General features: G+C 33.0%; 3 protein-coding genes across 3 annotated transcripts; 2 read left to right on the top strand and 1 right to left on the bottom strand.

The window, feature by feature from the left end:
* Positions 1-36,848: 36,848 nt before the first annotated feature.
* LOC132294819 (non-specific lipid transfer protein GPI-anchored 5-like) lies at positions 36,849-38,079 on the top strand. The gene is made up of 3 exons (XM_059792852.1): positions 36,849-37,278; positions 37,510-37,560; positions 37,683-38,079. Exons 1-3 carry the CDS (start codon positions 36,954-36,956, stop codon positions 37,811-37,813), a joined length of 507 nt encoding a protein of 168 aa, XP_059648835.1. The 5' UTR covers positions 36,849-36,953; the 3' UTR covers positions 37,814-38,079.
* Positions 38,080-41,939: 3,860 nt separating this feature from the next.
* Positions 41,940-42,841, top strand: LOC132295348 (non-specific lipid transfer protein GPI-anchored 5-like). Its single transcript, XM_059793581.1, has 3 exons — positions 41,940-42,264; positions 42,392-42,454; positions 42,571-42,841. The coding sequence occupies exons 1-3, from the start codon at positions 41,940-41,942 to the stop codon at positions 42,696-42,698; spliced, it is 516 nt and encodes a 171-aa protein (XP_059649564.1). The 3' UTR covers positions 42,699-42,841.
* A 97-nt stretch (positions 42,842-42,938) lies between these two features.
* Positions 42,939-50,050, bottom strand: LOC132295339 (protein CDC73 homolog). Its single transcript, XM_059793568.1, has 4 exons — positions 48,730-50,050; positions 48,385-48,467; positions 48,209-48,302; positions 42,939-43,280 (listed from the first exon to the last, which is right to left on the bottom strand). The coding sequence occupies exons 1-3, from the start codon at positions 49,865-49,867 to the stop codon at positions 48,210-48,212; spliced, it is 1,314 nt and encodes a 437-aa protein (XP_059649551.1). The 5' UTR covers positions 49,868-50,050; the 3' UTR covers positions 42,939-43,280; position 48,209.
* Positions 50,051-72,089: the final 22,039 nt, after the last annotated feature.

Here is a 72,089-nt window from a genome sequence, read left to right as displayed (position 1 = left end):
TCAATACAAACCCTAATTTATCAAATCAAGCATGTATATATAAAGAAATCACAAGGCCATATAATTTAATTATAACATAATAATTCCCCAAGAAAAGAAATACAAAGGTTAGGGTTACATGAACTTAGGGCTCATCCAAGCCCTAAGTGAAGAACTAGCTCATGGAGAAGATGATCATGGTGTCAACAAGCTCCATCTCCATCTTTTGGCTCCTTCTTCTTCTTCCTTCAATTGTAGACAAAGCCTCTGTAAAAATGTTCTTCAAACCCTAGCGTTTCCTTTTTCCCAGAGAGAACGTAATATCACGGTACAGAAAAAAAAATAATAAAACTTAATTCTCCCAAATAATAAAATCACTAAACTAATAGATACTAACCCTAAAAACAATAGGCCTCACTGGGCTTAAGTAATAAACCTATTAAAGCCCACTAGGTTACAAAATAAGCCCAAACATTAAAATAAAAATATGCAATGTTGCCAAGTCCTGGGGGATCGATCCCCCACCCTGGGGGATCGATCCCCTAGAGTTGGAAAATTCCTTTAAGCCTTATTCAGCTCTATTTTTGCCCCGGGCTATTTGGTTTGCTTCTCCATCTTTGGGAACATCATCAAAGGCCCGAGATTAACCGCTTTGTGCCATTTTCTGAAAATCTTTGCTTAACTCTAAAAAGGCTTAATTGGACCGTTCTTAGCTCATTTTAACTTTATTGCCCTGAAATACACATAAACATAAATTAGGACTAAAACATAAACTTAAGATAGATGCAAAGACTGAAATACCCTAACTTAGGTGCTGAAATGTGCAACATTTAAGCACTTATCACAGTTCACAATGTGCATCGATGTCATTAACGCTAAACTCTTAAATGAAAGAGATAATGTGGCATAACTCATCATAGATCTAACCATGTTAAGTGGAATTCTGTTATTCCTATTTGACACCTAAATGCATTTAGCGTCAATTGCGGAAAACTGGTACATAATACCCTCATTGACCATATAGTCTTTGTACTATCCCAAGAAATACTCATATCCTCGATCAGATCGAAGTGTCTTGATAAGTTTACCTAATATGTGCTCCACATCAGTCTTAACCTTCTCAGAATATACCAAGAGTTTAAGACTTGTGTTGTATCAGATAAACTTATCCAAAACGTGAGTAATCTTGCTTGGATGTTCATAAGACCACACGTGTCAGTGTGTACCGACTCCAATTGTCCTTTATGTCTATTTCATCTGGCTGATTAAGCCCTAAGAGTTATCTATCCTTCAAAACAGGGTTCACAAGTTTGGTTTAGGCTCCCCTGCCTCACTAGGTAATTAACCTTCTTTGACAAATCTTTGAATTTTATTTTGAGTGATAACAACCCAAAAATAGACATTAAAAATACAATGAGTTAGGAATAACAATTTTTCTCTTAACATTCAATCTAGAAGATGCAACATTAGTTTTTACATCCTGCAAATCTTAAGAGTTTGTGATTATAGTATATTAATCATCTTTCAATGCACCAGAAGCAATAGCATATCTATTCAATTTTATAAAACCAGTTTTACAAAATAACAACACAGTTTTTATAAACCACAAGTGAAACAAAAATTAGATTGCGTCTAACTTCTGTGCATAAAAATAGTTCTCTAATATTAATATCCTCATACTCTCTAATTTCAGATGTAATACTCCCACTGACCTAACTACAACCTTGGCATCAGGTCAAAAGATAAATATATATCCATATCATCAAGGCTTCTGGATTCCTGAAATCCTTACGATGAATTGCAAACATATTTAGTGGCTCCAGAATCTATCCATCAGGAATTAATAGATGCAACCACATAACATAGCTCAATGATTAAATATATATTTTCCTATGCCACGTCATTGCTTAGACAGTTCGTACTATAGTGTTTTAGTTAAAGGCAAAAGAAACAGTTTCATTCGCCCTCAACATACACTGCCTTATTCCCTTTAACCTTTTAGATACCTATGTTTTGTGCTAGCCTAGTCCTAATATCATCATTCTTCTTTGCTTTGCCCGTCCACTTGGGCCTAGAAGAAGATAGTATAGACTAGGTTAGATTGATAGGAACGCCCAAACTCTTGATTATCCCTTCATCTGTTACCAATTCTATAAGAATATCAGCGAGTGTGAACTCAAACTGATTCCTTATTTAGTTCACTCTAATAGAGTCGAACAAGTTTGGTAACAAGGCAATAATCATGTCAACTTGAAACTTACCACCCAAGTCAGCCCTATTGATCTCCAGCTAATTTTAAATAATAAACAATCATTTTCCAAAATTCGATTTCATACTGGAGTTCCTTAGGCTATCTTGATGCTATTCAAGTCTGATATAGTACTTTAGCATACTCTCTATCTAATCTCACCAAAACATCTTATTGACATTTAACATGATACTTGAAGAAAATAAAATAATGTAAATGTTAGCTTTGGAGCGTATTCGAGGTAAACTCTAGAATATTGCACAAATTCATCTCATTTGTCTTATTTCACTTATTCAAAGCATTAATGTTCTCTTGGGTATCTTAAAGTAAAAGGATTAGGTTTTAGGAGTAGTAAATACATTTGTACCACCACGTTGTGAATAAAATATCTAAATTCCTTTTCTAGTCATTTTAAATGAAGTCCACATACATTGAAATTAGCAAGCAGATAAAATGGATTAGACATAATTAGTCTGAATATAAATGCATTCATACAATATACAAGGTGAATTATTAATACTGTCATGCATATTTAAAATTAAAATGAGTTTGTTTACCACATAATATAATACTCAATCGAACAAGAGATCATTATCATTATTGTGAACAATCCCTTTTAATTAATGTGGGTCCCTCAACTCTGTAGCATAATAAATCAACCAATCAATATGTCAATAACTTATCATGTTGGAGGAGTTCATTATTACTATTGTAGAGATTCATTTGCTATTAGGTGAGCACTTCCATTAAAATAATATGTGGGTCCTTTAACCACTGCATGAAAAATCGGATAACCAATACACCAATAACTTATTCGGTTGGCGAAGTTCATTATTGTTATTGGCGGGCAAATCCCATCATCTCCATATTTCTTAAGACAATGTCTTGTCTATCTATATGAAATGATTCCCGATTATGTTTAACCTTTCTAAAATCACCTAGTGTAAACCACTCCGTTGGGGAGCTAACACTATTGATTTTAGATTGAGTGTATAACGTTATTAAACCTCTAATGAAAAATAAAATATTAAATATCTTGTCATTATAATCTAGACTCTTTAAATCATGCGTAGGGCCTTATTTTTAAAGATTTAATTACAATGAACATTTAATATTATTATTTTCATGAGATAACCATTCTTGTAATATTAAGACTCTTCAAATCATTCGTGGGGCCTTATTTTTGAAGACCTAATTACAATGGTGTTAATAACGAAGGCCATGGGGCAATGTATAAAAATCCCCGCTCCCACTTAATTTTTAATCATTCATAATTAGGGTTTTCATTTTATTCATTTACATGATATAATGCATGCAAAACGTCTTGATTTTAATCCAATTAAATTTAGAAAATATTTGGACTTCAAACGATTCACTAATATTTAATTTGAGGCACACTTTAAAAATAATTTATAAAAATAATTTTTCGTTTCCCAATAAATGCTCTCAAATTAATTAGTAATCAAATCCAATTAATTTTCATAATTTAATTAATATAAATCAAGTCATTTAATTAAATATCATGGATCCAATGCATGAATAATAATGATAAACAATTAATTATTCCATGTATCAGTTAAATAAATAAATAACAGACAGAAGCAATTTAAATGGCCAATGGATTCAGCTTTCAACATTTATATGCTCTAAGTAATGCGCGAGGATCTATCATTAGCCGCGTCACATGGGATTATTTCCCATCAATCCCTCTTGATCTCCGGCCAAAACCTTGCCGCCGACAACTCTCTGGTCGCCGGAAAATCGCCGAAAAATTCCAAAAATTAAATTAGGCCTTAAAAAATTCCAGAAAAGTTCCGGAAAATTTCTAAAAAATCCCAGAAAATTCCTGAAGCCTAATTTAACCCTCTTGGACCTTCTTGAAGCTTCATAGCATCCTTTGACGAAGATTACATGGCTTTAAAAATATTTACAATTTGAAATACAATGGAAAAAATTAAATTATATCATTGAACTTTCAAACGGCTAAATCAAAGCCTTAATTACATTCATCCAAAGATAAAATTACATTAATTTAACCTATAAGCTTCATCCATGGCCCAACCATACATCATCATTCATTCACAATTATTCATACATCATCATGTATCAATATATATCAACATACTAAATCATACATCAACATACATCAATAAAAATATATATGAATATAATTTTGGATCCATGAATGATGATTTTCATAAAATCATGATCTCTAGTAATGAATCAAACCATGCTCTGATACCACTGTTGGGAAATGTGCTAGTTTTAAGAACTTTTCGAGGGATTTAAATTTATAGATCTTGATTCATTACATAGAGACAAGTTTTATGCAAAAATAAAACATGATGTATCATTCAATTAAAAGATTGAATACTTACATCAAGGTTTGAGTAAACCTTAGATCTCTCCTCTAAAGTGAATGTTCTCACTTATTGTAGATCCCTTAGCAAGATGCATTATTCTTGGATCTCCATCTTCTTGATAATTGTTTTGCCTTTAGGAATCACTCATATGCCTCCATGAATGACCTTGGAAAACTAGGCTTGTGGGAGCCTCCATTAGATGAGAACATAAACCCTAATTTTCTAGAGAGAGAAAATATATTCCTTTTTCCTTTTATTAAAAATCACCCCTAAAATATACATAGATCATGTATATTTATAGGCAACATAAAGGTAAAGAAAAGGAAACAACTAATCCTTCTCAATCTCTAATTCATATGTCTCAAATCTAATATGATTCCAATATCAAGTTGGGCTATGAGTGAGAATCCATTGGGCCTATTATTTGATTAGCTACAATGAATTAATAATTGGCCCGGTCCATGGACCCAATTCAATTAATTCATAAATTAATTTCTACTCCACTAAAAGAAATTAATTGAACTCCAATTAAATAATAAATAACCTCTAAGTCAATATTGCACTTTGACCCCTCTATGCATAATTAGTTATTGGATAAATAAAGTCATCAATCCGACTACTTAATTAATATATTTATTTTGGTACCTTTGATTATTTCTGGCTCGATCACAATAAAACATTTGTTTGACAAAAATAATAATTTAAATAAATAAATATATAATAAATCATTTTGTCTAAAAATACACGAAGGCCTTCGAATTTACTTTGTGATCAACCATAATCAATACAAAATAAATACAAGTAGTAATGATGCAAATATTGAAAATATAACTCTCTAACTATTAATTACATAACTACCCAAAGTGTCGGTCTAAGGATCCCGAAGAATCCGCCGAACAAATCAAAGTAATTATTAATTAATAAAAGAGTCTATAATTTTCTCATACTTAAGAGTCAAATGCCATGACGGTGATAGGGAGCAATTGCATACGACGGCTCTCGCAATATATCTCAACCTAACGCGGATCTAGTTCAAATCTTAATTAATTATGAGTCCATCCATAATTACTGACTATGAACCATTTATGATTACTATTTATATATCATGCATTGATTGCCATCACAAACATATATATAAATATCTCTTGTAATCAAATGGACACTATCAATTCTATAATGAATCGAAATATAATACATTGAATTCACCAATTGTATAAAACATAAATATTTCATAAACGTCAGGAACATATGTCACTTTAATCCAAACAGGAATTTGCTATGCCAGGGCATATAAATCCCAACACATAGCTGCCATCATGAACACTGTTAAGAAATTAACTATAAAAACCTAGCGCGTGACCGCACGTTGGGGAGAGTTAGGTATTGATCGGTCGCCTTGGCGAGAGTCTTCAAACGCGCAGCGCGGCAGGAAGGAGCGTTTGACGTGCAGAAGTGTGCGATGTGTTGAAGCTCACTATGGTGAAAGAGAACATAGATACATGGTGAACTCTCAGAATCGTGCTAACATGGTTAGTGAAGACTGTTCAGCGGTGAGATTGTGTGCAAATCCAGCGAGAAGATCGGGTGAAGGTGATGATCTTGGTGGCAAGATGTGGTCGGCGTTGTCCTTGGTGGCAGCGGAAAAATTGGATGTAGCCTGAATCATCGAGGCCAGAATTGCTGCATAATTTTCTGGCGATGGTTGAAGAGATCAACTTTGTTTGGGTCGGCTACAACTGTGAGTGTGTTCGGTGATTGCGCTGTTGTTGTCGCCGAAGTTGTTGGTGTATTGGAGTGTAAGTAATAAATTATAATGGATATAAGGGCAACTTCGTCATTTTAAATTTTTTGGAATGTCACGTGATCAACAGTGGCATATTTAACAGTAAGAAATGGCCGGAAGTCCACCGGTGGGTAAATTTTGCAAAAAATTTGATAGTTTAGGGGGTTATTTGTAAAAAAAAATTGTTCAGGAGGGTTTTTAGGGAGAGAGAGTAAAGTTCAGGGGGGTTTATTGCACTTTACCCTATATATTATGCATCTACTAAAATTCGAATACTTAACTTTATAACATAACAAACTTACCTAATACCTACATTTGAAAGCACTAAATCGGCACTTTGAAACTAAAATCGGGAAAAAATTAGTTTAAATTTTGAACTAATTTTATTTTCCTAACTCCAATCTTAAAGTATTAATTCAGTGCACCTGAACATAATTTTAATGAAAAGCAAATTAAAAATTTTACACAAACAATGACCCACGAGGGAGTGAATTGGGTCTTTTTACAAACTATAAAAAAATTTACCAATTAAAAGGTTTATGTTCAAATATAAACTTTTTAAGATTGGAGACTAAATACACTATTATATAATCTAATGAGCACAAAGTAAAGGACTCTAGATTTTTAGATTCCCATATTTAAACACAATGCATAGCTAAAACTACTTTTATCATGTACTTAGTTTCCCACTTTATTTAACTAAGCTAAATGACATTTATCAAACACTTAGCCAGCAAATAGATTTAACTAGTGAAAAAACACATGTAATACAACATCTAAAAGACATAAAATGAAGTTTATGCATGTTTATTTGTCCAAGTGTAGCTAGATTTTAACAAATGAAAAAGCAAATAGAAGTGAAACAAGCAATAATCTAATCAATTTCACAACACAATTTACTCAATCCAAACATACATCCCATCCTCTTTGTAGTATTTAATTCAACCAAACAATCTACTCAATTCAAGCATACATCACATCCTACTTTTCAATGTATATAAATCATAACAACAAATCTCGGAGCATTTATTAAAAATATATATATATTTGAAGTGAAAATAGAGATTTAGCAAATGAAAATGCACTTTCTACCAAGGAGTATGTTCCTTTGGTTTGTTTAGTTTGTTGGAACACTTTGTACGTATTCTTTTTATTTATAAAAGTTTACCCTTTTAACAAAAAAAAAAAATAAAAATGCAAATAGATTTTAACTAGCAAAAGTAGAGAGACGAGAATAGAGAGAAACAAACCCAACAACACCTTGAAACTACTTGTTTGACTCTCTTAAATTTGTATCAAATAATTGATATGAATGTTGTGAATATTATTTATTTATTTTTTAAAAAAATTGTAATTATTGTTTAAAGACCACAACTTTAAACTACTTGTTTTTACTAATTTATAAAAGATTTTTTTTTTTTCCTAGTTAATACTTTACACCACTCCCAAAGAAGCATCACGATCCAAGTCTTTTTCAACTTAGCCAATCCCTTGGAATTGAATTTATTTATTTATTTATGTTAATTCGATTTGGATGGGGGGTATATTTTCCAGTTACTTATAATCTAATCTACATCTACTATTATTGGAAGTAGAATAACTTTTTATCCATAAATTTCTATCCAATTTTGAGTTTTGAGTTTCTATAAAACTCTATCACATAATTAAATATTTATTTTTAAAATCATTTAGATGAGTTTCAATTAAAAAATCTATACCATATTTACACATTTATTTTTTAAAAAGAAATTATTATTATTTTTTTACAAAAAGAATTTCTATAAAATTCTATCACATATTTACACATTTATTTTTAAAAAAATAAAATTTCTATTTATATATTTATTCCATGAGACTAGTGCTCAAAGAGAACACACGTCAGATGCATATGAGCAGAATTGTGTGTATAAAGTAAAAAATGTAAAGAACCAAATATATATACAAAAGAATAATTTTGCATTATTATTTATTATATATAAATAATATTATAAAAAATTAATAAATAATATTATAAAAATTAAAAATAAATTATAGGAAATTAAAAATAAAAATAATTATGTAGATACAATTATTAGTTTAGGATTTTATTGGTATATTTTGATATAGAATTATTGTTATGTATGTATTGAAATAAATTATATATTTTCGTTTCTAATTAGATTTTCTTTTATTAAATTTTAGTATTTTCTACTATTGTATTATTATTATTAGTATTTCTCCTCTAATTAGAATTTCTTTTATTAAATTAAATAAATAATTTTTTTGATATTATATATATCCTTGTCTGATTAGATTTCCTTTTGTTGAATTTTAGTAATTTAATTTTTAAATACTATATAATTCCTTCTCTAATTAGATTTTAAACTACTATATTATTATTGTTATTAGTATTTTCAACTACTATGCTATTAAATAAGTTTTTAATATTATATAATTTATTCTCTAATTAAATTTTCATTTATTGAATTTTAGTATTTCCTACTACTATATTATTATTAGTATTTCATTCTCTAATTAGATTTCCTTTTATTGAATTAAATAAATTATTCTCTAATTAGATTAATCTATATCTATATATTTTCTTCTCTAATTAGATTTATCTATATCGATATATTTTCTTCTCTAATTTCATTTCCTTTTATTGTAATTTTTAAATATTATATATTTCTTTCTCTAATTAAATTTCCTACTAATATATTATTATTTTCATTAGTATTTTATACTACTATATTATTAAATAAGTTTTTTAATATTATATACATCATTCTCTAATTAGATTTTTATTTATTGAATTTCAATATTTCCTATTAGTATTATTATTATTATTAGTATTTCCTTCTATAAATAGAATAAGTTATATATATAATTAAATAATTTGAAACCGTTTGTATTTTTAATAATAGTATAAATATAGATACAGATATAGATTGATATAAATCTAATTAGGATTGGAGTCATAATTTGTTTCTAATTGGAGAACAAGTAGAATTCATAGGTAAAGGAGTTGGTCACTTAACCAATGGCATTGTTGCCTAATGGTATCTTATCAACGTCTCAAAGTGGACCATTAGTGTTCAATTCTTAAAGATGCAAATTGAGTATGAGAGTGGTGTATATGTTTCTTGCCAAGAATATATATATATATATATATTGGTCACTTGTGAGTTCCAACTGTTGAGGGTGAAATTCACACGGTTTGATACGACACCATTTACCTACAAGGGAAAGAAGAGAAGATCGATGAACCTTGACAGCATCGGTGTGGTGCCTGCCAAGAGCTCTCCGACGATCAAGTTAGTCACCGGAGGTCTAAAAAGAAGGCAGGGATTTAATAATAGTTTTTTCGTCATACCTTATTCCCAAGTCGTCGTCCTATTTATAGTCGCTTCCCTTCTTCTCGATAAGGGAATTTCATCATCCTTATCCCATGGAAATCTTATCCTTAATAAGATTTGTCATCATCCCCATGGAAATCTTATCCTGCATAAGATTTGTCATCATTCTTATCCATGAAAATCGTTACCCCTAATAACAAAATATTATTGTTGATCACCGAAAAGATCTGGCGGCTGGTCAACACTTAATTGCCTCTATTGTTAGGTCAAGATAGGTTTATTTTTCCCTATCAGTTGCCCCCCATTCCCAAACTTGCTCGTATAGCTTTGGGAATGTAAGATTTTTTTTTTTGTTTTTTGGCCCCCGGCACTGTTCCCTCGGGAATAGTACCCACGGGTACTGTTCATTAAATAGTAAGGAATTATTATTATTATTATTTTTTTTTTTTTTTTTTTTGCCCCCGGCACTGACAGTGCCCACAGGTACTGTTCATTCAACAGTAGAATTTTTATTATTTATTTTTTGCCCTAGGAACAGTACCCACGAGTTCTGTTCATATGAACAGTAACAAATTTTTTTTATTTTTTTTCTGGGTACGCTTCCCTTAGGTACTGTTCCCTTAGGTTCTATTTTTGGTACCCTTGGGTACTCTGCCCTGGGTACTATTCTTAGTACCCTTGGGCACTCTGCCCCTAAGTACTATTTTTATTACCTTTGGGTAATCTTCCCCTGGGGTGCTCTGCCCCTGGGTACTATTTTTAGTACCTTTGGGTACTCTACCCCTGGGTACTAGTTTTGGTACCCTTGGATAATTTTCCCTTAGGGTGCATTAGTACCCTTAGGTACTTTGCCCCTGGGTACTAGTTTTACTCAGGTCGTCACTCATTTAATAAGGGAATTGAACTTTACGAGCTTTACTCAGCTCACCCCTTTAGTAAGGGATTTTTATTTACTATCCCTTATTATAAGGGGATATTAATTACGGGATTCGTTCGGCCCGGGTCCTTGTAGTACAGGACACTCATTTATTATCCCTTATATTACGGGAATATGGATTACGGGATTCATTCAACCCGGGTCCTTGTAATACAAGATACTCATTTACTATCCCTTATAGTACAGGAATATGAATTACGGGATTCACTCAGCCCGGGTCCTTATAATACAGGACACTCATTTACTATCCCTTATAGTACGGGGATATGGATTACAGGATTCACTCAGCCCGGGTCCTTATAATACATGACACTCATTTACTATCCCTTATAGTATGGGGATACTGCACGTATAAAGATAATTGACCAAGAGTCAAGGCAACTGAAAAGAATTTTATTAAAGACCATCATTGCCTCAAGGCTTATTAAAAACAAGATAACACGTGAGGGAGCTACCCTCCATTTAAAATGATTAACTAAGATGCCCCTAGTCTTTATTGTGAATGACTTGATAAGGGTAATTCCAGCCGTGAGACAATTTCCACTCGGTATACTCATCTGAGTCTTTCTCATGATATGTGCTATCGCTCTGGCTGAAGAATGATCTCTTATATTTGGTATTATTTTCATCCCTGGTGAGAGGGGCTAGCCTCTTCTTGTCCTCTCCTTCCTTCCGTGCACTTATGGTGTCTTTAGCATTGATGTGTTTTTATGCTCTGATCAGCAACTCTATCATGCTGGTGGGAGGTTCTTTTGATAAGGAGAACAAGAATCTGCTGTCAAAGCTACCTTGTCGTCCACCTCTTCTACCTGCAACATCTCTGCGTTGAATCGGGTGATGTATTCTCGAATCGACTCTTCCTTTTGTTGCTCTACGATAAATAGGTAGGTAGCCGACCTCCTATGCCTCTGACCTGCAATGAAGTGGCTCACGAACTGGTTACTCAGTTCTTCGAAGGTGTTGATGGTTCCTGGCTTCAGCTCGTTGAACCAAACTCTTGCTGATCCCTTAAGTGTAGTAGGAAAAGCTCGGCACATGATTTCGTCTGGCACAGCGTATAAATGCATAAGAGCTTGAAAAGTTTCCAGGTGATCGAGGGGATCTTTGGTCCCATCGAAGCTTTCGAACGAGGGCATCCTGAACTTACTAGGTAGTGGACATTTCATAACAGCGGGGCTGAACGGCAAGTTGGTCTTTTATACCAGGTCATCTACGGCGGCAGGACCTTTCCCTTTCAGAGCCTGTATTACATCTTCCATTTTCCCCTTGAGATCCTCGATCTGCTGGTCGAGATAGGTAACTTTCTTTGTCTTTTCCTTAAGACAGAAGGCTGTGCTTTCAGGAGGTCGGGAACTCCGTGGGAGAGATAGGTGGACCACCTCTCTATGTCGAGTTCCCACCTGGTTTTGTTCCACTTCAGTCTTTTTTTGGGGGGGATGATTATCATGCTCTTCAAGATTCCCATTACCTCCGTTTGGATTTGAGAGATCTTGTCGTGGCAAGTTTTGTTGAACCGATGGAACAAGATGTTGCAGAAGCGCTGCATTTTGCTGGATTAACTGGTCCATACCCTGACTCAGAATTTGGACCTACAGTTCCAACGCTGCAAGCCGTGTCTGGTCGTTTGGGACGTCCAGGTTTTCGCCCGACTCTACCCTTTGACCAGATCCCTGCGACGGTGTTCCTTCGGTAACCATACCGGACTGCAAACGTATATACCCAACAGAGTAATTAATTGATTCAAGGGAATCGTCGTTCCTACAGACGGCGCCAACTGTTGATGGTGAAATTCACACGGTCTGATACAATACCGTTTACCTACAAGGGAAAGAGGAGAAGATCGATGAACCTTGACTGCACCGGTGTGGTGCCTGCCAAGAGCTCTCCAACGATCAAGTTAGTCACCAGAGGTCTAAAAAAAAGGCAGGGATTTAATAATAGTTTTTTCGTCATACCTTATTCCCGAGTCGTCGTCTTATTTATCGTCGCTTCTCTTCTTCTCGATAAGGGAATTTCATCATCCTTATCGCATGGAACTTATCCCATGAAAATCTTATCCTTGATAAGATTTGTCATCATCCCCATGGAAATCTTATCCTGCATAAGATTGGTCATCATTCTTATCCATGGAAATCGTTACCCCTTATAACAAAATATTATCATTGATCACCAAAAAGATCTGACGGCTGGTCAACACTTGGTTGCCTCTATTGTTAGGTCAAGATAGATTTATTTTTCCCTATCACCAACAATGGGCTCTCTCTAAATAATAATAATAATAATAATAATAATAAATGAATGGGAGAGTTGGGTGAATCAAGTAGGAGATATGGGCTGCTAAGTGAGTTTTAAAAATAAATCCAAAGTGTTTTGATGAATTAAATATCTACAAATCATTTAAGTTATTTTGTGATTTTTTTGATCAAAATTTTCTAATTAAGATTTGTAAATTAATTTAAAAATTTGCTCCGCAATCTTCTATCTCTGTATAAGTTAAGAATGACATCTACCAATCTTATAATTTTATAATAATTAATGATAAATAGTGCAAAAATAAAATGCATTTGATTATTTTATATGAATAAATAATGACATCATCATGATATTATTAAATAAAAAATAGCAAGCCCAGGGGCTCAACAGGACTAAGAAGCCCAAACAAGAGCGCAAGGCCCAGAACCAAATTGAGGAGGATAGCCGACAACCAAGGCAAATAAAAATGGATATCCCTACAACGGTGACAAGGTTGACTTCAACCACGCTGAGGTATCACTGAACTGCCTCTGTCTACAAATTCATGGGAAGTTGATACTGCAGGGATGAAGTACATTTGAGGTTAATAATAAAACTACAACAATAAAGAGGTAAAAGATCAATAACATCATGATGATGACATCATATTTAATAATATCGTGTTGATATCATTCTCCACTTATATAAAACAATCAAATCCATCATATTTTTGGACTACTTATCATTAATCATTATAAAGTTACAAGATTGGGGGATGTCATTCTTTACTTATACTTAAGATAGAGTAAGCTTTATTTGGACTGAATGTACAAAGTAGCGAACTCCTTTGCAGCTTTGCCTTTCATTTATCAGGCTTCCCTTTAATTATTTGTGTGCTAAAATTGCTAAATTCAAAAAAAAATTAAAACAAAATTTATAAATCAATCAAAGATGTTGCCTACTGTACAATGGACATATGAGATGGGTACCAACTGTACGATACGATCTGAACACAAATCTTAGAAAAAAAAATAAATAAATAAATTTGATACTGACAAAAATACATAAAAAAATATTAATAAGTAAAAATTATTATAGAAAAGAAAATTATGCTTTTCCAATTTCTTGATAATACCATCCACATTTTAAGGGATGTCACCACTTTTTCTTCTATTTTTTTTTTCCTTTCTTCTTCCTCCTTTCTCTTTCATTGATTTAGGTTATACTTTGTGATACCTCCTAATTTTGGAACACGGATTGATCAAGTCCGCGCACAAAATCAAGGGATATCAAAACAATTTAAGTATTTAACAAGCACAGAATACCAAAATGAATACTAAAGAATAAATAAACTGCTGAAGAAAACTAATAAATAAATATTACTTAATGATTCTCCAACAATTACAATTCGGAAATCCCATAACTCAAGGACCCCTTAAAACATTATCCAATAATCCAATACTATTTAAAAGTACACAAGATGAATAGACGAATGACAGTCTCCCAGCTGCGGATCCTCAACCTCGAGACTGGAACCTCTAATAACCTGAAAAATAAATCGTGGGTTAAACCCTACGAACAAGTTCACTCTACCAGGCCTCTGAAAACCAATAAGCAGATCATCTCTGATCAAAACCAAACGTAATAAAGTTTTAACTTTAATAAAGCACGATATACATGTCTATATATAATTATATATACTATACTAATCACATCCATTAATAGGTTTATTAAATTTCCATACCTATTAAATAATTATTAAAATAATATTCATACCTAGACCAATCTACCATTTCATTTTATAAAAACTCCTTTGACCTTAATCCCATCCTAGTCAGTTGTTTAATCATTTAAACAACAAATTATAATAAAAGAAATACTCTATTTAATCCCAACTCGATAATGATTTTAATTGTTTAAATCACATATCCAAAATCCAAGTTTTGACAAATCATCCACGTCTTCCCCAATATTATTTTATTAATGTAAAATAAACACTAACCAGTAAGTACTAAACTATTCTCATTTAAGAATATCTAACCCTAATCCAATCCCTACATACAACAACCATAGATGATATTTTAATCATCTAACACATAACAACGTAATTATGCTTTGGCAAATCAACCATGCCATTGTAAATATTTTTATTTATATATTGGCAATTCAACCATGCCTCCATAAGTATATTTATTGATACATTGGCAATTCAACCATGCCTCCGTGTATGTATATTTATACATTGGCAATTCAACCATGCCTCCACAGGTATATTTATTCATACATTTAATTAGCAATTCATCCATGCTTTCCATATATGTATTCTATTTATACAAATATTTAGGTCATATATTTAATCATTTGACAATTCATCCATGCCCACACTTTAACCATGAATTAACTTTAAAATTAACAATACGCTAAATCATACATAGCCATCACATGCATATTATACGCATATCATTAATTTAACAACCAGCCTATTAAGATATGCCAAATAAGAATGATAATATTAATCATCTTAAATGATTTATATATATATATACCTACACATATGTTATTTAATGTATATATGTGTTTAACACCTTCTTTAATAATCCTTGATTATTTAAAATCAATATACATACATACATACATATATATATATATATATATATATATATATATATATATTCATCCTTCCATACAACTCATAGACAAATTAAACTATATATACACATATATAAATAATTATATATATATATATATATATATATATATATATATATACACTTCCTTCCATAACAAATTATTAATTTATTATATTTACACAAATTAGTGCAACTAAATATGTCAGAAATAGTTTCCTTTAAATACTCCATATTGGTTTAAATAGTTTTCCGATACTTTCTCACTAAAACATAAATATCTCCTAGTAGGATGGGAATCTGATAATGAAATTGGTACCATTGGAAAGAAGACGAAAAATCCTTGAATTTGAGCTCAAGAATGACCCAATTTCGATTTAAAATGACTAAGTTATGACCGTTTTAATTTCTAGTGTCGAATTAGGCCAACATAGTTTCCCACACGCGCCCACGTGCTTACTATGCACTTGCACGCGCTGGATTCAAGCCTCCTTGTGTGCTGGTATTGGCTAAGCTCTTTCAGCTACCGTGAGCTCACCACACTGAATCCATCACTTCCTTTATGCCGCATCCAATGGTCATAAATGAGTGCGCAAATGAACACGCTCACACTAGATTATTTTCTATTAACTATAATAGATCTAAGGTCCAGATCAGCGAGTGCACCATCTTCTCATGGTCTGCAATACACCAAATAATCCCATAGTTGACCAGACCACTTCTATGGTCCAGATACACATGCGCACCAAAGTTTTATGCGCCGCGATGCACCATATCAATTCACATAAGTTTAATTAATCAAATGGCCCTAATTGGTGTATACACCCTATTATCCTACACCGCGCCGCACTGGATCAATTCTTTATTGTGCCGCCGCTCCACATGTGCCAGTTACCTAGTATATATATATATATATATATATAATTATTTTCCTAACAAATAATAGGAAAATAAATCCTAATAAATTCCTAAAAATATCAGAAAAATTCCAGAAAATTACAGAACAATTCTAGAAAATAAAGAAACCATAATTAACTCTCTTGGATCACAAATCCACCTATAGATTGATTTTAAAATATACATAACACCTATATATATCAATTAAAATCCAATAATCTAAAAATCAAATATAATAGTTTATACTTTTTAATTATTCCGATCTAACCATAATTTTTAAACAAATAAATTTAATTAAAGCCTTGATACTCAAGGTGAAATTCTTATGAGTTCTAAGAGGAAAGTTAGAGAAAACTCGCCTGAAGGTTTCGAAACGAAACCGACGTTTTAAGCTTTAATTATCTCTTCCAATTCCGACGTCCTCCTTTTCAGATCCGACCTCCTCCTTGTCAGCCCTTCTTCTTCCTCTCTCTCTGTCTGTTTTATTTTTCTAACGTGTAAAACCTTTAACCCTAAAGCCTTATGTGTATTTTTATACACCTTAAATTCCAAATCCTATTCCAACTAGTATTATGAATTAAAATAATAATCTTTAAATAATTTATATCTATAAACATATATATATATATATAAATATATATTCCTTCCATAATTAACTCATTAGTTAATTAAATCATATATACTTATAAATATCAATAAATATATATCTATATATATATCTTTCCATAACAATTATTAATTAATTATATTTATATATAATTATATATATATATATATATATATATATATATATATAATTGATACAAAAGTGATCATTTAAATAATTAAATAACCACGGACCTTCATTAATTAACCCAATAAGGTTTCATACAAGCCCAAGACCACATCTTTTGGTCCAACTTTCCTTAAGCCCAATCCAATTAATTTAAATAAATAAGATAATTAATTAAATACAGAAATTAAAATAACTAATTACATGAAGCACATAAACAAACAAGAATTTACAACTAAGTCATATAATACCAATAAAATCAACACACCAATAATTCAATCAATAATCAACCACACAAACAATCAATCATCATACATAATCACGAAATATAACTTAATTAAAATAAGATAATTAATCTAGCACTCAATAAAATAAAATAAATCATTGAAAAATAAAATAAAATAATTAATCCTAATTAATAAATCTTTTAAAATTATCGGGGTATTACATACTTTGATATGAAAAGTGAGAACAAAGCTTCAAGCACAAGATAATAGGCACTTCTAGCCATGTCCCTGGTGTTCGTGTCTGACATGGCCACGACACGTTTGTACTTCATAGATAATTGTTGAGGAACACTTGAAAATGGTATTGACAAAAAAAGTATGGGTTTCTAAGCCTCCATATTCCTACTTCATAAAGTATGCGTTTCTAAAGCTTCCATATAATGTTATTTCATTTTTTTCTTCGCTAGTCTTAAGCCTTTTTTCTAATTATTATTTTGCTTAATTGATCGTCGTGTTTTCAGAACTTGTTTTAAAATGGCCTAATTTGAATCTTTTATATTTTCTTGAGAACTATGTTCTATCTCAAGAGTGTTTTAATATTGTTTTTAGAGACGACCAAAACCTTTCTAGCATAGTTACATTTGTTAGGGTAGCATAGAGAAGAAAAAGGATAGTGATCATTCATTGGAAAAAACAAAAAAACAAAAAGGTTGTAGCAATTTTCATTGTACGTACGATATTCGAAGGGTGGAAAAAAAAAAATAATAATAATAGAAGTAATCATAATATCTTTCTGTAATGACCTTGATTTTTCCCATTTTTTATTTTTTTGGGATTTTCTGATTTCTTTGGGTTTATTTTCGTTTTGAAACCTAGAGACAAGTTCTATTTCTTGCTCTTTTCCTTTAACCTGTGTTCTGTGCATGCCTAGGTAGGCTCCAGGAACTAAACGGATATTAAAAGTAATTAAGTATGCATGTCAATTGAGCTTTTAAACTATAATATATGCATTGATTAATTGAATTTGATTTACTGGATAACTTGTTTCAATTTCTGTTTTAAATCTTGTAACGATGCATACTTAGATATATGATTTTTCTGGATGATTTGGGACTTAGTCGGACCTCTAAGAACTTAAACTAATATTTTCAGAGGGTTTTTAACGTCATCGAAGATGAAGACGATGACAGAAAGTAGGGGCAGAGCCGGCTCCAAAGGGGAAAGAACTGGCTCCCTTTTATTTTTAGCCCGCGGCTCTCTGTGAGAGAAAGAGCCGGCTCCATGGAATTAGGGAGCCAGCTCTCAAGGTCACAAAGCCGGCTCCCAAGGTGGGGGAGCCGGCTCCCTTGTGCTGGAGCTTGCTCTCTCATTTTGAGAGCAAGCTTTCTTGCCTAGTAACTTACGGGAATTTTTTTTAAAGCACAATTTTAATTTTTTAAAAATTTCAGGATTGTTTTAGGTTGGTAAATGGGATTCTAAATTATTTTTCATGACATGTTAGGATCCCGTGATGCAAAATCTTAATCTGTATGCTATTGATTTTAACAGTATAAAAGTTTAAATAAGTTGGCATGCTATTAACGTATAGAAGAGATTTAATTGCTTAATTTTATTTTAGCAATTTAACGGACTGTAACATGATTTTTAAATCTTATTTTGGATGCATTATATGGTTATATACATATCACATTTTGATTATGTTTATTCTGGATTGTAATTGATGAACCATTAAATTCTATTCTGTCAATTACATGGAGGTTGTTCTAGATTTTAATTTATGAACTATTAAATTCTGTTCTGTCAATTACATGGATGTTATTCTAGATTTTAATTGATGAACCATTATATTCTGTTCTGTCAATTACATGGATGTTATGGATTGTATGCACCGGTATGGTACAGTGGCATACTAGGGAGTAGGGACGGATTAGATCAAAACGCTAACTCCTACCTACTCTGAAATAAGGGAATGGATTATAAAATTAAATCCTACTTATATTTAAGTCAAACCAGCTGAACAAAGTTGAATGACTAACTGGATTACTTGCTATTTGTATTTAAGTCAGATCAGCTGAGTAAGTTGAGCGACTAACTAGATTATTTGTTATTTGTGTTTAAGTCAGATCAACTGAATAAGTTGAGTGACTAACTAGATTAGTTGTTACTTATGTCAGATCAATGAACAATTGAATAACATACTCTGGTTTTGGATGGACTTTAAATATATGACTATGGTACCACGATTTGAGCTTGAGTCTCAGAATCGATGGTTAGGGAACGTATATGCATTGGGATGCATAGTTGGCTATGATGGTTGAGGTGTACCATTTTAGGTCTATGTACTTATGCCCACCTCTGGTGCGTTTTGCCTGTTGCTTGCTATTCAGGTTGAAACCTCCTTTGTAGTCCAATGAGAGTCTTTTAGTATATATATATATATAGTATGGACTATATAGCTATTGCTGAGTTATCTAGGATGTATCTGCGTATCAGGTCTCTACTTGGACTGTAGTTAGAATAGAATTTGTTCGTGGGCCTAACCCAATATTATTTTTCAGGTATCAGACGGTTCTAGTTTTAGAACTTGTTTGTGCTGAGCAGAAACGGTCACTTATTCTTCCGACTGCGTAGGACTGCTATTTATATTTAGTTTGGTTTTCCTTTTTAGTTCAGTTTATCTTCAGTTGGGTTTTGAATAGGGGTCCACTAGATGGATTCCTGAGTTGTATTTGTATTGGAGGTTTGGATGTATCAGAATAGTTCTTATTTATAAAATTTATTCTAAGGATTTCATTATTGGATTATCGTTTTAGTTTTCTTTCAGCCATTTTATTTATTCCTATTTATCATATTTGTATTCTGTGTTCGATTATTGCCATTTGTTTTTAATATCCTCGGGTATTCGGACGTGGGCCTAACCAACCCGCATTCGGAAATCCGGGGGTATCAGAGTTGGCATCAAAGCCAGGTTCTAGTGTCCTTAGGAGTGTATTTCGTTATATGACTTTCGCATTGCGTCTCTTAAAACTTAGAGCCTATATTAGGATTCGTTGTACTCTATTTACGATTCGTTAGGAGGAGCGGATGTCAATTATATTCTGTATCACAAAATAGTTAACACTAGGAGGAGGAATGGGTCCAAGGTGAAAGTGATTAAGACCTAAAGGAGTAAAGGAGTACGTTATCGATTTCATTGCCAGAAGGCAGAATTTGAGATCGATAGGTTTAGTTCTGGTTGGCATTACTTAGAAAGTATAAGCCAAGGAAGGATTAAGGTGTACATATTAGGTCACTGCATATCGGGACCAACACGACTTCAGTTGATCTCAACAAGGAGACAAACTAGGAGTAGAAGTCCGAAGAAGATCCTAATGGAAGAGATTTCAGCATATCCAAGATAGAGGATACTAAATCTTGAAGATGATTGATCATACGTGTAATACCCCTAATTTTAAAAGGATAGTCCTAATATTTAATTAATTGTTTAATTGTATTTTTATTTGTTTAATTGTTTATTTGTCTGGTTATTTAAAGTAATTGATGAATTGTTTTATTTAATGAATTGTTTTATTTAATTGTATTTTTATTTGCTTTAAATGGATTAATTGGTTTTAATTATTTTAAATGGTTTACTAGGTTATTTAAATGAGTTAATTGTGTTTTGTTTTAATTATTTGTTTTCTGTGTAATACACTTGTGTGGTAGTTAATTAGTTGTTTTAATTATTAAGGTAAACAATAAGGTGTTATTCTTTTATATCACATATTAGCCAACTAGGGTTTAATTAGGGTTTCCATCTTAGGTTAACAATTGGATTTAGGTTTTAGTTGTGCCTATAAGTATACTGTTATAGTCTGCAACAAGGGTTGGAAAAACCCAATTCACGTACCAAAGATATAGAGAGAAACAAAGAGAGATTTTGATAAAACAGAGCACGTTCGGTAAGGGTTTCGGCTGTGGCTTAAAGGTCAAACCTAGGAGAAGGGAAGGTTGGGCAGTAGGAGGTTGAGTTGACAGTAAATGGACGTCATCGGAAAGCTTAGGAAGACGGCGACAAGGTTTTGATTCCAAAACCACACAAGCAAGTTCTATTCTGTCTCTCTCCCCTTGGCCTGTATTCTGTGCATACCTAGATAATCTCTAGGAGTTTATTGGACATTAACTTAATCTTGCATGCTTAGTATATGTTAAATTGCTCGTCTATATGTGTTGAATTTAATCTGATATGGTTCAGTTTTGGTCTTTAAGCATATTAAATCGGTAATTGTTTTAAAGTTCTTTATGATGCAAACTGTTTTTAAATAATGGTCTGGGATGATACTGGATGTAATTAAAGACCCTTAGGTTCAGTTTTAAGGAAGAACAGACGGGTTGAAAGCAGCCGGAGACGAAACAGACGAAACAGAATGGTTCAGGGCTCTTAGAGAGGGAGAGAGCCGGCTCCATGGAAGAGGGAGCCGGCTCCCTCAAGTGCAGAGCCGGCTCTGAGGGGTTTAGAGCCTGCTCCCACCCCTCTAGAGCCGGCTCCAAGGGCCATGGAGCCAGCTCCATGGTTGTTTGGAGCCTGTTCTAAAGGTTTAAGAGCATGCTCTCTTATATGTTTGAAATCCAGACTTTTCTGGGCATTGTTTTGGACATGTTGGGTATTCTGGGTTGTCTTAGGGACTGTATTGAGGATTTTAAATGTAATTTCATGGGATTGTAAACTGTCTAATTGCATGATTTGTTCCGTAGTGCAAATAGAATGAATAGTATAAAAATAAGTAACTTTGCACGCTGTTAACTGATAGGAAGGATTAAATTGTTTACTCTTGTTTTAACAATTTAACAGACTGTAGCATGAACTCTAAACATGATATTATGCTGTATTAGAACCCACAATGCATAATTTATCTCTATATGCTAATGGTATTCATAGTGTGGAATTTTTAAGCAATGTCGCACACTGTTGACGGATATAAAGTATTTAATTGCTTACATTTATTTTAGCAACCTAGATGACTAGAGTATATTTTTTTAAATTTGTTTAGGATGCATAATAGAGTCTTATACATGTTAGATTTTGTTATATTTTTCCTGGATTTAATTGATGAATTAATAATATATATTCTGTCAATTACATGGAAGTTAACCTGGATTTTAATTGATGAATTAATAACATATATTCTCTCAATTACATGGAAGTTAACCTGAATTTTAATTAAGGAATTATTAACTTATATTATGTCAATTACATAGATGATGTGTTGGATTATAATTGCTGAATTATTATATTAAATTCTATCAATTATCTTGATATTGTGGATTGTATGCACCGGTATAGGACAGTGGCATACTAGAGATGGTTTAGCTCAAAATACTAAGACCTACCCTGTTGGAATAAGGAAATGGATTGTAAATATTGAATCCTACTTATATTTAGGTCAGATCAACTGAGTAAGTTGAGTGAATACATGGATTAATTGTTGTTTGGAGTTATGTCAAATCAACTAAATAAGTTGAGTGACTAACTGGATTATAAATCTTATGTCAGATCATTATATAATTTAATGACATACTCTGGTTTTGAACGGACTTTAAATATATGGTTATGGTACCACGAGATGAGCTTGAGTCTCAGGCTCGTTGGTTAGGGTGCGTATATGCAGTGGATGCGTAGCTGACTATGATAGGTTGAAGTGTACCCTTCTAGGTCTAGGTATTCATGCCCACCTTTGGGTACGTTTTTGCATGTTGCCTTCTATTTAGGTTGAGACACCCTTTGTAGTTCAGTGAATGTCCCTTAGTGTGGATAGATATATATATTTATGGACTAGATAGATATTGTGAGATATTTAAGATGTATCTGCGTATCGGGTCAGTGTATGGATTGTAGTTAGATTAGCACTTATTCGTAAGTCTGACCCACACTTATATTTTTCAGGTATCGGATGGTTCCAGTCTTAGGGTTTAATCGAGCTGAGCAGAGACTGTCATTCTCTCTACTGACGACGTAGGATTTCATTCCATGTTTTAGATTTGGATTTTATCTTCAGTTGTTTACGTATCATCTGAGATTTTATTTAGGGATTTACTAGATGGAGTCCCGAGTTGTACTCTTAGAGGTTATGGAGAGATGGATTATTTTAATCTTTAACTTTGGAGGATTTTGTATTTAATGATTCTTTCAGCTTTATTATTTATTTTCTTAATTTTTTTTGTATTTTGTGTTCATTTATATATTAATTGTTTGATATTTCCTCGGGTTTGGGCTTGGGCTTGGGCTTGATCAATCCGTGTCTCAGATTCGAAGGGTATCACAACACAAGGGTGATCTTATTCGCTAGTAATATAGTGAATGATACTAGTAGATTTGGTGTGGATCAATCTACATATAGTTAAACTTATCTTTAAAAGAGTTATGTAAGAAGTACTCTTCTAGAGTTTGGGGATCTGATGGAGTTCTTATCAGAACAAAGCAATGATTTTATATCACGTTCAAGAGAGTATCAGGATTATGTTATGACGTTCTAAGTTGCTTTATAAAGCCATGTTAGACGGTTTGCATTCCACGTATAAGGAGGATAAGAGATTAAGCGCTTGGTATTTGCTTAGGCAAACGAATGTTGTTTTTCAGCTATGTTTAAAGGATATGTTTCAAAGTTGGATGATTACCTACGAAACTATAAAAGGAAATTTTGTGAAACAATTTTTGCAAGTTGATTTTAAATGAGGCTTTCTTTTCTAGAAAGAACGACGTCTTAAGTAGGATTAGATTTTGTTTTATTGTGTGTATCTTATATGTTTTATTTTCGTTAATTATTCAAGATTGGGAAGATTGGGAATATAGTTTTGTTGGGGACATAGGTGTGTGATCAGCTAACTATTGATTTTAAGAACATGGTGTAATAGTACTATATTACGCTAGAATTGTAAGCATGTGGTAATAGGATTTGGTAGATATACAAAAATCTAGCCAATCTATTGGACCTAAACATGTGTAATTATGGTACGTTAATTGGGATGGGATAGTTAAACCATCATTACAAGTCAAATAAGCTAGTACGATTATTTTGATATACTTTAACGCCACGATGATTTATCGAAGGTGCTGACTTTACTGAACATCTACGTGGGAATTCCAGAAGTTGTCACCAAATCTGAAGGAGAATTTAGTACTAGTTTAGGTACTTATTGGAATGACACCGACTGGGGATAGTAGACGGACTAAATCTTCATCAGTCTGTTCTTAACCAAGACATTATTCACGAGTGTGTCATTTGGAGGAGTTGCTAGTGTTGCACTTGGAGGAGGAACCAAAGTTTTTACACTGTATAAAATATGGAAAAAAATAAAAAATAAAAATTAGGTCACAATTTGCACCAATTAGTTGTTGTTGGAAACTTGATGACTATTTGGAGAATGGAAAGGTTCCATATTCTTTTAAAGTGAGACAAGAAGTCTGATTGACACTTACTTTCATTAAAGAAGTAAGGTGTGTCAAGATAGGATAAGGAAACCGATCACCTATATCTAAGGAAGAGGTGCATGGTGTGTGTGGAAAAGTCATAGCTAGTTGACTATCAATGAATAGAATTACTGGTTGATTTTCTTTATCGGTAGGTGTATCACGGACCGGTGGTGCATGGGTTAAGTTGTAGAGTGAGCTTTTGAAGATGCTCCAATTTAAACAATAGGTGCAGACGAAAGCTGGTGGTACCAGATTAATGGTACTTTTCTGTAGACAGATTTAAAACAAGGATGCAAGGACTAAAGTACACAACACTTAGTTCTTTATTCATCTAGGTGGAAATATGATGCTTCACGATATGGAGCAGATGTTTGAAGGACAAGCAAGAGGAGGGACAAAGTGATTTTGCTTCCAGTTCTAATATTTATTAGATAATCAAGATTGACCGTCAGAGATCACTAGATTCTTGCAGTCATTTCCTATACTGAAGCGGAAATGATCGAGCATTTTTCCCGAATTTGAGGGGTTTCTGACTTTACAAAAGGGTCAGGTTTCTAGTTGGGATATGGGTTGACTAATAAATTCGATCAACTTCATTTTGTCTGTTTTGAACTGGTAAGACATCAGTTCATACAAATAGAACGGATCACTAGACGGCTTAGATGGATAGAAGTGGTGATTCACACTTTACATTAAGTTCCGTCTGGTGGAAGTAAATATGGAAGTGGATGTTCCTAACAACCGATATAGTAATTAAACCTTTGGGTAGTTGTTGAGACATCAGTTAAACTTATAGCTTATATAATAATGACACTGGCTATTACCAAGGAAATTTAGGAAGTCAACTTCAAATATTAGAGCTGTCCTTATATGTTTAAAATGTTTTATTTGTTATTTGAACTTATATGCTTATGTGGATTGTTTTTAATTTAATTGTTTACATTAGACGTTTATTTTTTTATTAGGGAGTTGAGCTTGGATAGTGTGGATTAATTGGTTAGGATCAACGGACCATGGATGAATATACATGTATATATGGGTATATATGTATCTTGGATTAGGTTAATTATTAATAATTGTTAATAATTCAATTAGTCTTATTTTTTTTTATGTAATATAAAGTTTTAGGGTTTTATTTATATTCATTAAAATTTGCTGACTTAGTTAGTTTTATTTTATTTTCTTTTTCTTTCTCTAAGTATAATTGAAATTAAGTTAATTAGCGTTGCCAATATATATAACTTTATGCGTCTGCCAAGGGTTTAGAACCCTATTCATGTAGCAGTGAAGGCAGAGAGAATAAATAGAGAGGTTTGAGAGAAAACTGAGAGGAAGAATTAGGGTTTGGCTGGGAACAAGGGGCTGAACCAATGAGAGGCTATTGAGGCTTGCTCGTGGGTTGAACCTAGGGCAACAAAGGAGTTGACGACAATCAGAGGCTGCCAGAAAGTCTAGACAGAGGATGGTTAAAGGTTTCAATTCGAAACTTAGAGGCAAGTTCTATTTCTTGCTCTTTTCCTTTGACTTGTGTTATGTGCATGCCTAAGTAGGCTCCAGGACCTAAACGGATATTAAAAGTAATTAAGTATGCATGTTAATTCAGCTTTTAAACTATAATATATGTGTTGATTAATTGAATTTAATTTACTGGTAACTTGTTTCAATTTCTGTTTTAAATCTTGTAACGATGCATACGAAGATATATGATTTTTCTGGATGATTTAGGACTTAGTTGGACCTATAAGAACTTAAACTAATGTTTTCAGAGGGTTTTTAACGTCATTGAAGACGAAAACGATGACAGGAAGCAGGAGCAGAGCCGGCTCCAAAGGGGAAAAAACCGGCTCCATTTTATTTTTAGCCCGCAACTCTCTGTGAGAGAAAGAGCCTGCTCCATGGAACTAAGGAGCCAGCTCTCAAGGTCACAAATCCGGCTCCCAAGGTGGGGGAGTCGGCTCCCTTGTGTGGGAGCTTGCTCTCTCATTTTGAAAGCAAGCTCTCTTGCATAGTAACTTACGGAAAAAAATTTTAAAGCACAGTTTTGATTTTTTAAAAATTTCAGGATTGTTTTGGTTGGTAAATGGGATTCTAAATTATTTTTCATGACATGTTAGGATCCCATGATGCATAATCTTAATCTGTATGCTATTGATTTTAATAGTATGAAAGTTTAAATAAGTTGGCATGCTATTAACGGATAGAAGGGATTTAATTGCTTAATTTTATTTTAGCAATTTAACGGACTGTAACATGATTTTTAAATCTTGTTTTGGATGCATTATATGGTTATATACATATCACATTTTGATTATGTTTATTCTGGATTATAATTGATGAACTATTAAATTCTGTTCTGTCAATTACATGGAGTTTATTCTGGATTTTAATTGATGAACTATTAAATTTTGTTTTGTCAATTACATGGATGTTATTCTAGGTTTAATTGATGAACCATTATATTATGTTCTGTCAATTACATGGATGTTATGGATTGTATGTACCGGTATGGGACGGTGGCATACTAGGGACGGATTAGATCAAAACGCTAACTCCTACCTACTCTGAAATAAGGGAATGGATTATAAAATTAAATCCTACTTATATTTAAGTAGACCAGCTGAACAAAGTTGAATGACTAACTGGATTACTTGCTATTTGTATTTAAGTCAGATTAACTGAGTAAGTTGAGTGACTAACTGGATTATTTGTTATTTGTGTTTAAGTCAGATCAACTGAATAAGTTGAGTGACTAACTGGATTAGTTGTTACTTATGTCAGATCAATGAACAATTAAATGACATACTCTGGTTTTGGATGGACTTTAAATATATGACTATGGTACCACGATTTGAGCTTGAGTCTCAGAATCGATGGTTGGGAAACGTATATGCATTGGGATACATAGCTGGCTATGATGGTTGAGGTTTACCCTATTAGGTCTATCTACTCATGCCCACCTCTGGTGCATTTTGCATGTTGCCTTCTATTCAAATTGAGACCCCCTTTGTAGTCCAGTGAGAATCCTTTAGTGTGGATATATATATATATATATAGTATGGACTATATAGTTATTGCTGAGTTATCTAGGATGTATCTGCGTATCGAGTCTCTGTTTGAACTGTAGCTAGAATAGAACTTGTTCGTGAGCCTGACCCACTATTATTTTTCAGGTATCGAACGGTTCCAATTTTAGAGCTTGTTCGTGCTGAGCAGAGATGGTCATTTATTCTTCCGACTGCGCAAGACTATTATTTATATTTAGTTTAGTTTCCCTTTTTAGTTCAGTTTATCTTTAGTTGGGTTTTGAATAGGGGTCCACTAGATAGATTCCTGAGTTGTATTTGTATTGGAGGTTTGGATGTACCAGAACAATTCTTAGTTATAAAATTTATTCTGAGGATTTCATTATTGGATTATCGTTTTAGTTTTCTTTCAACAATTTTATTTGCTCCTATTTATCATATTTGTATTCTGTGTTCGATTATTGCCATTTATTTTTTTATATCCTCGGGTATTCGGGCGTAGGCCTGGCCAACCCGTATTCGGGAATCCGGGTGTATCACATTTATGGTACAACCATTAATTATTGAGGATCTTGTTTTGAGGATTTGTGTCCTGGGTTCATGATAGTACGTTTTATTGTTCTGGTGACTCATGATTATGTAGTTGTTGGGAGATCTGTTGTTTAGTCATCTTAAAGTTGATTTGTGTGACGATTGTCGTATAATGCGGTTAGTAGTCGCTGGTGCGGTTATGCGATGGTGTAACTATGCCTTGGACATCAAGTGCTTTGTCTGATAGGAATATGTGGATTTGAGTTTGAGCTTGATTGTGAGATGGACGGGGTTCTTTGTTTGGAGTGTTATGTGTCCTTTAAATGATGAGTTGAGATCGGATGTTGTCATGTTCAGATGTCTTGAGACCGTTCTTCTTGCGGGCTCTGAATGCCTTGCGTGGTAGTGTTGAATGGATCAATGTTCATTCTGAGTCGGGTGTAGAATCCAGTTGGTTTTGTGTCCTAATGTCGTGAGTGATGAGTACCCTCATAGGGTGGTGAACAATGTGGTTTAGTAGCGGTGGTATATGATTGTCTATTGGCGTATGTTGTCAAAGGCAATAAGATTGTTGAGCTTATAATCCTACGGTTTGGTAAGGTGTTTCGCGAGAAGTCGGTGATTGTGGGCTTCTCTTTAAGGAGGGTAGATTTTGAAGACGAAATCTCTTTAAAGAGGGTAGATTGTAATGACCTTGATTTTTCCCATTTTTTATTTTTTTTGGGATTTTCTGATTTCTTTGGGTTTATTTTCGTTTTGTCTCGTTTTACATGCCGGACACTGTGGAGTGTGCCGGGTGTGTCTTGAGAGTAGTTGGAGCATTTCCTTGAGTTCAGGACTCTTGAAAATGCATTGGTTGTCATTTTTGGCATTTTTTAATTTTACGGGCCAGGAGGTCCCAGATGGGACCCGTTACCGAGATTGTTGTGCACGGAGGTTATGTCACGGGTCCATTGCATTTCATACTTTTTTAAATTCTGCATATTTATATGATTGTATGTTAAATTGTGTGGTTACAAATTGATTGGTGTGTATATATATATATATATATTTAATGGAAAAGGTAAGATATTTATTTTATGTGGGACCCACTAGAATATAAGCACTTTATTAGCCATAAGGTCATTTCATAGACCCTTATTTCTCACTCTCATTTCGTCAGTCTCTCCCTCCGTCACCATGGCTTCCTTTTTCTTTTTCTTTTTCTTTTTTCTTCATCTCAAGTCAAGATCTCTCTCACTACATTTAGAATTTGGCTTTGCCACTTAAAACAAAGTTGACGAACGCGTTGAGGCCAACGTTTTGATGGGAACAGAGTTTCGTTTGGCCACCATTTGGATTTCTTGATTGGGCTAAGTTTTGGGGCTTTTTCTTCCTTCTAAGGTAGGGGTGTTCTAATATATATTTCTTTGATTTTTTGTAAATTATCCTTTATGAATTTTATTAATAGCATGCTTAATTTGTATATTTGTCCATGGCAATTTTTTTTAAATGTATAAAATGTGATAGATGTGCTTTATAGATTAAATGTGTTGTTACAAGTGTATTTATTTGAAAATTGTGAAGGAGCATGAGTAGTTGTAAATTGTGGTGTGTCTTATATTTACAATTGCCATGAAACTTGAAGTTGTAATTTTGAAAGTTAATGCTTTAAATTTCTTTCAATTATGTGAGTATGATATAGATAAAATGTATGAAATTTTATTGTTGAGTTGGTATTTGGAAGCATGAAACATTCATGCATTCATTGGGAAAAAAAAAAAAATGAATTTTGAAAATGAAGTTTTCTTTTGGAAAGGTTGTTCTTTGAAAGGGGAAATATCTTTTTTTTTTTTTTATAAAATGAACCGGATTTCGCGAGTCCGGGATTAGCTTGACCTAGGGGGAGCGCGGCCTAGTGTAGGGCGTGAAAAAGTTGATACTAGGCTGTAACGACCCGGTCATTTGCCTTCCTTTCCTTTTTCCTGAAATTTTACGAATGAATTTTTTTCGTTTAATTTTCTTTTTTGAGCTCTGTTTAGTGTCGCTTAGTGTCATCTCGAGTGCTCATAATTAGTTTTTGAGACTCTTTCATGTGAATTGACAACTTACTTTGAGGACCGAGTCATTTTCGCATTTTTCGTTTTTGGACACTATGCGCTATTTCGTCATTTTCCCTATTTTGTCTTTTCCCCATTTGTCACATTGTTGGCACAACCTTACTTCTCATGCTCAGAGTTAGTTTTTGACTTCACGTGCCTTCATCTTGAGTGGTTTCCTCGAAATACGTATCTTTACTTTTGTAAGAAAGTACTCTGGTTGCTCCCGGTGTCCATAGGGGCATGGATGCAAAGTTCTTTGAAATTATTTTCTTTTCTTGGGGTGTTTTTCGTAAATATCTTTTAAAAATATTTTATTTCAGGGGTTTTTAGAAAAATATTTTAGGAAGATATTTTCATTCTGGACCATAAGTGCAGTTTTCACTTTTTGGAAAGGCCATTGTGCAATTAATGAAAGTTATTGCAAAATATCTTGTTTTGAGCCTGGATCCTCGTACGGGATTCATTTTCACATTTCGTCGAGTTGTGTACTCTTGGAATTTCCTCCTGGTCGATGTTTTCCAGTTTTAGGGTTTCTGGCCCCGATTTGAACCAAACTTGTTTTAGGCATAACTTTCTGCTCGGGACTCAGTTTTTGACGCTGTTTCTTCCGTTGTTCATATTTTATCATTTTGAATCTTTTTCGTTCACAAAGTTTTTCCATTTGAGCGCGTCTGCTCAAATTTTATTTTTTCAGACCCGACGGGGCCCGTTCGGGGCACTTTTTGAGATTTCTATAAAGGGGGGTGAGATATTTTATTTTTCATCTTCTCCCCTCTTCATGCACGACCTGGAGCTCCCATGGCAGCCCAAGGGGTGTTGCCATCTTCTCTCTCCTCTTTTGGTTCACTTTTCCTTGATGGAAAGTCTTCGGCCTTAACGTTTGTTGTTCCCCTCGCCGTGCTCTACCTTTCCCCCTTATTAGAATTCAGTTTTGACCATTTCTTGAGTTTGGTTTTGAGGTCAAGTTATGATTTTGATGGGGCTTTGATGGGGGTTATGTTCACGGCGTTGTCCCCGACAAAATCTAGTTGTTTCGTCGGATTCGGAGCCGTTCCATTTCGATGGCTTTTGAGATTTTCATCTCAAATTGAGGTAGGGAATGTTCTAGGTTTAAATTCTTGTTATATAGCATGCTTGTGATGCTTATACTACTTGTTTGCATGATTAAATATAAAATCTAGAGATTTTATTATTTATTCTTCTTGTACGGGATCTAATTTTCCCGGTTGCTTATGACTTGGTTTAAACATGTAGCATGATTTTATATTGCCCCTTGATATGCTCATTGTCGTGTATTAAAATTGGAACATTTAAATAAGTATTAAAGATTTTCTTTAATATTTATCTTAAGTGAAAGATTAATTCACATGGCCTTAACTAGCTTAAAATCAATATGTGTTAACATATTAAATTAGGCCTTAGCATGCTCTTCAACATAGTTGAATTTGAAAGTAATTGGAGGTGTTTTGAAAATTAGTAATTATTAATTAATTTGATTAATTAATTTGCCCCGAGTGCACTATTCACTCTATTTAAATTCCGACTTGATATTCTTGATTTACATGCCATATAACTTTACATATATTTGATTTAGAATATTCAGTTAGGTTTTGAAACCTTTTATTTAATTAAATTCCATGTTTAAGATTTAATCCTTATGATGATATACAACTTGGAATTGTATTATGGCATGCTAGAAAAGTAAGCTTAGGTTTAGTTGTTCACATATATTAAATTAGGATTAATTGCATGAGAATTACAACTTTTAATTCATATTTAACTTTAGTGAAAGTTTAATTCGTATGGTCGTAAATTACATGAAATAAGCTTGTAATGTGATATTACATTAGTCATTGGCATGTTCTCTAAGATATGTTAAATTGAGAGCATTTGGTTAAGTTTGAAAATCTAGAGATTTTAATTAAAAGAATTAATTAAAATCTATTTTGTGGTCCCATTAGCTTAATTAAGATTTTAACTTGATATTTGTATTGGCCATGATTTGTTTACTAGCATATATTAATTGTGAACCATTTAAAGTTACTTTAGAACCTTGATAATTAAATTAGCATGATTTAATTAGAGTTCTACTTTATTGTTCCAATAGCCTAATTGAGTTTTAGAATGGATATAGGTGGTGACCATGCCATGTCCTTTAACATGTATTAAATTGAGGTTATTTGGAATTGAATTAGAATCTAGAGAATTTAATTGTGTTTATCTATTTAAATTCTATCAATTTGCTCCATGATCTAGTTGTGTTTTAGAAGTGGTTTCTATATTCAAATCATGGACTTAGACTTGTTGTATATTCATTTGGTTATGTTTTGAACATTGGATAACATAGTTACTATGTTTGTATTCATGAGAATATGTTTTTCTTATTGAATATATTGTTGCATTATGTAATGATTTGCACACTTCGTATTTAACATAATTCATGCATAGCGTGTAACGAATCACACACTAAAGATTCGACATTCATCACATCATATTAGTTGTGGACTTAGAGCATGTATTGTATAGGTTTCCAAATTTGGTTGTGGTTGGTAGATAGTTGATTATCTTGCATATTCCTGTTGATATATGCGTTGTTGCACAACTTGTTGATTTTGGAAACTTGGGGATGTCGTTGTTTGACTATGGCTAGGACGTGGTTCTAGTACGGGGGATAGTCCCTCTATATGGTCTAGTGCGCACATAGGGAGGTTACCTATGGGCTAGTAACCCTAAAGTAACTATGTTGTCGGTCAGATCCGGCGTGACGTCCGAGGATCCACTTTGTTTGATTTCGCATTACATTTTCAAGTTGATAACTAAATGATGTTGTAACTTGTTGTTTCTTATTTGTCGTTTCATTTTAAGTTACAAGATGTTAACTTTGTGAAATTGTGCTTTATGCGTTGTATTGGAAGTTCCAATGTTGGTTAAATTGCATCGATATTGAAAATCGTGTTTTGACGTTCTAATAAAGCTTAGGATTGATCCTATTGATTCATTTATAACATAGACGTTAAGTGGCATGAACCACTACTGTTATTTTGTGCTTTAGATTCTAAGTTGATGGCTTTGAGAACTTAAACCTTGTTGCATTGTATAACATGCTCTTTTGTTGTTGAATTGCATGGATAATGTGATTCTTGTTAACTTGTATTCAAATATGTTTTTGTCATGTTATATAGATTACTCTAGACCTAGTTCAATTGTATTGAAAATGCAATTCATGTTAATCTATGCTCAAGCATTCTTCTTGTCGTGTTCTTTGGATTATCCCAACCATGATTCGTTTCATACACGTATGTATATCATGATTCTTGTTGCTTAGACTCTAAGGTAGCTTACGATGCTCCCCGAGTCTCACTTGGACATAGACGTAAGGTGGCATGAGCCCCTTTAACATGTTTCACCTTAAGGTGATAAATTTGTAAAATGCTAGGTGGATGCATGCTCATCTCCTACGAGTAGCTTTATGTTACTCACCCTTACGATACTGGGGCATATTTCAGGTACGAAGACTTGGTTCGTGAAGCCTAGCATTCCTTGGATGTCGTGTAGTTTTCAAGTTTCCATTTCACGCAAATGTTATCATGAAATGTCATTTTGTAGACTTATATGTCAAAATATGTATATTTGATTCCATGTATGTAATGTGTACTTAAGTACACTCCTTTCAATGTATTTGATATTTATGAGATGAGGCCGGAGGCCAATGACATGTGTTTTGTATTCTATACAACTTTTTAACTTCATGAAATATTATGAAAACCTTGAAAAATCGCAAGTCATTGCTTCACCGTGGTTGCATCGGGTGTGGGAATTCCATTTTCATTCTTTCATATGGTCTTATTAATCTTGTATGAAGTGTGGCCAAGGGCCAAACGGTCATTTGATCCCGTTTTGTATTTTTGGAGTCCGAGTTTTCATTTCAAGTTCCATTTTTGCCTTTTTGCCCGTTGGGGGGTCGGATTTTGTATTGGTGGTATATTTAAGTCGTGGACCATTGTAGCACGTCCAAATAGGTAAGTTACGTTTGCGTGCATGGTCATTTTCGGGCAAAACCTTATCGTTTGCGTTTTGAGCCTCTTGTGAATTCATTTCGCATTTTTTTTGCATATTCTGATCTATGGGCATTATGGACCTTTCATGGTAGTTTTATTTTCTTCTTTCAACATGGATGAATAGAAAATATGATTTTAGGGGGGGTTTGTTTTCCGTATTTGTTTAGAAAATGTCATCTTGGCATCAGAAATCGCATCCGAAACTCAGCTCTCAGTTTTTAAATTTAGCAACTTTTTGGACCCTCTGCACCAGTTTTCTTGGGAGGGCATTTTAGGCATTTCACAGTGAGTTTTTTTCGATTTTCCTCATGAGTCACGTAGAAAACTCGATTTTGAGGGGGGTTTCTTCTTTGTATTTTTGCAAAAAAAATCATCTAGGCTTCCAAATTCAGCCTCTGATCTGGATTTTTTTGGAAAATAATCCTATAGCAGCTTTTGGGCTGCTGTTGCTAGCTATGGTGCACTCAGGGTGCGCGCGGCGTGCATGGGCGTGCGCATGGGGCTGTCATGGCCCCTCGTCGGGCCGCCACAACGTCAATTCTTCTTTTGGGCTTTTCTTCTTCGTCCAGACTCCGATTCAAGTGAATTTTTTTTTGAACTTGACTAATTTTTCGTTGTCTTTCCAACAGTATGCTCGGTTGCACCCGGTTCTTCCTGGATGATTACCAGTTTACCATTTTTGCCTTAAGTGCTCGTTTTTCTTCATCATGCCGTTTCTCCTTCGTCCGGACTTCGAATCATGCGATTCTTGAGTCCATCTTGATTAGTTTTTCATTGTCTTTCCAGCGGTGTGCTCGATGGCACCCGAATCTACAATTTTTAGAAATGACCATTTTGCCCTTGGGGGCCTGTTCGGTTTTTTTCTGATCATTCGTTCCCGCATTAGTTCTTATTGAGTTCCACAACCTCATGGAAGGTCACTTTGATTTCTTAGAGTCTTTTTTTTTTTTTCTATTTTTGCTTCTGCATTCGGATCCGTTATCGGGTCAACCTTCGGTTCATCACAGGACATGCTGGCCTAAAAACCAGGGTCGTTACATAGGCCCTTTAACAGTTGCTGGCTTTGGAACCGGGGATAGCTATCAATCTCGTCTCGGTAAAGTCAGTTAGCGAGTTTTCGAAAAGTGAGTGTTAGGTCGATATAGACCAAGTTTGGGATGAGATGCATCACACTTCATATCATGTGCATGGTTTTGAATAATTGTGATATGTGACTGTGTATATTAATTGTTATGTTATAAATGTTATACGGACTTCCATTATATGATCTCGTTTACTTGTACTCTATTTTTTGTGTGGATTCACGGGGTCATTAAGAGGTGTGTCTTAGACACCTCCTACTGAGCGGCTGGCTCACCCCATCATATTGTTATATTTTTTTCAAGACACGGGAAGTAAGTGGCAGACGATGCTCTTCCACATGTTTGAATGGGTTAGTGGATTGTTTTGACATCTTCTGTATTTGTGAGTTTTCAGTGATTTAGAGATATGATATACTATATGCTTTGGGATGACATATATTTTATGTTTTGACATTGGATAGGACTTTAATGCCTTAGACAACTTCGGGTTCAGGTAAGGACCCGGTTAGCGATTCGGATCCCCGAGTTCGGGTCGTTACACTTCCTTTATTTGGGATTAATAAAAAGATAAAAATAAAAATAAAAGAATGTTATATATCATAGATTAAAGTGAAAAAAAAAAAAAAAAAAAAAAAAAAAAAAAAAAAAAAAAAAAAAAAACTGACTTGTAGTCTTAACCATAAAATGTATAATCAGTAACCATTTTCTTTTTCATTATTTTCTTTAAATTTGAAGAGAGAGATAGAGGGACCCATTTTACTTTTTTTTTTCTCTTTATTAGAAAAATCCCAATGAAAGATCACAATTCTCCCTACCAATATATATTTCCTCTTCTTCCATACATTCACCTATTCGAACATGGATATTTCTGTTGAGAGAGCTGTACGCTCCACCAACTAAGTTATCGAATAATGCTCCATGTCCATTTAGTGAGAGGACTTTAAAAATAGGCACATTTAAGGAAACTAGGTAATCTAACAATTATGTGCAACAAACATATGTTTCACAATGTGATCTAAAAATTTAAACTATTAAGTGGGCTAATATAATATACCAAAGAAACCCAATTTAGTATACTATAATATAATATACAAGTCAATCTCAAGGCCTGTAAATATAATTTATTGATTACCAAAGAAACCCAATTTAGTAGGAGAAGTGGGTCACCTACACAACCCATCTTCCCAATTTGACTCTTCTTCCCAATTTCCCCCTATATAATCCACACAACCTTCTTCTCTCTTTGCTCAAACCGTTACTCAACAAACAAACAAACAAAGAATTTCTCATTCCAGTAAGCATTTTTCGTATTGCTCCTAAGACATCAAATGGCACACAAGAGTATTGAGATGGGTCTTGTCCTGGTGGTCCTGGTGACCATGCTCTGTGCAGAAGCTGCAGCCCAGTCATCTAGTTGCACAAATGTGATCATCAGCATGTCACCCTGCCTCAACTACATTACCGGGAACTCCTCCACGCCGTCTTCGGGATGTTGCACACAGCTCGCCACCGTGGTTCGCTCAGAACCACAGTGCTTGTGTCAGGTACTCACCGGCGGCGGCTCATCCTTGGGGATTAATATCAACCAGACTCAGGCTCTTGCCCTTCCTGGTGCTTGCAATGTTCAGACTCCACCCATCAGCCGCTGCAATTGTAAGTATTCCCCAACCAAATTCTCTTTCCAATCAGAAACATCCTGTACAAAATTTTCCCACCAAAACTCGAAGAAAACCACCCAATTTATTTTCCATTCATTCACTTCACTTCACTTTCTTTTAGTTTAACTTCCCGTTACTAGTTTCATCTAATCAAACGCACCCTTGAAAAATATGATGATATTATATCTGCTATTGTAATTAACTTGTAAAATCTCTACCTGTACAGCTGCTTCTCCAGCCAACTCTCCTGCAGGAACACCAGAATCTCCCAGTTCAGGTACATGAATTTTTGTGTTCAGTACTTACCGGATATATATATATATTTATGTGTGTGTCTGTGCATTCCACATGGTGATTTCTGCGATAAGAATGCTCATGTTGATGCTTCAATGGATGCAGGAACTGGATCTAAAACGGTGCCGTCGACTGAAACTGGCTCCTCGGATGGAAACTCAATCAGCTTGACAATTCCTCTGCACTTGCTCTTCCTTTTTGTTGCAACTTATGCATCAACCTTCACTGTGTGCTGAGTTATATATATTGTTAGTGTATTATGTAGTGATTATAATCTTATTTACTTTTTTGTTTGTCAATTTTCTCCTTCTGGTTGAGTGGTTCTTGTAATATTTATTCATTGGTGACCTCTTATGGGGTTGATATGATTTTGTATAATTCAAGAGAGTTCTTGCTCTCTTCTCCTTTTAATAAGAGATTATTCCTCGCTTGTGTTTTGGTTTAACCTTTTTTTTCCTTCTTTCTTTCGAAAGTACCAAGGAAACACACACACCCACCATATTATGTCTCACTAAGGTTCGAATGTCACTTAATTCTACAACACAATAAACTTATTTGATGTTGTATTTGAGAGTACTAAATCGACACTGAAACTAAAATTAGAGGAAATTTAATTTAATTTAATTTTTTTTTTTTTTTCGATTCCAATCCTAAAATGTTGATTCAGTGTGCCTAACTTTTTGCCCAAACAATGACCCGGGGGGGACGAATTGGGTCTTTTGACAAATTCTAAAAAAAAAAAAAAAAAAAAAAAAATTTCCTAAATCAAATTATAAAAAATTTACCTATTAAAAGGTTTATGTTCAAATATAAACTTGTTAAGAGATTTATGAATATTAATATTGGAGAGTAAATACACTCTAATATAATATAATGAGCCCAAGAAGTAAAGACCCTGGATTTTTAGATATTCTGTTATTTAAACACAATGCCTTGAAAGATAGCTAAAACTACTTTTATCAAATACTTAAGAGTCCTACTTTATTTAACTAAGCTAAATGATATTTACCAAACACTTAGTGAGCAAATAGATTTAACTAATGAAAATGCACATGTAATACAACATCTAAAAGGCAAAAAATGCAGACTATGTTTATTATGCAACTAAATTTTAACAAATGAATACTCAAGAGATCCGCATCACTTGACCAGAAGCATGCAACAAAATCACATAGCAAGGCTATATCAGAACTATTCCAAACATATTCTTTGTACTTTTAATAATAGTGTATGTATGTACGTATAATAGTATGGATATATTTTGGGGTAACGGAATTTGGGTTTCAGATTTTGTGGCTCGGAGATAAAGAGATTAATTTTGTCTATTAAAATGTTTTGAGAAGATTAAAATGGCAAATTCATAATTCAAATAAGTCAATAAATAACAAGGTATCTTTACCTTGATTTAGAATGTCATTGTTCAATTTATCAAACTTGAGAGGTGTTAATGTTCAAAACGGTACTTAAATTGTAATTACTTGTGTTTAACCCAAATCCAAAGAAGGTGAGTAAAATTTACCCTTATTATTATTGGTCTCTATCTATTTATTATTCCAGTTTTATTATTAACCTCGATTGTACTTCTTCTGCTTCTTCTTCTTTTTGATACATAAACCTCAATTGTACTTGATCCCGGCATTATCATTTTGTGGCACAAACCTACCATAAATTTTGATAAAAAGTATATCAATTGTAAAAGAGTAATGATACAGTGCTCTAAAATTTTTAAATTATGCTAAATAATATTATATCATTCTCACTCATATAAAAAAAAATCATATACATCCTATGTTTGAATTAGTTATCATTATTCGTCATAAAATTACAAAATAGAGTCAACTTTATTGGGATTGAACGTGTAGAGTAGGCAACTCATTTGTAGCTTTGCCTTTCATTTGTCCGACAACCCTTTAATTGTTTGTGTGCTAAAATTGCTATATTAAATAAATAAAAATTTAAAAAAATTATAAATCAATCAAATATGCAAACTAAATCTATTCAAATGACATTTTAGTTTTGTCGGTGCACAAAATCTCGGACCAAACATTGAGGTCCAATCACAAGACCTGGATGCTCTCACACTCAATAATGAATGAAAACAAAATGAAGAATGATAAAAGAAATTTGAGACAACGTCGCCCATCAACAGCTTTATCTTATTAGGGTCCCTTGCCCGAACTTTATTTTCTTTGTTTTTATAGAGAGTATGCCCTCTATAATTTATTTCCAATTTCAGAGAAAATCCAAAATTGCAAATAAATTATCTTGGAGAAAAGTCCTAATAAGAGAGTAGCCTAGGAATCACAGGCAATGACACAGAAGATGGGAATGATATGATCTGACCATAGCAATATGATAAATTTATTTATTTTTTTTTTAAATTGATACGGACATGACAAAGATAAATAAAAAAAATTAATAAATAAAAATTAGTTATAAAAATATATATATATTAAGCTTTTCCATTTCTCAATAATAGGGATGTCACCACTTTTTCTTCTATTCTTCTGTTTTTTCTTCTTCTCGATCGTCTTTCATTGATTTAGGTTACACTTTGATATGAAAAGTGAGAACAATGCTTCAGGTAAAAGATAATATTACGCTTATATTGTTGTTGGGCTTTTAAGCATAGTGTTTATTTTTACAATTTTACCCTAATTAGATTTTAAAATTTGAGTTGAGAGCCCCATGATTTTTTAAAATATATATTCACAAATTGACCCCTGAAATATTTTCTAACTGTGTCATTGCCTATCCAATCGTGTCGAGTCATGTCCTTGGCATAATCGAGCCCTATTCTTGCTATGTCCCTCTCAAAAAATTAGCCATTTAAAACTATGGTTTAAAAAATTAACCATTTAAAACTATAGACACTTCTAGTTATGTCTCGACTTGTCTTTATTTCACATGGTTACGACACGTTCAACACGATATTCGTTCTTCGTATATAACTATTGAGGAACACTTGAAAAGGGTATTTCACAAAAAATAAAAATAAAATATGTTTTTCAAAGCCTCTGAATGATGTTAGTGATAGTTAGTTTTTATCTTTTTTTTCGTTTAGTCTTAAGCTATCCCTGCGAACATTCGTATCCAAATCTTCTTTTGAGTGCACAACATGGGCCCCACAAGTAACCAAGCACTTTCCGAACTTATAGAAAAATTGAAAATTTAATTGAAAATTTTGTTTAATTGATCGTCTTCAAGTGTTGTTCTTTTATTTTTTTTAAAACACGAATATAAACCTCACAACACACGCATCATTTAAGTTAGAAATGCAATTCGAAAGCGAGATTACAAGAACTTACCTCCTGAATCTCTACCAACGCCGCTATGACCCAGAAGACTTTAAACCTTGAGTTATAAAAGCCTAAATTTGAAACTTTTATATTTTTATGAGAGAACTATATTCAACTCTTATCTATCTTCTAACTTCTATCTCATAAGTGTTTTAATATTGTTTTTAGATAACTAAAGCAACCAAACCTTTACATTTGTTAGGGTAGGATAGAGAAGAAAAAGGATAGTTCACTGAATAAAATAAATAAATAAAAAGAACAAAAAAGGTGGTAGCCATTTTCATTGTTTAAGTACGATTTTTTGAAGAAAAAATAAATAAATAAACAAGGCCGTAATGAACGATGATAATATCGGATTAATAACAAGAAAAAAAAATAAAAATAAAAGAATGTTATATTTCTTAGATTACAGAGAAGAAAAAAAAAAAAAAAAATTGACCATTTTCTTTTCCATTATTATTTTTTAAAATTTGGAGAGAGAGAGAGAGAGAGATCCCCATTTTACCCTGCTTTTTTTTTCTTTTCTTTTTTTTTTTTTTTCTCTTTATTAACGGAAGATGACACAATTCTCCCTACCGACCTATATTTTGCCTTCCTCCAGACATACCAGCATCTAGTGAGGGGAACTCGAAAATGGGCACATCCTCACATCCGCTTGAGTTGGACACACTACTAAGTGTAACGGACAAGTATTTCCCGATCCAAAACAAAAATTTAAATTGTTAGGTGAGACTAACACCCTATATACTCATTCACTTTCCATTCGAATCCGACGTGGGACAAGCTCCTTGTAATGCTACACGTCCATCCAGTCATTTTCGTCCAAATATAATATACAAGTCAATCTCAAGGTCTGAAGGCGTAAATCTAATTTACTGATTACCAAAGAAACCCACTTAGTAGGAGAAGTGGGTCACCTACACAACTCATCTTCCCAATTTCCCCCTATATTATCCACACAACCTTCTTCTCTGTTTACAAAACCGTTACTCAATCAACAAACAAACAAACAAACAATTTCTCATTCCAGTAAGCATTTTTCGTATTGCTCCTAAGACATCAAATGGCACACAAGAGCATTGAGATGGGTCTTGTCCTGGCGGTCCTAGTGACCATGCTCTTTGCAGAAGCTGCGGCCCAGTCATCGAGTTGCACAAATGTGATAATCAGCATGTCACCCTGCCTCAACTACATTACCGGGAACTCCTCCACGCCGTCTTCGGGATGTTGCACACAGCTCGCCACCGTGGTTCGCTCAGAACCGCAGTGCTTGTGTCAGGTACTCACCGGCAGCAGCTCATCCTTGGGGATTAATATCAACCAGACCCAGGCTCTTGCCCTTCCTGGTGCTTGCAATGTTCAGACTCCGCCCATCAGCCGCTGCAATGGTAAGTATTCCCCAGCCAAATTCTCTTTCCAATCAGAAACCTCCTGTACAAAATTTTCCTACCAAAACTCGAAAAAAACTTTAGGAAATACATTCACTGCTAACTTGTAACATCTCTACCTGAACAGCTGCTGCTTCTCCAGCCGACTCTCCTGCAGGAACACCGGAATCTACCGGTTCAGGGCCTTCAGGTACAACAACATTTTATGTTCATTTCAAACTGCACATACTAGCTAGTAGTTTGTATATCGCTGTTCCTCCAATCTCCTCAACAAGAATAATCATGTTGATGTTTGCATGAATGCAGGAACTGGATCAAAAACAGTACCAACAACAATCGACTCCTCCGATGGAACTTCGATCAGCTTGATAATTCCTCTCCAGTTCTTCCTTCTGTTCATTGCAACTTTTGCACCAACCTTCACTAGATGCTGAGTTCTTACAATTACCTAGTTATTTTTATCGTATTACTTCTTTTATTTGATGACCTTTCATGGGGTTGATATGATTTTGTATAACTGAAGAGAGATCTTGCTCTCTTTCCCTTTCAATAAAAGATGATTCCAGTTTTGTGTTCATGTACTCGGCACTTAACTTTACAAGAAGGAACCATGAAAAGGAAAGTTTGTGTGGCCAAAACGCCAAAACACAGGAACACATCAAACTCACCTAGGATGGCAGAAAAGAAGATCCAAGGATTTTATCAAAGAAATTGAATCATCAAATTTGGTACACAATTAATACAACTGATTGGAGTCAGACAATGCAGCAAAATTTTATATGAAGCCGGACTCTTTATAACATAAACAAAAATTTCCAGAAGGTTTGCAACTAGCAATGTGCTCCATAGTTACAATCCCACTAGAAGAGTCCCTCTCCCAAGCACAAAGATGGCATAAACTTACATTTGTAGCTGGTGAATCTTGAAAGCAAGATCGGCTACCGCCAAAGTTTGTACACTACACCCAGGCAATCTTAAAGCATATAGGCATGCTCGTCATGCTCAAGTCTGTCTACCTGCATTGCATGGGTCGGAACCATCATCACTGGCTCATACTAATACATTTTGCAGCAAAAGGTATATATATAATAAATATATATATATATATATATGCATGCATAACAAGTATTCAAATGCATTAATGCCAAACATTTTTTAAATGGAAAATGATAGAAGAATTGGTTGAGAAATGACCAGGACAATTACATCTCCACATTCTACAGAAAAAAAGTTCGGCTAGCCAGGCATTTCAGTTTGTCAGAAAACTCATCTTTAATAATCTTCATAATTAAAGAAACCTTTTTTTTTTTTTTTTTTTTTTTTTTTTTGTGGTGCCCGTTGGATTCGTGGCTACAACGTCAATCCCAAATATCAGCAATCACCCACAAACCACAAATATCTCTTAAATCAGGGTTCGAACTTGAGAAGCAGCAACATTTTTACCTCAAAAATAAGCCCACTAACTGATATCCAAAGAGAATGAACTCAAAGCCTTGATTGTTGAAAAAGATGAAGCATTAGAAAATAAACTAACAGCACAACATATATATGTATATATATAATAATCGCGCATATAGAAAACTTTGTACTGAAACTACTGACAGGCACACCAAAGGGAATTACATCTAACCTATCTTACCAATTTTAATTGTGATTAGCATATACTCATTGTGTCCCACAAATTTTTCGTACTTCTTCCATTGAGTAACTTTGCTACAATTTGAGCCAGTATACCTCAATTAATCACAAGCCTCACCAAAGCTAAGCAGATGGTTGCTTCACATGTCAAGTAACAAAATAAGAATAAATCTTAAACTTGCCGGCTTTTGTTTTTGCAATGAGCTTGGACATGCTAACCATCCAGCTCAGGGCAAGATGTTCACAAACAGTTTGTCCACTGAAGCACTATGCCAAACTCTGACGTCATACAAATATGCCACTTTCTTCACAAGCTGGAGCAAGCCAAACTTGAGGGAAATGGATTTAAAAAAAAATGGACCTTATAACAAGTCAATCTGTTTGATTATATATGTAACCCCATGTAGACACAAGACAAGCTGCTCCTGAACAGTTTCTATCCACTTAAAGATCCTACTCCACGAAATACATGTGTTTCAGATCCTATAATTCTCCATCTCATACTCATTCAACGCTATTAACCATTCTAGACCATGAAACATACAAGTTATACTTGCCTACAACCTATTTTGCAATAGGCATATGTTTCTTATTGAACACTCTAGAAGATTCAAATTTTAGAATGTGAATTGAAGTTATGCACGATGCACTGACAAGAACAGAGATGCAGTACACCACTTAACCCTAGAGTGTGGTATGATGTAGCTTTATAAAGCTACATGAGAATGATTGACAAAAAATTAAATTGTGGTAAAGTAGCTTTAGAGCAAGACATTTTTTTTTTTTGGTCATAACTCGGTAACGTCCCATTCATGTAATATGGATGTGTTGCTCATTACCACTCTAAAAGCACCCAATATTCCACCGAAAATGAATCGCAGTGGTACACAACAAGAAAGGACGCCACACTATAATGTGGTAAAATGAGGGCAAGTTCATAAAGATATGTAGATTGCTTTAATAGAAGTTAATGGTGATACAGCAGTTTGAAGGAAAAACCTATTTTCAGTCATTCTTTGAAATAGAGATTACCATTGCCCCATTCGCAACTTAATTTATATCCTCTTAGGTCTTGTTCAGTCATTATATTTATCTCCTCAAGGAAAATACGCGTAGTAGAGTAAAAAAAAATAATAATAATCCTAGTTCGTTGAACCAAAGTGTACCATGCTAGTTCGTTGAACCAAAGTGTACCATGTGCAGAATGCAAAATCTTGATTGCGTACCACTAGTATGCTACTCCCTCCATCCCATTTTAAGTGTCCCTTCTTGGTAATCTAACTTTTAAGATGTGGCTTTTAATATTTTATAATTGTATTGGTAGTGAATGAATTACCAAATTTACCCATAGTAAGTCCACAGTGAAGTGATGATGTTTTACATTTAATTGTTTTTATAACTTCAATGCAAGAAGGGAAAATTGGGAATGTTGCAAAACATAGTACATTGACTTTTGAATTGGGACAATATTTTGGGACAGCTAAATATGGAATGGTGGACACCTATTATGGGACGGAGGGAGTACTAATGGCAAAACCCTCTTCTCCATTCATCCACTAGATATTGTCCGCTCCCATCTCTCCCATCTAGATTGGTGATTGAGTTGGGACAATATACGGAAAATAGAAATTGAGAAAAAATTGTTGACTAAATATTATGAAAAAATCTTTGACTGAGATATATCTTTACTAAGCAAAACAAATATATATTATGTATGTTCACTAAAAATTATTCAAAATCACCAAAAGGTGGTCAACATGATTCAACTCATTAGTTGATTGTCCAATATAATAATTTAGACGAGTAAAGATGAATCTTCTCGAATTTACTTCAATTCAATTTCATAATATAAACCAACATCTGTCTGTCCAAATTACTGTTGAAAAAAGGATGGGCCATTAATGACATAAGTATCCCACATGCTATCAACCTAGAGAGTCTGCTGCATCTCCAATGCTCAGCCTTATCTAGTAAAAAGATAAGCTATTCTTCCCACCTTCCAGGCAATCACATCACTGCTAAAAAATACTGCTCTTACATACTTGAAAGATCCATGCGTCAGAGGCTCAGACAACCCACTTCCCCTAGAGTTCAATGATATACTAATGAAGGCTTCTATGGACTCCACACTTAGGTTTCCAAAATCTGCCATTATGTGACAGATTCTTGGAGCACCATTTCAGCCATGCACTGAAGAACTATTCTGCCCCAAGTTCACCGTTGAAACAGCTGTTATGAAACAGTAACGGGCCACAATGGATTCCTATTCTAGAAGACTTCAAATTAGGTTTTTTTTTTTTTTTTTTTTTTTTTGTTGACTTATCTCCTTCATTTAGGGAAAAACAAAAAAGACTTGTATCCTTCTAAGGGTGGAAAACCGGCACTGGATCTACCGATGTTGCAATAATTACTTTTCTTCGTCAGAAACAGCTAAATATGAGGTACATTTTACCTCTTCTTTTGTCATATACATATATATATATATACATATATATTGTGTGTGGTACTGAGAGGGTTTGGGTTTGTTTATGAAATTGTTTAAATCTTTTATATAAACCAATCTCAAATTGACCTCTGCTGCCTTTTCTTCTTTTCTTGCCATTCAGGGAGAAGAATTTGGATCAGTGGTTTTTTTTTTTTTTTAATGTAACACTTTTTTTTTTCCTTTCTTGTTTATTTCTTTGCAACTTTTGTTCTAAAATGCTAAAATCACATATTTATGGTATTGTTTTTTTTCCTGAATATATTTATGGTATATTTACCTGTAAAATAATTATTATTCTAATTTTCCTTTTAGTTTATTGTATTATTTGTTTTTAGTTGTCTTATTTAATTCTTCATATATATTCTTTAAAGGCAACTACCAATGCTTGCCTTACTTATCAAAAAAAAAAAAAATTACCAATACTTGCCTTACTTATCAAAAAAAAAAAAAATACCAATGCTTGCCCCATCTGTGCAAGATACTGAGGGGTTTACTAGTTGCAATCCTAGACTTCACCTTTATTTGCACCAAGTGACTACTCTCAAGTCTCATGCTCCAGGTCATGTTCCCTTGCTTGGTAGCATAAGCAATTTACAGTTACAACATGCAATGGACCCCTTTTTACAAATACTTTTTAATAATTATAAATCCTTAAAAAAGAACTAAAGAAAGAAGTACAACCCAACACATACAACTATACAAGTACACAGGTAATTGTTATACTTCTTTATTTATTTTTCAAATTGTATAACTTATTGACATTAACAGTATAAAGAACAACTAAGAGAACTGCATTATCAGGCCCATTGACTAAGAATTAAGCATTATTATGATTTACAACTTATAAAATATTTAGATATTTTTTCTTTTTTCTTTTTTTCTTTTTCTTTTTTAATGACCCGTCATTTTTAGTTGCATGCACAAAATTGTTTATAATAGATGGTACTTTCAACTAACTTTAAACTGATATAGTCCAAAACCATAGTCAACATGATTTTGGATTTCATAATATTGATGTGAATAACTAGAAACATCGAGATGTTATAAACTAGAATAAAAAATCACAAATCATGTGTATCAATGAGTTATTAGGCTTTTGATAATGATAAAAATATTAATTGCCAGAACTGATTCTGCTATGCGTAACCATTACAGTAATCAATACCTCAAATTTAAGTCCATACTCTTACATGCATCTGGGGATCAGCCAAAAGTTTAAGCCGGCACGCACGAACTCAAAACTTAAAGTATATCACTGCACTACATGGGAACCACTACGTCAAAATAGGTTTATCAATCAGAGTACAACCTGGCATCTTGCCCACACCCAAAGCAATCAAAACTTCCCCAACATCCCCGTCCACCTCGACCCTCATTACAGTTTAGAGCAACTCTAAACCAACATTTAACCCCGTTAAGTAGCCCATAATGCTGTCTACTATGCACAATATTCAAAAAGCAACCCCAATTTTGTAAAAAATAATGCAGTACTGTTCAGAAGTAGGAATGATAATAAAGACACAAAATGCACATTTTTCTAATTACAGTGTTAACAAATAGAAAGGAACTATAACACATATTCCACACACAATGAACTGATCATAGTATACAGATGAGATTTTAAAATCCTTCACAAGGGTATACATTCACCATTGAGCCATAAACATGACGATTATTAATTTATTAGAAACGATGAAAGAGTGAGACAATAAAGGTAAAAAGGCTTGTCAATATCAGAAACTTGACTAACTTCAAGCCAGGAAAATGTTGCCAATAAAGAGAGAAAATAAACATGTATTTGTTCTTCAAAACAAGGCACACCTCAACCATGTGATCGTGAGCGCATAAATTCTTCGAGTCTGTCCCACACATCAAGCGCTGCAGCTCTGTCCTGGTGCCGTTTGTTCTTGCTAATCTGCAAAATGGAGTTGTTCTTTTTTTAACAAATGGTTGTATCAATAAAGAGAAACCAACAGCTTGAGGAAAATTATTCTCACCGAGATAATTTTCACATTCCATTGCTTCACATTTTTGGCTGACTCTACACTGTCATCCTCAAATCGCATGTAAAATCCAAGAACTGCAATAAGATTCAACATGGACATTGTCTCATTAATAAAAAAAATTCTCCCTTTATCATACTCAAAACTATGTCCAACTACGAAAGAATGTGGTTTTATAACAATAGACAAAGTAATAAAAACCAAATTTTTCAAGTTCCTAGTATATGTGTGTGTAAAGAAGCATTCCAAGCCCAAACATTGAGGAAAAGAATCCAATTTGTTTCAAATTCAAAATGCAATATGTGTCTGATATGTGTCTGAATATATAATATGACTTACTTTTGTTAAAAATTTCAACATGGTCCTTATAAGGCCAATCCTTGAACTGCCACTCCTTGCCCAAAACAAAAACAGCTACCACCCGATCCCAATCCTCCGGCTTCAGTGCCGACGGCTTATCCCTCACTTCGTAGGCCGTCACCACCCGATCCCTACTAAACTTCTTCTGCACAGTAACACAATCAGGCTTCAGCCCCTTCATCTCCTTCACCTTTACATCAGTAGGAATAAACACTCCATTCTCCAAAAAGTCCTTCACATTATATATAGTGATCAGCGTCTGAAACGCACTGGGTACCAAAATTATGGGCACTCCTAGTCCTTCCCCCATCTTGCCCCCCTTCAAGTGCATCTTGGACTTGGGAGTCATGTCATACCCTAATTCATCCCCATACCCTCTCTCGTCCGTCCGCATCAGCAGCCTATTCTTCGCCACCAACCCATCTTTCCGCTGCTGCGACTCAATCCGCCGCCTCTCCTCGTCGCGCTTGGTAGCGGCGACGAGCACGCTGTAAAAGTCACGGTGCCGGGACTCCAACATGGATTCACGATCTTTGAGGGGTTTCTCTACAGCTCTGAGCATGGACATGTAGTGAGTATCCTCCGAAACCCTAATTACCCGTCCATCAGAAGAATGTTGATGATTGAGGACATCGTTATCTTGGAATTGTCGGTCCTCGTTGTCAATATCCATTCGATTATCGGCTGTGGCGGTGGTGGTAGGTGGTGCGATTAAACCGGGGTCATCGGGCCGGTACTCATCGTCGTCGTTGAATAAGGTTCTAGTGGCGGTGGTGGCAGTGAAGGGGGGGTTTTGGGGGAGGAGTTGGATGGCGTCGGTGGATGAGACTTTGCCGAGAAGGTAGTCGAGCAAGGATTTGCGGTCGGGGAGGGTTACGGCGGTGATTTTGTGGGCGCCGGCGATGCGGATGTAATCGGAGTGCTTGAGATGGTGGTTCTTGATGAAATGAATTAGCGTTTCGAGGGTGTAGAGTTGCCCTTGTTTCGCCTTGTACGCGGTAGCCATGGAGCAGGGGAAGGTGTAGTCGGTGCCGAACCGGAAATCGTCACCGACTCGGACGATTTTGTCGAGTTCGCCTGCGATGGTGAAGTCGCGAAGGGCGGAAAGTGGATCCATAGAGAGAGAGACTGATTGTGTGTGTGTGTTTTTTGCAAGGAAGATTCGGAAGAAGAATGCTTGTTCGACAGAAAAAGAGGGTCTTTTTGGTTTGGAGCTTGGACGGTAACAGCTGCTTCGGTCATATACTAGGGTGAAGTGTAAATTTGAACGGAAGATGAGGGCATTCGGGGAAGGACGGTGTCTGAGTTGTAGTTGTCCAACCTTACTACGTAGTACTCCTCCGTATATATGTTTGTGACGGTACCAGCGGATATCCCACGCACCCCGAATTTATTTGGGAAATTTACATATAATTGGAAGTAGCAATGGTATATTACCCACACATGAACGTTATAACATGAACTAAAAGTCAATGTATTTTATTTGAATTCTTTAGTAAGTTAAAATTGTATTTTTACCTTTAAAGTTTATTTCATGCACAATTTACCCAAAGAACAAATTGTACAAGCTCTAGAATTCTCCAAATAGCACTTAAGAATTGTTACATCGCACAAGAACTAAAAAAACCAACACGCAATTTATAAAGAAGAACTTAGATCTAGAATTATATTAATACAAAATATTTTAGAAGTTAGATGGCAACTATTTTAGTTTATGAATAGAATAGACTTTAATAATTTAGATAACTCAATAAAACGACTAGAAAAAAATCTTGATTATATTAAAGAACAAGTAGTACAGAATTCTAACCCAAATAATTTAGATAACAAGATAATATTAGTCGCAATTAAAGATATTAATAACGATATTCAAAATATTATTGAAAACCAAGAAGTAATAATAGATTACTTAAAATCTCTTAAAACCGATATACAAAAGCTATTACAATAGTTTTATGAACACTAATAATCTTGATTATCTAACTGCTTTAGCCGAACTTTATAAAATTGATAAGGAACCTATAGGATTTATAAGTTTTAAAACAGACGTACACTCAACCAATATACATATTAGACAAAATAACTTTTTAATCCAGTTACTACTCCAGTTATCTGAAAAGATCAATAAACTTGAGGAAAAATTAGAAGTAATACAAGAAAGTATTCCCAGAGAATCCTCTAAAGAATTAGTTGAATTATCAGATAAAATAAAGGAGATAAAATTATCAACCAATAATCAGTCCCCTCCTAAAACAACCAAGCGTGTAAATTTATTACAACCGCATAAACAAATACCACAATGGCCATTATTCTTAGAAAAGCCAAAGAAATAATGAGAGTAGAAGATTTATATGATAATGAGGAAGATGCTAAAAAATATATAAAATAAGGAATGAAGAAGGTAAAAAATAAAGTTAACCTTTATTCTAATAATTTACTAGATTCCCAAAGAAAGATATACAATCATTTTAGCCAAAGAAGAATAAGTGCAGTTAACAATCAAGTTATTTTAGACCTTATAACGCCAGAGGCCTGTCAAAGGTTAAATAATAATAATTTAGAACTCATGCATTTAGGTGTCATAATGATAGGATTAGTAGGATTAAACCGAGCTGAAATAGGAACTAGAGCAGTTGTTTATATTTATGATGATTGATGGAATAACCATCAACAAGCTTAAATAGCTAGCGCTGAAATAGACTTAGCAGCCAATGTAGTCATAGTAGGATGTATCCCAATTATACGATGACCACTAGAGAATTCAGTAAATATATTAAAATAGCTATATCCACTAAAGAATATAATATGACAAGACAGTTTGAAAACCTATTAGTCAATACTCTATTTATGGGAGAAGCAATTAATCAATGTAATTTAAAATTTAAAGCCCAATTTAGTGAATTAGTAAAAGATTTTAGTAGTAAATATGTCCAGATGATAGAAGTTAGAAAAGTAAGTAGTATTACCCATGAAGGAACATGATGGAAACTACCTAATCTCACCACTACAATTAAAAAGATTCCTGAAAGTAATATGATATATGTAACGAATAGTGGAGAAGCCAGTATAAGGTTTAGTAATTATAAAAGACAGGATAATTTAGTTAATGATACTCAAGAAGATTTTTTAACTACACTCATAGAAATTGAATCCCCTAAAGAAATAAATGTTCTTTATGATAGATTAGAAGATGAAATCTTAGATAAAATAATACATGACTTTGACAACCTTGAATTAGAAGAATTGAAAGAGAAATATCCCGAGCCAAATTAGCAACTTATAGAAAGCATTTATCTAGGCAAAAAAAATAATGATGATATTAAAAGAAATATATTAAAAGTAGGATTTGAATCCTTCTACACAAAACATGAACTAAACACCATAAAGGAAGAATTAAATGTTATAGAATATAAGGAAGGAAAAGAACTAGAAGGATCTATCTCCCAACCAACCGAATCGATAGATCAAGAAATGCATAATGCAACTAGTAGTACTAATAAAACTAATGATGAATATCTTACTGGACAAAGATTGCAACCTACATAAGAAACTTATGTAGAAAATAGAAACATATAAGACATGTACACGTGGACACCACATTGTAGACGCTACGATAATATCCCAGCACATGATGCAGGAGCCATATTAGATATATCACGACATGATCTCCAAGATTGGTCACGAGTAATTGACGATTGGGAACAAGACTGAATTAGAACAACTATTTTAACCCGATTCGATAATAGAACACAAGCATTAACTTATTATGATCTTAAAGAAAGAACACATCGATCTATGCTTCGAAAGGATAAAATATTTTTTAAAATTTTGGATTTTTAACAATAAAATAAATTAAAAATTAAATAAAAATCTTTTTGGAAATTTTGAAAACTTTTGAAAAATAAAAATAAAAATAAAGTAAAAATAGAAATAAAATATTTTTGGATTTTTTTGAAAAATTTCCTAAAATTAATAATATTTTTGGAATTTTTGAGATTTAAAATAATTCAAAATATTTTTGAAGGTTTTCTTTCTTCTTTTTTTTTTTTAAAAAAAAATTAAAAATTAAAAAGAGTAGTCAAATCATGGTCAACAAGGGATATAGATCGATTAATCCCAGATCGATCTGAAATACATTTCGATCGATCGAATAGGTGAAAAACCTGCAGACAATTCGAACGATGCACAAAGAGGCCTTTTTCATGGATCTTAAAAAAATTTCTAAGTGTGGAGTGAAGATCGATCTAAGAAAAAGTTAGATCGATCTAGGAACTTTCAGATTGATCCAAGAAATTTTTCGATCGATGCACAGAGAACTGATTTTTACAGGAAATTCTCGATCGATGGAACAGATAGATGATTGGATGCAGGAATGGATGTTCGATCAATCTAACTTCTTTTGAGATCGATCGAACGGGAACAAAATGCCTATTTTTAACATGAAAGTGCATGCATTCTGAATCATAGTTCCTATCAATGTGTGTGAACACTAAAACATAACTAAAAGATGCTAGAAATGAAATTTAAAATAGAAATGAGGGAAGAATAGGGTTGTGAAACCCTACGAAATGTACTAGTCTTTAACTTTTCTAGCAAGACATTGAGCTCTTTTAGCCCGGATCAAATATCTTGTTATGCATCCCCTCCTTGTCGGGGTGATGAGTACTTTGAGTTCCATCCAACAAACGGTTCCCTAAAGAACTTGTTGGATGAGGTTCAAAGGAAATTGTTGATCCCTTGTCAATATGATCTTTATGCTTCCATGCCTTTCCAAAGCAATATTTTGAAACACCATTTTTGGAATTCAAGGTTGAAAATGAACTTTTTGAAGTTTTGGTTTCAAGAAAAGACTCCATTCTTTCGCATTCATTGTCTAGGCATTTTTCTACAACATTTACTTCATCATGCTTGTCAAATGAATTTGGGGTCGGATTGAAGATATTCAACTTCACCTTCATATGTCCAAATGAGATTTTCATTACCCCCATCATTTTGACCTTCAATGCCTGTCCCAATTCACAACATGTATAAATAGCAATTCGTTTACATTAAATCATTAATATAAACATTATATAAATCTTTAAACATTCAAATCATTTCAAAATAACAACATGGCCATTGCTTGATTCAATATACATCAAAAGAATTTCCAAAAGAATAGTATTACATGTTTTAGGCTTTTAACACCTTAATTACAATGCTTTACAAAAGAATAACGAAGATTAAGCATTGAATACAAAAGGGGGTCCGAATCGCTAACCGGGTCCTGACTCGACCCGAAAACACATATGGGCAAAATGTTCATTTAATATAAAAATTATGGGATGATATTGATACTATTAGAAAGATGGGGAAAAAAATATGCAATTTAGGCTTAAGAACGACCCTATTCGGGTTTAAAATAAAGAAGATATGGGCGTTTGAAGTTTGAACTAACATGAGTAAGGTCAGATCACTTTGTTCGAGCTCTAGAACCTGTAATGACAAGTCCTGGGAGTTGGTTATCCAAAACTACCCAATGCTCGAGCACAAAAGTTTGTGCTCGACCTTAAGACCCCCAGTGCTCAAGCACAAACCCCTTGTGCTCGAGCACAAGCCACTTTGCAGAAACTAACTCTCGGCCAAAGTCCCTGTACTCGAGCATAAAATTTTGTGCTAGAGCTTTGGCCCTATAAAAAAGACTTTAAGGCCATATTTTGGCTCTGACTTGGTTCCTACATTGCTCATTAAGTTATTGACCAATCCCATAGACCTTAAACCTGTCCAAAAACATGCGTAAAACTTATATACAATTAAAGTGAAACAATCATACATCCAAGAAAGTTCAAAATACATTTTCATGTTGCAATACATCCAAATATGGTCTATTAAAACATTGGATTACAAAATATACAAGTCTAGTATTAAGGCTTTACAAAAATACATATACTACAAAAGATAGCAAAAGAAGATTTTTTCTAACCCAGTCTACATTCGTGGGGGAACGTCTTTCACCACTTCTTTCTCGTGACCTGAAATATGGTAATAAAGGAGTGAGCACAACAGCTCAGTAGGAGGTGCCTAAAATACACCCCTTAATGACCCCATAAATCACAAATAAGGAAAGAAGTATAGAGAAGGGGTCATGCATATTTTGGGAAAAATAAATCAACGTACTCATCACTATACAATCCAAGCATACTAAATTGCAATGCTATGCCATGCCAATGCAATGCAATGTCCACTCCCTATTTCCCAAAACCTTTACCAATCTCAACAACCGTCAAGCCATTAATGTAACCCGGCCCGAGGCAACTCCCCGGCACCACGAGAGAAGGATTGACTAACTATCCCTGACCTAAGGCAACTCCTTAGCGTCATTTGGGGCATAGGTAGCTCAACCACGCATAGTGTAGTTTCCCTAATTCCCTCTAGGTTCCACTAATGCCACAGACACAAGGCCTCGTCCGGCACTGAGGCATGCCACATCGCGCGCAAGGGGGGGCGCCTGGGTAGCCCTTGGGATGTCCTACAAGCGCTCGCATGACGCGGACCAGCACTCATAATTAGACCTTAGCTACTGCTCTTTTTTACCTCTTTTGATCACTCCAACTTTCACCATATGGGTACTACAATAGGATGTATGGAACACCATGGTCACGTCTGGGTACGAGTAGGATGGCCCAAAAGGTCAATTTTACCCTTTTAACCCTAAAACGGGCAATTTAGAACCAAATTGTTTTCTTACACTTTTAAGTGACCCCAAACATTTATTTATCACTTAGAAGACAATTCTAAGACCCCCAATGCACCGCATGGTCCAGAAAGACCAAATTACCCTTATAGCCCTAATTGGACCGGTTTAAGGATAAGATTGATTCATTCACCAGTAAGTGATCCAATTTGATTAGTAACGATTATTATGGCATTATTAGGACACTTAGTGCACAATGTTGGTCAAAGAGACCATTTTACCCTTGGGTGTTCCCGGGTTGTGTCATGATTGGTTGGTAATCCGGACCTCGGGTTTGGGTCGTTACATGAAGTTATCAATCCGACTGCACAATTAATATATTTATTTTGGTTTCTTGATTATTTTTCGGCTTTATCACAATAAAACATTTGCTTGACAAAAATCATAATTTAGTAAATAAATACATAAAAACAAATTTGTCTAAAAAATACAAAGGACTTCGAATTTACTTTGTGATCAACCATTATCGATACAAAAATATAAGTAGCAACGATGCAAATATTGAGAATATAACCCTCTAACTATTAATTACATAATTATCCAAGTGTCGGTCATTGAATCATAAAAATTCTCATGAACAAATCAAAATAATTACTAATTAATAAAAGAGTCTACACATCTCTCATACTTGAGAGTCATATGCCATCACGGTGATAGGGAGAAATTGTATATGATGGCTCTTGCAATATATCTCAACGTATCGCGGATTCAGGTCAAGTCTTAGTTAATTAAGAGTTTATCCTTAATTACTGACTATAAACTATTTATGATTATTATTTACATTATAGTATTGATCGCTATCACATATTTAATTTATATCTTTCAACCAAGTGGACATATTCAATTTCATCATGAATCGAAACATAATACATTAATATTCACCAACTGTATAAAACATAAATGTCATTTCAGATAAGGAACAATGTCTATACAATCCAAGTAAGAATTTGATATGCCATGACATACAAATCCCAACAGTAAACACCCCTCATCTACACAACGAATCTTCGTCTCTTACTACCTTTCCACAATGATCTAACAAACTCTTCACAACGAACCTTCGATTTTGATTATATCTCCAAGACAAACCATCGGCTCTACTACCACTTGTTGGAGATTAAAAAAAACCTTTTGTTTGGCATAACACAAGTGATGAGCGCTGCATGTTGTGCATTCGAGCCCTTAAAGTTACATATCTTAGTTCTTTAGTAATGCTTATATAATTATACTTATATCATTTACTTGATTTCGGTTATTTTCAGGTATTCATCGTCAAAACTGGTCAATTTTGCTTAATTTAGGTCTTTAACTGTGTTTCCAATGATCGGGGCGTGTTCGGGAATAATTTCGGGCTTTAAAGAATGAATAAGGCAAAATTGTGAAGTCACGATCGATACTAATAACTCCAGTTTTCGTATACACATATTGCAAGCTTCCCGAAGACAAAATCTCTCTGCCAAGGTTAACGATCGACCGTAGCCTTGGTACCATCGATCGCGTCAACACATAGGATTGATCACAACTTACCTATGATCGATCCTAGACATGTCAGAATTAAATCCTATTTGATGCGGGATTTACATATTTTACTCCTTTCATACCTTATACGGGCCGAACTTCATCAAAAGCTATTTAGGATATAGTTACCACAATTGAAGGGAGCTTTGGGAAGATTAGAGTTCTACTGAAAGATTAACGGCTTGAGGCTTTTCTCTATTATTGAAAGTTGAAGACGGTACTCCAATCAAAATTGGCAGTCCACAGAAATGACGTTCAACACTTCATTGAAGATTTCTTCCTTCTACATGAGTAGCTAAATTCCTTCTCAGGGCATTGATGTAGTCCTAACCAAGTAACATGCGTTAATTATTCTTATTTTTGGGGATCTTTTTTGGATTATATATACTGGTTGCATAGTTAAGAGCAATTGACTTAGTAGTACTAAGCAATTGGGATTTAATGATTATAATTGGGGCTTCTTTTTTATTTATGAAATCTCTATCTTGTCTTGGAATTAATTTTACTTTAATCGAATTCGAACTTCTTTTATGGTGAGAGATTGGCGACTAAGGGCTTCTCTTAACGGTAGGAGTAATTATCATGTAATGCTGCTTAAATGAATATGTGAATGAATAGTTTGATAATTCATGCCTTTGGAAGACGGTTTGTACTGCAAAGTAGATTAGAGTAGTTAGGTAAATAGGTCGTGCCAACTGAAGATGAGTTATGCTTAGTGTTTATTTATATATATCTTTCTCTTTTGAACTAAAAGCGAGCGTGAGGCCACTAGGTTCCTGAATATACATAAATACGAATTTTTCCAAAAATTGATACAATTAACCATGTTATGAGACTAGTGGTGGAGTCAATCCCTAAGTTCCCCTTTTTTTGATACTTATTCTATCATATCTTAGTTTATTTTCAGTTTTTAGAAATGGAAGACACATCGAATTATTCTCTCAAATCAAATTTAGAAATAGTTTTATACTTAACAATTCCACCATAGTCCTTGAGGTTTGACACTCTCTCTATAACCCTATACTACAAGGATTTGTTCTATTGTGAGTGGTTTATCATTGATAACACGACACATCAATTTTTGGCATCATTACCGGGGACTGTGTAACGGTTTTCAATTATTAGGTTACAAATTAGTTCTAATTTGATTCTTAGTTTATGAATCTCTCATTTCTCATCTTAACTCTTTTTCTTTTCGAGTACATGTATTTAGGTATGAGGAGCGCACGGAGAAGGTGACGAATCTGTAGTTTGGGACCCTTTGTGAGTTTGTGCTTGAATTTTTTTTGTTCTGTTCTGTTTTGTTTTGTTTTATTTGGTAGAGTTGTCATCGATATGCTAAGTTGTCATTCATTGTCATTCCCGTTGAATCCATACGACCCAGAAATTGAAAAGACTCTGAAACGACTTAGGAGAACATCTAAGGACCCTAATTTGCAAAGAGAATAACTTGAAAATATGGATGATGGTAATAATCTACCAGGAGGGGATACTCCACCTGCGCCTACTCCTACGCCTCTGAGGGATCATTATATTCCATCCACATACATTTTTCCCTCATGCTTTAGATTTCCGGATACTAATGCAACCCATTTTAAGATCAAACTGGGTATGGTCCAAATGTTCCATCTTATTATGGGTTTGCTAATGAAGATCCCTATAAGCATATTGATGATTTTGTCGAGATATGTTCTACTACCAAGTTGACAACTCTTTCTAATGATGCTTTTAGGATGCGTATATTCTAATTCTCTCCAAAAGAAAAGGCCAAGCATTGGTTAAATTCCCTTCCACAAAATTCAATCACTTTATGGGCTCAACTTCAACAAGAGTTCTTGAAGAAATATTATCCAGTGGGAAAAATCCATTAAATAAGGAGAGAAATTATGGCTTTTTCCCAAATCCCGGGGGAGCAAATGCATGATACTTGGGAAAGACTCAATGATCTTCTCCAGAAGTGTCCATACCATTGCGTCCCACGATGGCAATTGGTGCAAGTGTTTTATAATGGTTTAATTGAGCCTTATAGAAAAATGTTTGATGCCTCGTGCAATAACACGTTTTTACTCAAAAATGAGGATGAAGCATGTCAACTTTTTGAAAATCTGAGCGAAAATTATCTTCAATATGTTTCTATTTCTTGTTCTAGGGCCTCTGGTATTCTTAAAGTCGGAAATCGTGTAGAAGCCAAGAAGTCTAGGGAATTAGCCCTTCAAGTGGAGGCATTCATGTGAGGCTTGACCAAGCCTTAGCTTCTGGGTGTGTTCCCATTCTTTCTCATGCGTTCATACCACATGAGGTGTATGTAGTTAATTTGCTCTAGTCCAAATCATCTTGTAGAAAATTGTCCTCTCACGGGGAAATCTTCTGAAATTCCTCAAAAGCAAGCTAATGCCACATTCTCCGGACTGAGTAATAATCCATATTCTAATGCATATAACTCAGGATAGAGAAATCATCCAAATTTCTGATGGTGCAATCAAGGCCCGAGTAATCAAGTTCCTCAATCTCAAGGGCAATTTCAAAATCAGTCCAATCCTCTTCCCCTAACTAATTCTTTCAATCAATCATCGAGATGTCATCCTCCTCAATTTCAGAATCAAATATTATTTTACCACGTGGAACAAGATTACAAATTAATGATGCCTTATATTCTATAAGATCTCGTATAGATCTGTTGAGTTTTAAAGACTTGTGTCGTAATGGGTATCATATTGAGACTGTAAATGAAAGAAATATGGAATATCTCTGCATTACTTCCATTATCTCATGCAAGAAGTTGATATTAGAAAAACTTCATGCTTTCTCTTTTAGGTTATACTATACAACCATTAGGACAATTGAGTGATACATAAAAACCCTTGTGACCCAAAACTTTTATGATTTAGCACAATCGACTTGGTCACCTGAGGACTACAATGATGCATCAAATTATTGAAAATTCACATGGACAGCCACTAAAGGATCAAAAATTTATCTTACCAAATAATCATCTATGTATCGCTTGCTCACAAGGTAAGTTGATTATTAGACCATCCCCTTCAAAAGTCATTGTTGAATCTCCCACCTTTTTACAACGAATTCACTGGGATATATGTGGTCCAATTCATCCACGCTGCGGACCATTTCGTTATTTTATGGTCTTAATTGATGCATCAACACGATGGTCACATGTTTGTTTGCTTTGTACTCGTAATGTTGCATTTGCTATACTTCTTGCTCAAATCATTAAATTACGGGCATACTTTCCTGATTATCTAATTAAGATAATCCGTCTTGATAATGCCGCTGAATTTTCTTCTCAAGCTTTTGATGACTATTACATGTCAGTTGGAATTAATGTTGAACATCATGTTGCATACACTCATACTCAAAATGGTTTGGCATAATCTTTTATTAAAAGACTTCAGTTAATTGGTCATCTTTGCTTATGCAAACAAAGTTACTTGTTTCTGCCTAGGGACATGCCATATTATATGCTGCATTATTAGTTCGTATATGACCAACTGCTTACCTTAAGTTCTCACCATTGTAACTTGTATTTGGTCAACAACCAAATAACTCAGCAGCAGCTTAATATTACTTGGAATGCCCTGGAATTATCCCATTTTGATCCATGCACAAATCAATGTGAAAAGAAGTTCAAAGGATCATTTACTTGCAAAATGCTGCAAATCAATTACCTGAATTATTTACTGATACAAAGAAAGTAATAAAATCACATATACCAGCTACAAATATTCCAGAATAAATTGTTGTCCCTGAGGGACCTTATGTTAGTAGTATAGCAAATGCATCTAAAACACGCCAGAAGCATGGCAGGCTAGTAGGTGCAAAAGACATTGTTCCTCGTAAGAGGAAATCACAAAGAAAAATTAGCACTCTTGAAGATGCCACAAAAAGAGTAACATAAATTATTGATCAATCTGAGATTATAGCCTTTGACAAGGCCGAGGCTCTTAATGAGTGTCGGATACCTAAAAATGATGAAATAATAATTCTTGATGACGCAAAGGCAACCAATAATGATGTGGCCCTTGATGAGGCACATGCCCCTGATAAGGCAAAGGTACTTGAAAATGATGAGATCTTAATAAATTATGGAACGAGATGGAATAGAAATGAAATTGTTATTGATAACATATTTTCATATGTTATTGCTCATGAAATTGATAATGAGGATTCGGAACCTCAAAACGTTGAAGAGTGTTGACGAAGAAATGATTGGCCAAAATTGAAAGAACTAATACAGGAAGAGCTAAATTCATTAGTTAAACGTGAAGTATTTGGACTTGTAGTGTAACGACCCAAACTCGAGTGTCTGAATCGCTGACCGGGTCCTTACCCGAACCTGAGATCAACTAAAAACATTACCGTCCTTTCTTATATCAATACATAATATACGTGTCATCCCAGGGTTTAAAAATAAAAATAATAATAAAATGAGATCATAGTTACAAAATATGTCAAACAGTTCACTAAACCATCAAAACCTGTGGAGGAATGTCATCCGCCACTTCCTTACCGTGACCTGAAAAATGTTAAAATGATGGGGTGATCAAAACGCTCAATAGGAAGTGTCTAAGACACGCCTCTTATGACCCCGTGAATCCACATAGAGAATAGAAAGCAAGAGAACGGGATCATATCTCAGGAGTCAAGTAAAACTACTGTATCATCAACAAACATACATATCTCAACCAATTACCAAATGCACCACGTAGGCCAATGATGTGCCATGTAATGCAATGTCATGCCCCATTTTTGAAACCATACCGTTTCAACTTCCAAACCGTTAATGTAATCCAACCCAAGGCACCTCCAAGGCGTCACGAAAGGGGGATTGGCTAACCATCCATGACCATAAGGCACCTCCAAGGCGTCGCATCCGGCCTGGTTAGCTCAACCACACTAGAGTCTCTCACTAGTCCCCTTTCTAGACCATACTAATACCACGGACCACTAGGCGCCTCCTAGGCGTCCAGGTTTTCACAAAAACTTTTCAAAAAAAACTTTTCCCCAAAACAATTTCATTGGTTTAAAAAATTTACTTTTACCCTTTTTCTTTCCCAATGGATGCATGAATGCTTCATGCTTCACAATTTAACATAATTTTCACATCATCAAACCTTAACAACATTTCATGCTAAAGAAGAATTTTCTCATGAATTTATAGCATGTTTTAAGTGAACAAAATTTCTACAATTACACCTATTAAAATAGGACATAATCACAAAAGTATGTTTTCCATATCTAATCAACAAATCATACACACATATATTATTTACACATAACACACATAGAGATACACATCATAGATATAGCATCATGGCAATTTATCAAGAAAAGTTTACAATAAATCCCATACATTCCATCTACATCACGATCATATTATTAAGGGAAATCCTAACATTTATTTTCATAATTTCAACATCACTTTTCTTAACAATTAAAAATCATAGGGCACCTAAAATGTCAATACTAAGCATGTATCTTCACCACCAAGTATATAATCATAATCATTGGTTCAATTAACACATATAATACATCCATCAACTTAATTACATACCACAACAACATAGGCAAAATTGCTAAAATCAAACATGCTTAGAATCAAATTAAATGGGAAAACTTAAAAAAAGATCAAAGAAAATATGAATTAGAGCACCCACCTCTTAATTGTAGAAAGGCCCCAAATGGGTCCAAATTTTCGGATTTCTTAGAGTGGCCAAAAGCTGAAATTGTTTATATAAACTTAAAGATCTCACCGAGCTCTTCGAATGGCCGCAAACGGCACTCAAAAATTCCCACCGGTTGAGAAGTAATCAAACTTTGAAGTCTTGAAACAAAGTGAAAGAAAAAAAGAAATAGAAAGGGGAAGAAGATATAGTGTTGGGGAGAGAGAATGAGGGAGAGAAATTGTGAGGTTAAGTGGCCTCTTGGCCACACAAATTACACTAATGGGGGGTCCCACCACAAAATTTACATATATTAATAAATTACAACCATTACATGTAGTCCAAACACCTGAGGACATTGAGCCTGTGGGTACAAATGGGTATTTGTACAAAAACGTAATGAGTAAAATGAAATTATGAGATACAAAGCCTGACTGGTAGCTCAAGGTTTCTAATAGAGACCTGGTATTGATTATGAGGAAACATACTCTCCTGTGATTGATGCAACCACATTTCGATTCATAATACATTGGGCAATCACAGAAAGATTTCATATGTATCTAATAGACATGGTTATAACATATTTATATGGATCACTAAATAGTGATATTTATATGAAAATCCTAGAAAGATTTAAAATGCCTGAAACAAAACCACATAATATGTAATCGATAAAATTACAACAATCCTTGTGATATAATCGCCTTAGCGAGTACTTACTTAAAGAAGGATATGCAAATAATCATCTTTGTCCATATACTTTTATTAACAAATCAGAATCTGGTTTTGCTATTATTGCAGTATATGTTGATGACCTGAATCTTATGGGAACATTGGATGAGATCGAAAAGATGGTCACTTATTTAAAGAAATAATTCGAAATAAAAGATCTCGAAAAGACAAAAAATTTCCTTTCCCTACAAGTTGAACATTTATCGAGTGGTATTCTCATCCACCAATCAAAAGACACATAAAAGGTTTTGAAATTTTTTTATATAAATAAAGCCCACCCATTGAGCTCTATAATGGTTATCTGATCACTTAACGTCAAAAAAGATCATTTTTGTCCTATAGGGGATGATAAAGAACTCCTGGGTCCTGAAGTGACCTATCTCAGTACGATTGGTGCTCTTATGTATCTTGTAAATTACACACGGCCTAACGTAGTCTTTTCAGTCAATTTATTAGCAAAGTACGGTTCTACATCAACCCGCAGACATTGGAATGGAATCAAACACATATTGTGATATCTTTGTGGCACAATGATATGTGATTGTTTTATTCAAAAGAACCAAATTATCAATTAATTGGATATGCAGATGCTAACTGTCTCTCTGATCCACATAAAGCTTATTCACAAACAGGATATGTGTTTACCTGTGACGGCACTACTATATCATGGAAATCTATGAAACAAACAATGATTGTAACTTCTTTAAATCATTCTAAGATATTCGTAATTCATGAGATAAGCAGATAATACATTTGGTTGAGGTCACTGATCCAACACATTCGAACAACATATAGTCTCTCGTTAATAAAAGATAGTCCAACAATATTATATGAAGATAATGCGGCATGCATTGCACAGATGAAAGAGGGCTATATCAAAAGTGACACGACTAAGCACATCTCACCAAAATTCTTTTATGCACATAAACGCCAGAAAAAGAGTGATATTGATATTCAGAAGATACGTTCATATGAAAATCTAGCAGATTTATTCCCTAAAGTGCTTCCAACTACAATATTTAAAAAGTTGGTACACAACATTAGGATGCATCAGCTAAAGAATCTTCAGCGTTGAGCTAATGCAACAATGAGGGGAAGCAATTAATCGAAAAGAGATTGGTATACTGTATTTTTTTTTTTCCTTCATTTAGGTTTTATCCCAGCGGGTTTTCCTGGCAAGGTTTTAATGAGGTAGTTTTAACCTATACAATACCATTTTCAGATACACAAAAATATTGAACTCTTTTTCCTTCGCTAGGGTTTTGTCCCACTGGATTTTTCTTCGCAAGGTTTTAGTGAGGTATATTCTTATGTTGCGTTTGGTGTGCATGAATGAAATGGAATGCAAGTGGGAATGGGAATGGGAATGGGAATAGGATGACCAGGGGCGGAGCCAATTAAAGCCCAGAGGGGACACGTGCCTCCCCTCACTTTGCTCTAACCTACTATACATAGGTGCATATTTTTGGTATATATATATACTTACATGGTAATTTTAAATAGTGTCCCCCCTCAAATTTTCAAATTCTTTTAATTTCCTTTTGAAAAAAAAAAAAATTACATATATCCCTTCTTCAAATATACAATATATTTTTCCTTTTCTAATTTTTGTTTCCTTTTTCAAAAAAATTCTTTTTTCACTTATGTATTTTTTTTATTTTTTTAAACTTATTTCTTTTTATCGAGGACATTTGTGATTGTATTTAATTAAAATATTCTTAATTAATATTTTGATTCTTATATTTATAACTATATTCTTTTTTACGGTATTTATTTAGCATATTATTTTACAACTATTTTTTCTTATTTGCCTTTTTGATTTAAAAAAAATTATATTGTTATATTTATTTAAAAAAAAAAAAAAAATTTAACAAGTGCATTGTGCCCCCTCTGAAATAAAATCCTGGCTTCGCCCCTGGAAAGAACCATTCTCATTTTATTATTTGGTTGTAAATATAAAATGTGTAGGAATGGAATAATAATAACCATTCTAGTGTTAGGTTGAACTAATTTAAAATATAGAATGGAATAAATTTTAAATTTAGTTCTCCAAAATATCCCTCTTAGTAAAAAATAAATTAAATTAACAAAATGACGGCAGTGGTGGTAGTTGATGGTGGTGGAGGTGGAAAGCGGTAGTGTTGTAGGTGGCGGTGGCGGTGGCGGTGTTGGGTGGCGGCGGCGGCGTTGGTGTTGGAAGGCGGCAATGGTGTTGGTGGAAGGCGGTGACAGTAGTGTGGTGTTGGTGGTGGAAGGAGATAGTGATGAAATGGCGGTGGTGGTAGAAAGCGGTGGCGGCAGCGGCGGTGGATGGTGGTGAAAGGCGGTGACGGTGGTGATGGTGGTGGTGGTGAAAGGAGATAACAGTGGTGGCGGTGGTGAAAGACAGTGGCGGTGATAGTGATGGTAGTGGAAGGCGGTAGGAATGGATAAAGACGATGGCGGCGGCGGCGGCAGTGGTGAAAGGTGGTGGTGGTAATGGTGGTGGTGGTGGTGGTGGCGGCGGTGGTAAAAGACGATGATGGTGGTGGTGGTTGCGGCAAAGGTGTCGGTGGCGGAAAGCGGCGGCGATGGCGATGGCGATGGCGGAAAGCAGTTGTAGATGGTGAAAGTCAGTGGCAATGGTGGTGGTAGTTGTGGAAGTCGATGGTGAAAGGCGGAGGTGGTTGTGGTAGAAGATAGTGGTGATTTTTGGACTTGGAATATGAAGGTTCTTAAGAAGTTGATTTTTTAAAAAAAAAATTACTTGGAATAAAATGGTCATTCCATAAGTTTAGTTGTAGAATGAATTTTCATTCCAATGGAATGACCATTTCCATTTTAAATTATATACTAAATAAAGAAATGGTTGGAATGGACATTCTATTTTATTCCATTCCTACACACAAAATATAACATTAGTGTAATGGAGTGGATTCCAAAAGAAAGTGTTGTATATGTAGAGTCAACAACCATTGATTTTTTAGGCAAGGTTTTCAGAGCATACTTGGGCGTCAAGCACAAGTCAAGTCACTTGGGCATCAAGCACATGTTAAGTTGGGTGCACGAAAAGTAATCTAATGTACCTCATGATGTTTTGAGCAGTGGCACCATGTATATGTATAGTGGATTGCTTTAGTAGTGTTTCTCTCAAAATCAGAAAAGTGAAATTACATAAGATTAATAATAGTACTCTTTCACTCTATATTTTTTTAGTTCTCTCTTTTAATGCTGTGAGCCTATATTCATATTATAATTATTATATGTTTGAACTATATTATTCTTGTGTTCTATTAAAAAAATCCTATATGTGGGACTTATAACAAAAAAAATAAAAAATAAATAAATTCCTGTTGGGCTATTATTGAATTTATATATCGTTTTTCTCTGATTCAATGCAAGTAATTTGCCAACCACAATAATTTAATTTATTTGGGGCTGCATAGAATGTGGTATGATTTTGCACTAATTCAACAACCGCCTCCAAATAACTCTGAACTGGATTGGCTTCATTCCAAATACGCGGCCCCTTTGTGCGACAAAATGAGGTCTAATTTTATTTATTTATTTATTATTTTTTAAAAAATTAATTAATGCTCATACTACCACGCTCTCTTATGTTGCATTTGGAGCACTCGATCGGTGACGTAAATTCGAGATTAAAAAAAATGTAATTCAAAACTTTAACTAAATTATTTTCAATTCTAAATCTAAATCACCGATTCAATATTTCCAAACATAACATTAATTTTTTTCTCCATGCTGCCGAGCATTGTAACACTCCGTTGGTTAGATTTGTTTATCATTACTTCCGCTATTTCTAATCAAAAGTGCTATTCTATTAGAAAGTGCACCAAATCAACATCACAGAATCTGGTCACAAGGGCGACAAAATTGGTCAGTGAACAATATCTTATCTTGTTATTTGCCAATTTTAAAATCTTTTCTGATATATACATTTGGTCATAACAGTTGTTGTTTATATATATCTATACAATTATTAAATGTGCAAAGTGTTTAAGTGTTTAGTATTTCAGTATTTATTTATTAATATAAAAAAAGAGTTTTTATAAACAAAAAATTACCTAAAAATTATTTAAAGAGTTAATTCAAGTTACAAATTACCTAATAAATTTTATAAAATTAATTTAAATAGTTTAATTCAAATTACAAATTACCTAATAAAATTCATTTTTCTTGTCCCACATTAGTTTAAAGTAAAAAAGATTATATGGAAGCCTCTTATAAAACTATAGACCTAAAGAAATAATAATCACACCTTTCTCGGCCTTTTGGCTAAAATCAATTGTAGTACTAAATTTTTTTTGGTCGGCCTTTGGGCTAACCTTCGTTAATTCAAATTAACAAAATATAAAAAGAGTTTAGTTCATGATAAAGAGTTCTATAAAACTCAAAATTACCTTATAAAGTTAAAATTAATTCAAATTAACAAAATATAAAAAGAGTTTAATTCAAATTACAAAGTCCCACATTATTCTAATTAACAGATTATAAAAAAAAAAAAAAAAATTAATTCTCAATACAGAGCTCTTATTAATTATTCACAATTGAACCCAAAATACAAAAATGCCAAACTAGATATACATTATTAAATTAAAAATGGATTATCAATCACTATTGCAGCAAAACACTATATATGTAACGGTTATGAGTCAAATCAACCTTCACTAGAACCCAACGAACTAATAACACAAAATCAGAAACACTTAAATAACTAATAAAGAGCTCTTATTAATTATTCACAATTCAAAATCTATTCAAATTATAAAAAGAGTTTAATTCTCAATAAAGTGCTCTTATTAATTATTCACAATTCAAAACCTATTCAAATTAGTTTAATTAACAATTCGAATTATACTATACTACTCTCATTAATTAATTATATATTCTCTCTATATCTATATCTATATCTATATCTATATCTATACTATTATTAAATGTGCAAAAGGTTTCAGTATTTCAGTATTTCAGTATTTATTTATTTATATATAAAATATTTATTAATTGATATAAAAATAATTTTGGTAAGAATAGTTTCTATAAAATTCTAAAAATTACTTACTAAAATCAAATCACATTCTATATAAAACTCTTATTTTTAGTTCAATATAAAAAGAATAGTTATTTTTAATGAATAATTATCACAATACAACCGGCCCAGCCTAGTTATGATTATGCCATTATCAGAAAAGGACACATGTCATCATCCTATTAATCCAATAAGCTTATAAATAGAAACATGGATATTATGGAGCAGAGAGTTTATGTATTTATTTATTTATATGATTTTTTTTTTGTTAATTGATATAAAAATAGTTTTTATCTATACTATTATTAGATGTGCAAATAGTTTCAGTCTTTAAGTATTTATTTATTTATAAAAAATATATATTTAAAACACTAAAATCTACAAAATAAAATTTAAATTAACCTATTTATCTATTTATTATTATGAATTCTTTAATAAACGAAAATCTAATTAGACGAGTTATTAATATAAAAATATTTATTAATTAATATATAAAACAAAATAATTTTTCTAAAACTCTACCACAAATTAGCTTTTATTATGAGTTTCTTAATAAAATTAAATCTAATTAGACAAAGATATATTTAAAGAAAATAAAATAATTTCTATAAAACTCTATCACAAATTACCTATTTTATTTTCAATAAAACTCTATCGCACTAGACAAAGATATATTTAAAGAGTTTCTATAAAACTCTATTACAAATTACCTATTTTATTTTCAATAAAACTCTATCGCACTAGACAAAAATATATTTAAAGAGTTTCTATACAACTCTAACACAAATTACATACTTATCTATTTATTATGAGTTTTTTAATAAAAAAAAAAATTAATTAAACAAGTATTATTAATATAAAAAAATATTTATTAATTGATATAAAAAGAGGTTTTGAAAGAGTTTCTATAAAACTCAAACACAAATTACCAATTTATCTTTTTATTATAAGTTTTTTAATAAAAGTAAATCTAATTAGACAATAATCATTAAAATAAAAAATATTTATTAATTGAAAAATACCTAATAAAACCAATCATATTCTATATAAAACTAAAATCTACAAAATAAAATTTAAATTAACCTATTTATCTATTTATTATTATGAATTATTTAATAAAATAAAATCTAATTAGACAAGATTTATTAATATAAAAATTTTATTAATTGATATAAAAAGAGGTTTTCAAAGAGTTTCTATAAAACTCAAACACAAATTACCTATTTATTTATTTATTATGTGTCTTTTAATAAAAGTAAATTTAATTAGACAATAATTATTAAAATAAACAATATTTATTAATTAAAAAATTACCAAATAAAATCAATCACATTCCATATAGAACTAAAATCTACAAAATAAAATTTAAATTAACCGATTTATCTATTTATTATTATGAATTATTTAATAAAAGAAAATCTAATTAGACAAGATTTATTAATATAAAAATATTTATTAATTGATATATAAAACAAAATAATTTTTCTAAAACTCTACCACAAATTAGCTATTATTATGAGTTTCTTAATAAAATTAAATTTAATTCGACAAGGATATATTTAAAGTAAATAAAATAATTTCTAGAAAACTCTATCACAAATTACCTATTTTATTTTCAATAAAACTCTATTACACTAGACGTAGATATATTTAAAGAGTTTCTATAAAACTCTAACACAAATTACCAATTTATCTATTTATTATGAGTTTTTTAATAAAAGGAAATCTAATTAGACAAGTATTATTAATATAAAAAAATACTTATTAATTGATATAAAAAGAGGGTTTAAAAGAATTTCTATAAAACTCAAAAACAAATTATTTATTTATCTATTTATTATATATTTTTTAATGAATGTAAATCTAATTAGACAAAAATTGTTAAAATAAAAAATATTTATTAATTAAAAAATTATCTAATAAAATCTATCACAATCTATATAAAATTCTTATTTTTATTTCAATATAAAATGATTAGTTATTTTTTATAGATAATTATCACAATATAACCGAGCCCGGCCAGTTTTGATTATATCATTATCAGAATAGGACACACGTCATCATCATCCTGTTAATCCAAGAAGCCTATAAATAGAAGTATGGAGAAAGGAGGAATGGGTATAAATATTGATAATTATATAAATCCAGAATTTGAGAGTAAAATACAGAGCTCTGCCAAAGAGTTTCAGTATTTATTTATTTATGTAAAAAAATATTTATTAATGAATATAAAAAGAGTTTTTAGCTATACTATTATTAAATGTGTAAAGAGTTTTAGTATTTAATTAATTATTTATTTATATAAAAATATTTTTTAATTGATATGAAAAGAAAATTTAAAAAAAAAAACTCTATAAAACACTAAAATCTATATAATAAAATTTAAATTAACCTATCAATCTATTTATTATTATTAATTTTTTAATAAAAGAAAATCTAATTATAAAAGAATTATTAATATAAAAATATTAATTAATTAATATATAAAATAAAATATTTTTTCTAAAACCATACCACCAATTAACTTTTATTATGAGTTTCTTAATAAAATTAAATTTAATTAGTGATGGATATATTTAAAAAAAATAAAATAATTTTTATAAAATTTAATCACAAATTACCTATTTTATTTTCAATAAAACACTATCATATTAGACAAAGATATATTTAAAGAGTTTTTATAAAACTCTAACACAAATTATCTATTTATATATTTATTATGAGTTTTTTACAAAAAGAAAATCTAATTAGACAAGTATTATTAATATAAAAAATTATTTATTAATTGATATGAAAAGAGGTTTTAAAAAAGTTTCTATAAAACCCTAACACAAATTACCTATTTTTCTATTTATTATGGTTTTTAAATAAAAGTGAATCTAATTAGACAAGAATTATTAAAATAAAAAATGTTTATTAATTGATATAAAAAGAACTTTTAAAAGAGTTTATATTAAACTCTAAAACAAATTACCTATTTATTTATTTATTATAATATTTTTAATAAAATAAAATATAATTAGACAATAGTTATTAATATAAGAAATATTTTTTAATTGAAATAAAAATTAAAATTTTTTTTCTAAAACTCTAACACAAATTACCTTTTATCATGAGTTTTTTTTTTTAATAAAAGCTAATCCAATTAGCCAAAATTATTAAAATATAAAAATATTTATTAATTCATATAAAAAGAGTTTTAAAAATATTTTCTATAAAACTATAACTCGTATTACCTATTTACCTATTTATTATGAGCTTTTTTAATAAAAAAATATAATTAAACAATAATATGTTTAAAGAAAATAAAAATTTTCTATAAAATCTATCACAAATTAGCTAACTTTAAAATCTACCTAATAAAATTTAAATTAACTTATTTATCAATTTAATATTATGGATTTTTTAATAAAAGAAAATCTAATTAGACAAGAGTTATTTATATAAAAAATATTTATTAATTCATATATAAAATAAATTAATTTTTCTAAAACTCTACCAAAAATTAGCTTTTAGTACAAGTTTCTAAGTAAAATGAAATTAAATTTGATAAGGATATATAAAAAATCTATACTATTATTAAATCTACAAAGAGTTTCAATATTTATATATAAAAATATTATAACGAGTTTTTAAAAGAGTTTCTATT

The sequence above is a fragment of the Cornus florida genome, unplaced genomic scaffold (genome assembly GCF_030987335.1).
Source record: "Cornus florida cultivar Cherokee Brave unplaced genomic scaffold, ASM3098733v1 CherokeeBrave_3.0.0_Hap2_Chr01, whole genome shotgun sequence".
In the NCBI taxonomy this organism is placed as follows: domain Eukaryota; kingdom Viridiplantae; phylum Streptophyta; class Magnoliopsida; order Cornales; family Cornaceae; genus Cornus; species Cornus florida.
This window is presented reverse-complemented; position numbering and strand designations above follow the sequence as displayed.

What these genes read in the sequence shown, in the direction of transcription:
- LOC132294819 (XM_059792852.1), top strand. Translation starts at nt 36,954, where the DNA reads ATGGCACACAAGAGTATTGAGATGGGTCTTGTCCTGGTGGTCCTGGTG. An exon ending in ACCCATCAGCCGCTGCAATT is followed by an intron (nt 37,279 to 37,509) that starts GTAAGTATTCCC and finishes CTACCTGTACAG; the next exon opens with CTGCTTCTCCAGCCAACTCT. An exon ending in ACCAGAATCTCCCAGTTCAG is followed by an intron (nt 37,561 to 37,682) that starts GTACATGAATTT and finishes CAATGGATGCAG; the next exon opens with GAACTGGATCTAAAACGGTG.
- LOC132295348 (XM_059793581.1), top strand. Translation starts at nt 41,940, where the DNA reads ATGGCACACAAGAGCATTGAGATGGGTCTTGTCCTGGCGGTCCTAGTG. An exon ending in GCCCATCAGCCGCTGCAATG is followed by an intron (nt 42,265 to 42,391) that starts GTAAGTATTCCC and finishes CTACCTGAACAG; the next exon opens with CTGCTGCTTCTCCAGCCGAC. An exon ending in TACCGGTTCAGGGCCTTCAG is followed by an intron (nt 42,455 to 42,570) that starts GTACAACAACAT and finishes GCATGAATGCAG; the next exon opens with GAACTGGATCAAAAACAGTA.
- LOC132295339 (XM_059793568.1), bottom strand. Translation starts at nt 49,867, where the DNA reads ATGGATCCACTTTCCGCCCTTCGCGACTTCACCATCGCAGGCGAACTC. An exon ending in TGTTGAAATTTTTAACAAAA is followed by an intron (nt 48,468 to 48,729) that starts GTAAGTCATATT and finishes ATCTTATTGCAG; the next exon opens with TTCTTGGATTTTACATGCGA. An exon ending in GGAATGTGAAAATTATCTCG is followed by an intron (nt 48,303 to 48,384) that starts GTGAGAATAATT and finishes TCCATTTTGCAG; the next exon opens with ATTAGCAAGAACAAACGGCA.